The sequence below is a fragment of the Tiliqua scincoides genome, chromosome 4 (genome assembly GCF_035046505.1).
Source record: "Tiliqua scincoides isolate rTilSci1 chromosome 4, rTilSci1.hap2, whole genome shotgun sequence".
NCBI classification, from domain to species: domain Eukaryota; kingdom Metazoa; phylum Chordata; class Lepidosauria; order Squamata; family Scincidae; genus Tiliqua; species Tiliqua scincoides.
This window is the reverse complement of record NC_089824.1, coordinates 23,380,166-23,442,674: the sequence shown is the minus strand read 5'-3', so window position 1 is coordinate 23,442,674 and position 62,509 is coordinate 23,380,166. Positions and strand designations below refer to the sequence as shown.

The following is a 62,509-nucleotide window of genomic DNA, read 5'->3' as shown; positions in this document are numbered from 1 at the left end:
TATGTGTTTGTTTCTTTCCTTTGAAATTTGAGCTGCAATAGTTAAAAAAAACCCAGAATCTAAATAAATGTAGGGTAGTCCATTGTTTAACGTGAAGGTTCTGCAGCAAGGGTGCCCAAACCCTGGCTGGAGGGCCATTTGCAGCCCTTGGGGACTCCCAATCTGGCCCACAGGGAGCCTCTAGTCTCCAATGAGCCTCTGGCCCTCCAGAGACTTGCTGGAGCCCTCACTGGCCGGATGCAATTGCTCTCAGCGTGAGGGCAACTGTTCAACCTCTGGAGTGAGCCATGGGACTAGGGCTCCCTCCACTGCTTGCTGTTTCATGTCTGTGATGCAGCAGCAGCAGTGAAGGGAAGCCCAGCCTTGCTTTGTGCAAGGCCTTTTATAGGCCTTGAGCTATTGCAAGACCTTCATTCATTCATATAAGTTACAATATATTCATTTATGTAAATTCAGTCAAATTTGAAATGTAAATTAATTCTTTTTTTTCCTGGCCCCCAAAACAGTGTCAGAGAGATGATGTGGCCCTCCTGCCAAAAATTTGGACACCCCTGGTTTGGAGGATAAAGGACTGCAGCTCATGGCAAGTATTGGTCTCCACTTCCAGGGAGAATCCTTGCTCCGTTTAAAATATTGTTTGAAGTCTTCCAAGAAGGGGGTCGGGGTGCAGTTCCATCCTGTTCAGGATAACTCAGAAGCAAGCCCCAGTGAGAGCAACAGGATTTACTCACTAGGAAGGTGTGTGCCTAAACCAGTGGTTCTCAAACTTTTTACCACCAGGACCCACTTTTTAGAATGACAATCTGTGGGGAACCGCTGAATGAAGACCAACCTGAAATTGGTTTGCAACCCACCGTTTGAGAAACGGCCTAAACAAAATGAATGCTTAACTCTTCACCATCCATAAAACTTTTTTAAAGCTTCCTCTTACCACAAAGCAACAGGGTCCCCTGACAAGTTAAAAACAGTTAAGCCATTTCTGCCCAAATTGCTTATATGCAATAGGGAACAAACACGTACACCTGTGCACTGAGCAGAAATGGGTTAAACTGTGTAGTAAGAAAGATGCATGCCTAAACTGAAGAAATTGACATGGGATAATAAAGTACAAATACCAAGGATCTTGCACAACTGGGGATCTAGCAGATTTCAGGGAAACAAAGCCGCAGGGTGAAGCTGTATGGCAGATCAGTAGTTAAGGATATAATGACCGATAGGGAGTAACAGCTTATTAAGGGATATAAATTCCAGGTGTAAGAGTTGGTGAAGGAAGTGAGGTGTGACTCAGCAGAGCTACATACAGTGAGTGAACTGTCCAGGTAGCACTTGTTTTTAATTGGCCATGGCTTTTAAACTGGATAAACATTTATTTAAAGCCTGAGGGTGTAAATCAACAATCAACAGTATTTATATACCGCTTTTCAACTAAAAGTTCACAAAGCGGTTTACAGAGAAAAATCAAATAACTAAATGGCTCCCTGTCCCAAAAGGGCTCACAATCTAAAAAGATGCAAATGAATACCAGCAGACAGCCACTAGAACAGACAGTGCTGGGGTGAGGTGGGCCAGTTACTCTCCCCCTGCTAAAAAGAGGAGCACCCACTTGAAAAAGTGCCTCTTACCCAATTAGCAGGGGTTAAATCAGAGTGCTACATACTTTGTCCCATTCTCTCTCTTCCCCCCCCCCCTTGCTGGACCTGCACATGGCCAAGTCTGTTCCCTGAGTGAGTGGAACACTTTGTTCTGCTGGGGAGCCTCCTTACCATACTGCCAATCCCCCCCAAACTGCATGTGGGCCAGCCGCTTCTGCCCAGAAATCCAGGTGCAAACCCTGTTGGGGTGACTGACCCTGGCAGTGGCTGACCAGCACACAGTTTGGAGGAGATTGGTGGTATAGTAAAGAGGCTCCCCAGTGGAATGGAGCATTCTGTTTGTGCCAGGGAAGCTTTTTTCAGGATGCATCGGAAGAGGCAGGCCTGGGCTTTTCCCCGCCTGCCTGGGGCCACCCCTGCCTTTGCTGCCCCCCTGACCAGGAAGCAATTGCGATGATGTCACCACAACTACTTCTGCTTGGCAGCCTCCTCTGTTCCCCCTTTGAAAAAAAGGGGGAAGGAAGGAGGCAGCCCAGGCTCTGATGGAGTCTTTTGCACCACTTCTGTGTGAAAGGCTCCATTGGAGCATAGTAGGGCCGCTGGAAGCAGGGCCCAGGACAGAGATGAGTGCCCCTTCCAGGGGGTGGGCAGCACTTGCCTCCTGGGTGCTGCTTCTAGTGGCCCTAAAGCTCTCCGATGGAGCCTTTCATGCTGCTTAGAAGGTGTGAAAGGCTCTGTCAAAGTCAGAGAAACAGTGCACATCTCCTCTGAAATCAGAGGTTCTTGCAGCTTTCCACCATATCAGAGAGCCACTCCTCCCCTTTTTCTAAATGGGAGGAGAGGGGGTGGCTTCAGATACAGCTGGGAACCATGCCAAGAGTAGCTACAGGAGCATAGTTGCTGTCAGTGAAGTTTCCCCACTGATTGGAGGGCCACTCCTGCTCCTCCCCTTTATAGAAAGGGGAAGGGAGTGACCCTCAGAGCTGTGTGGAATCTCACCAACAGTAGCTATGTGTGGTTTTCAGCATACAGAGAGTTTCGCACCACCACCACCCAAGCAGAGCACCCAGGACATTTGCTCCCCTTGCACTGCTCTGGGTATGCCACTGTGCAGTGATCTCCAGTTTGGAGACTGCTGGTGTAGATCTTAAAAGTTTTTAGCTGGATATTTGGTGGTATTGTAAGAAAATAGAGAAGTACTGCAGGCTTCATATATACTTTATATACTTGACTGCATATAAAGAGATCAATAGTGTTGGAATTGCCATAATAATGATGGGCAAAGGACCGTGCATATATTATCTTGATTTAATCCTGACAACCACCTGTATAAGGTAAGATGGTATTATAATTTCCATTGTGCAGCTGTGTCACTTGTGCAAGGCTCAAGAAGTGATTAGATATGAACCAGAGAAGTCCTGATTCTCAGCTCAGGATCTATGCACCAGTGGTGGTCTTGGCCCCTGTGCTACCCCAGGGTGAGTCTGGAAATGCCCCACCCATCATGAAGCCCTTCTGAGGGCCAGGGAGCCTGTTCCCTCCCCCTCAACCCAAAGTAAGGCCTCAGAGTACCTCTGGATGGGGATGCTGCAGGCTTGGGCAACATGACTGGGAGAAGGCAGTACCCCCTAGCCGTGCCACCTAGGAGCACTTGTATCCGTTGACCCCCCCCCCCCCCGGTACACCAGTGCTATACACTGTATGCTGTCCCGGCTACATGAGATCCCTTAGTTCAGGGCTGTCTAGACCCAGCCCGTGGGCTGGATCTGGGGTTTGGAGGAAACCCTCTCCTCCGTGAGTGAAGCTTCCTGTTCTTCCATGGTGCAGCATGTTTTTCAAACAGAACAGGTCACAGGGACACTTTGGGCAGTTGCATCTGCCCGGACATCCAGTGAGACAGTGTTCTGGGAAGCTGGGCAACAGACACAACTGCTTAGAGCATCCCTATGACCTGTTTGGAAAAACATGCAGTGCCATGGCAGAATGATAACATCTGTTTGGGATGGGGAAGTTTTTTTTTTGAGCCTTAGCTTTTTACTGATAATAGCTGACGATGTGCCATATATTAAGTGGAAGATGTTGCAAATTAATGTTTATTGCAGCCAAAATATTTATAACTCAAACCATGGAAACAGCAATCCTCTCAAATAATAGAGTAGGAAAGGTTTACACGGAATAATGTATGTAAAAACTCATTACAAAAAGATCTGGATAGGGGAAAAAAACACTAGATAGAATGCAGAGGTTGCCAATGTTCCAACAAAATTCTAACTAAGTTTTGGCATCTGAAATGTGAGGATACTGGCTGGCCACCTTATAGGTTATTGTACTGAGACCTGTAAGTTTGCAGTTTATGTAAACCCTGCTCTGGTTCATTTTGGAGAGAACAGTGCTATCCTTGTGTCATGTATTATTATTATTTTATTAATTTATACCCCGCCTTTTTGCCCCATGGGCACACAAGGCGACCTACAACAATTAAAAATACAAATTTAACAATTAAAAACAATAATTAAAAGTTTTCAAATAATTAAACATCTAAAACAAACCCTGTGGATTCTAACATAAAAGGAGAAAGCCAGCCAGCCAGCCTGTCAACAGTTAAAAGCTTTTTGAAATAAAAAGGTCTTCAGTCCACACCGAAATATTAGCAATGAGGGAGCAGTTCTCAATTCTAAGGGGAGGGTATTCCAAAGTTCGGGGGCCACCACCGAGAAGGCCCTCTTCCTGGCCGCCGCCCCTCTCACCTCTCTTGGTGGCAGCACAGTCAAAAGGGCCCCCCCAGATGATCTAAGAGTATTGTAATGATTGTAAGGAAGGAGGCGGTACATTGACACTGCTGCTATATAAATAAAAATTTCATCCTGCTTCCCTCCCCATAGTGACAATGTTTAACTGAACCATAGTGACAATGTGCTACACCCGCAGAGGGTGCTTCATAGGGCACCCAGCTGGGGGTGGGTGAGAGAATATTGCTCCTCTTCCATGTAGGTTTACCACTGCCTCATCCATGTGCAAATTCGGTGGCTGTTTTTTTTGGGGGGGTGGGGGGTGGGGTGGAGAGGTTGTAACAGTAGTATGGTACATTTCCATTCATCCAGTGTATGTTACCTATCAATGTACATAAAAGACACATGAGACCTGCTGGAAAAAGTCTGGAATGCTGGCCTTGATGTACTCCACTGAAAAACATGGACGTGTAAATAGTGCACCTGCCCAGCGTCCTTAAAATAGCATTTGAAAATATTGCCTTCATTTTGTTCTGTTCCATAGCCTTCAAATTTAATGCAAAAGACTATTTAGAATTGTCTGATAAAATGGAGGGGGGGGGGAGATCTTCTCAGGCTTGTCATGGTGCTTTTTAAACTTATTGACTGTTAAAAATTGTCACTTACCATCTGTGAGAACAGTCAAGTGTATCAAAAATCAAATACATTAGTTTGTATCCAGTGCTTCCTCCAATATCAAGGTGGTGTATACAAAATTCTTTCCTTGTCACAACCCCAGAGGGTGGATTAGGCTGTATTATAGTATTGTATTGGTAACCTTCAGTCTCGAAAGACTATGGTATCGCGCTCTGAAAGGTGGTTCTGGCACAGCGTCTAGTGTGGCTGAAAAGGCCAATCCGGGAGTGACAATCCCTTCCACACCAGGAGCAAGTGCAGTCTGTCCCTGGTCTGTCTCCCTGGCTATGGGCCTTCCTTCTTTGCCTCTTAGCCTCAGACTGTTGGCAAAGTGTCTCTTCAAACTGGGAAAGGCCATGCTGCACAGCCTGCCTCCAAGCGGGCTGCTCAGAGGCCAGGGTTTCCCACTTGTTGAGGTCCATCCCTAAGGCCTTCAGATCCCTCTTGCAGATGTCCTGTGAGTGGGGCTTATCCAAGATCATCCAGTTTGAGGCAAGATCTTGACTACATGATCCAAGTGGAAGATGCTAAAGTCTTTAATAATCCCATTAATTGCAGGAAGCCGGAGCTGGGCATTTGTTCCTCTTGCTCTCTTCACTTTGCTGGGATGTTAGAAACACTTTCTCAAGATCCATCTGTTCAAAAGATAACTTGTAATAAGTTAATGGGAATAGCTCCATTATTCACATAAGGATGCCTCACTGGATCAATTATATTGTAGTGACTTTATTATTTCTGTGGTGGCTCAAAATAATTTGGAGCAAAATAATTTTGGATTCAAAGTTTACACAGCAATCTTATGCACATCCCTAGAAATAGGGGCTTACATCTCAGTGGAAATGCATAAGAACGCACTATTAAAGTCTATATAGCCTTTGACTCTAAAATATGATTAACTTTACTCAAATATGTTATCTCTAATGACGGAGAAAATCATTTAAAGTGACATTTAAAATACAATTACATGGTAAATACAAAAATAAAATCAATTCCTCCTCAGAGAGACTAGTATGCTAAAGCAGTGGTTCCCAAACTGTGAGCCATGGCTTTCTGAGGAGCCACGGAAACCAGCCAGGGAACCACAGAATCCTGGCAGAAAACCTGCCCTCTGTACAATGTATAAGATAGTAGTCTTAATGAGGAGCTGTGTCTAATGGCTCAATAGGTCCAGGGAACCACAAGTCAAAAAAGTTTGGGAACCACTGCACTAAAGTATGGGATGTAGCGATACAAGTCTTCCTCTGCAGATACAGAAATCATGGATGGGAACTGCACACAAACTGCACTCCCATTACCTTTGTTTTACTGTAGTAGCACTACAGTGCTTTTAGATTGTGAGCCCTTTTGGGACAGGGAGCCATTTAGTTACTTGATTTTTCTCTGTAAACCACTTTGTGAACTTTTAGTTGAAAAGCGGTATATAAATACTGTTGTTAATAGTAATAATAATTTCAGCAACGTGGAGAGGGGGGATTTGCTGCATGGGAAACAGTCTATCCACCATATCTACTTTACCCAGGCTTCGCGTACTGGAAAGGACACTCTGTTCCAGAACCACCATTCAGAGCACGATACCATAGTCTTCCAAGACTGAAGGATGCCAACAACATTATAACTGATTGACCAAGCAGTGGGATAATGGAACTACAGGTCCAGTCTATTTATACATAAATTTTTATACACGGATTTGACTCAACATGAATGGCCTCTGCAAATGAGAAGGAATGTGCTGATCCCTGGAGAAGGAAAAATGCATCCCTTTAAAATCAGTTTTAAAAACTGAATAGTCCTTTAATAATAGCCTCTTTAATGAGAGAGAGGGCAGCTGGCTGACAATCCATCAGTCCTTCTCTCGCCAGGAGATGCTTCCTTTCCCCCTGAGCACGTGAAAGAAAGATGATCACTTTGCATTGGTGAAGGGAGGGACTGAGTGAAGCTCCTTTCTAAGGTCTTGGAGGATGATTGATGGATTGTCTTCTTAATGACTCTTATCTTACATCACAAAGGTCAGCAAGGCTGTTTTTAAGTCACCTGAGCAAAGAAACTTTGTTTTTTAAATTGATTTGCTACAGTGCGTTTTTTGCCATCCACGTGAGTGCTTGGAACGGAACCCACGCGAATAATGAGGCTCACCCTCAAAAAGGCAAGACATGTATTTTTGTGGAGAAAAATTAGTTAGGCTGCAGTCCTAACCAACTTTCTCACATTAAGGTAAAGGGAATGCAGCTCCAAGGTAAGGGAACAAACATTTCCTTACCTTGAGGAGGCCTCTGTGGTTGAAACCCAACTGCAGGATGTAGCACACACCCCATTGGCACAGCTCTGTCAGTGCTAAAAAGTTGGTTAGGATTAGGAAAAGTTGGTTAAGAAAAGCCTTAGTTGCTTTTCCCCTTGAGAATCATGGAACTTAAGGGATTCTAGAACTCTAAATAGTAACTTAAACTGTTGAAAACAAACATAGTGATGCGTCTGGTTGAACTGTGGCATTTACTAAGAGCCTTGATAACCTGAAACCGGAAAGTTAATCAGAAAAATTGACTCACAACTTGTATCAAAAGTCACCCTCTGCAGCATATTTCAAAAACCATACTGCGATGTTCATGACTGCAATTACTGGATCTTTGAGTTACAAACAGCCCTGTTGACACTTTTGTGCAGGTGCAGTCTGTCCACTGTGGTGCTTTTGTGCACATGTAATAGTGCTGGGCTGGCAAGAGACAGATGTTTCAACCTATGTATGTACTGACTTCTAGAAAAACCTCTGGAAAAGAAACAGAATGTATCTTGGGGACTTTGTGCATTTCCCCCCTCTTTTTTCACTGGGGTTATGGAAAACCATCCAAGAGATTGCAACTACCTTGGTAAATGTGATCTTATCTTCACCTGCAGAGTACTTTTGTTCACAGTGATGGGTTTGCTAGTTAGTTGTGGACAAAATGGTTTATATTGTGCTCAATGTGGAAATCACTAGGTTGACTACAGAACCAGAAGAATTACACAGTTACTTGCTCCTGCGTGGTTTTCTTCTCTCCTTCCGATAACTGTAGATTTCCTGGTTTAGAGCAAACACTGTTCTATACGTGATTGCACAACCAACATCAGGAAAGTCTCCAATGACATGCTGCACACAGAGTTGGAGCAGTTGACCTCCATATATACACTGGCCCTGCCTCAATACACACAGACTCATTCTTGTCCTCTGCTGAATAGATGGAGGTTAGGAGCAGAGCCAATGGGTGTGAGCCCATCCTCCCTCCATAGACTGATTGAACTTCTAGGAAAAAGACCCATATGAAACTCTGTATTTATACCCAGGTCATATTTACATGCTGGGGCAGTTCCTGCAGCTGGGTATTTTAGAGTACCAGGCCACATACCATTCCAAACACCCACTCATTGTGTTATATTCCCATATTTTTTGTACTAACACAACTCTGTACCAAGTTCCATAAGCATACCTATAACTTTGCAGTAACCAAATCATATCCCATATTTTCAACTTGTCTATGAGCAATGTATCATATTCAGTTTTATTTTATATCATGTTTATATCATGTTTATATCATGTTTTCTACTTGTGTTTCTTTATAGAACACAAAAATAGAAAACAAGTGTCAGATTTCTTTTAAAAACTACCTCAATACATAATAATTTGTTTAATTTGATACATCTTAACATTGTCAGTTTTTCTGTTAGCATAAAAATGACAAGAAATTCACAAGACTTTGAACATGCTTTAAAATGACATTCAGCAAAATATGTAAAATTTAATAAATAGCATACAGTCACACACAAATACATTGTCAGACTAAATCATTAAACCTACTCAGACTGGCAAAGAATAAATAGAACAGCAATTGACAATTTTTACCTTTTCAAAAGATGGATTTTTTCCCCGATATCACCTAGAAGTAACAACCACCACCTGCTGGTCACAAAATTTTAAACATCCCCCCTCCCCACTGGTGTGTTTTGCACCAAAAATGTAACAAAAATAAAAAAATACTTGAAATATACTGAAAATGCATTTTTTTTAAATGCATGAAATTATGCCAGGTAAACCGGCTTTTAAATACAATGAATAAATAGGAAGTTAGTAAAGCAGATTCAGCTGCAGAAACAAACAGCAGAAGGAAGCAAGAACCCAAGAACAGAGCCATGGAAATATATATATATATATATCTGTATGAAAGAATAGTACTTAAAGTGATAGTGCCTGTGCACTAAGCTCTTTCGAGACCTTAATTTTAGTGCAAATCCCTTTAAACAAAATACATTTAAACCCTATCAGGGAAAAGAGCTATTATCAGTTGGAACTCAGAATTGTATGTACCGATTTCAGCTTTAAAAAACACATTATATACAAGAATTAAATGCATATTTTATCTACTGCAGATATCTATCTTCAAAGATAGATGAAAAATTACTTGGAATTTTTACACCTTATTTGGTTGTACCATACTAGACCAACTTATTAAAGTCAATGTTATAAAAGCTACAAAAGATTTTTTTTGCCATTAGTTTATCTAAGTTAACTGCTGTTTGAACTCGTAAAAGAAAAAATATATAAGTGTATTGGAGAAAGTCTCTCCTCCCTCTGAAAAAGTTCACCATGATGACATTCAGTAATTAGACAAAATATAAACCACAAAAGGAAAAAATACTTTTAGCAGTAATCAGCATTTAGTATATTCAGTTAAAATTATATTGGCAATAGTACACTGGATTTGATTTTAAAAAGAAATAAATATTCTGTACAAACTAGCCTGTCAACTTGGAGTGGCAGGCAGCCAAAAGTGGTTGAGCAGCCAAGTTTCTACAATGGAGGGCTACTTCCCAGGTTTGCCTCACCCTGCTTTAATCTCAAAGTGTGTGTAGGGAATTGACTGCAAATGTATAAGCCTCTGCAATGTTCAAAATGCAAATGAACAGACAATTTCAATAGTGCCAAGCTCCACATGGCTCATCTGTTGCTCATGCTTTTCACGCATTACAAAGACAACCTGCTGCAGCTGCTTCCTTGCACAGGCTTTAATTCTACCAGTAGGAAAAGTAGTTGTGGGAAAAGCCCTAAGATGACCTCTAAAGAATTATCAAGTTGCAACACAGGTGTACATGATACCTGCTGACGCTGAGAAACTTTAGTTGCCCATGTAACAAAAATTCATTCAGTCATGCACAATAAAATGTTTAAGTCACATGATTTGTCCTGGATTCTTTTTGAAATGAAGAACTAGGCGTCTCCCCCCCCATTTATGAAGTACAAAACAATCACCAATATTGCTCCAGCTTGCATACATTCCCACCCATTCAATCCGTACTTAACAAAGCAGCAAAGCCTCATCGTCACTCGTTTCATTTTTCAGTGTTGCTTCCAAGCAAGTGTCGGGTATCTGGGCGGTATGCACTATCCCACATCGCTCACAAGGGCCATCTCGATTACAGGACCGTCCTCCATTATGTGGGGCACTGTAAGGCTGTCTAGGTCCTTGCCCTTGGTCTGAGTTGAGATCAAGTAGAGGTCTTGAACAGTCATTGACATCAAAGTCCAATGCTACATCAGAAACTGGGATTAGCATTTCAACATCATCATCTTCATCTCCTCCTGCACCCACCGCATTATCAAGCTGTCTCAAAGGACTTTGGTTCTGATTTACTGGACTTGATCTCCCTAAAGTGAAGCGTACCCAACGTAACCCTTGAGTCATACGACTTAGCGCACTAGAGAACTGGTGGCGTCCTGGACTGGAACTTGGAGGTTCCACGCTTGCCGCTTCTCTTCCATTATCTATACTACTGCTGGTATTCTGAACTGAAGAAGTTCCACAGACTACAGTTGCTTCCACAGCTGTTGCAGGCGGCACCTTTTGAGGCAAAGTGGCAGCCACACCGCCAACTGCCCCTACTGTATCTCTCCGTTCAGTTTCTGTGTCTGTATCATCAGATTCCACTGAAAAGAGACTTCGGTGAGAGCTGTTTCTTTCACTTTCCCTGTTTGTATTCTGACTGGAAATATCATCCCCATCGGATGAAACCAATGCCAACGATCCAGAATGACGAGATCTTGCAAAATTAAAGATTCGGTTCCAAATATTACTCGACCGGCCAGCAATTGGAAGCCTAATGGAAGTAAATCCAAGCTGAGAACGGACTGCTAGTCTCAAATTTTCTAAAACTGAAGCCTGCAAAAAAACAAATACACAGAAATGTCAAATGCTATTGAAGGGGGAAAAAATCCTAATAATAAAAAAATCACTTCTGTTTTATTTCATTAGGATGGGCACCTGATGGCATTTGTTTATATACACACAAAGGTTACAACTCAATGACCCATTGGAATTAAATGGGACTTCTTTCAAAATAAGCTTCTCATTTGTTACCAGGTTGGGTTTTTTTGTTATTTTGTATCATTCCAGAATCATGCATTCATATTCATGTAACCTCAAATGCCTATAAACACATACCAGATAGCACAGCTCAAAGCAATTCTGTCTACCAAGAGCAGTTGTTAACAGCAAGACATTTCTAGACTATTTACTCTATATGCATCAACGAGAATCTTATCTCTTGCCATCTGTACCCATTTGATCTAGTTCTGCACTTTTGTCCCTTCTTCCATATGACAGCTCTTCAGGTATTTGAAAAGTGCTATCATAGCCCCTCTTAGCCTACTCCAGGCTAAACATACCGAGTTCCCTCAACCTTTGCACCATATGGTTTGTTCTGTGAAGGAGGTGTATGGGATTTTAAGGGGCATTTTTAGTTATAAGGGAATATCAAATATATCAAGGTGATGGGATAAGGTATGACAATATAACTAAGGGAGAAGTATTCAGATGCCTTTGGGTTGTAAAAGGACATGGGAAAGGAAGTAATGTCTTTGAAGTAAGACCAGATAGCTAGGCAGAATCCTAGCTCATCTTTGTAGACAGATCATCCTTGTAGCTCTTCTCTGAACCTGCTTCAGCTTGGCTGCATCACTCCTGATGTGTGGTGCCCAGAACTGGTCACAATACTCCAGAAGAGGTCTGACCAATGCAGAACCACTAGTTGAAGCTATGGTTCTACTAATGCAGGCTAAAATTGCATGGGCCTTCTTTGCATGCTGTTGACTCGTATTCATCTTGTGATCCACTGCAACCCAAGATCCCTCTCACATGTTGCGCTGCCAAGCCAGGTAACTCCCATTCTATACCTGCATCTTTGGTTATTTTTGCCTAAGAGCCAAAGTGCATTTGTCCCTGTTGAACTTCCTCTTATTCATTTCAGTCCAGTATTCCATTCTGTCAAGTTCTTCCTTGAATGCCTCTGTTATCTGACTAATTGGCTTCTCAGCAATTTCTCATACAATTTAATACAAGACAGAGCAGCACTTCCTATTTGTCATATAAAGAAGTGAGTTTCAAAACTGAATGCATTTTTGTTCCAATGGAAATACAACTACAGCACTACGTATGGAAGGTAGCCACATGACTGCATAAGACTATGATCACAAAGAGCTGGATTTTTCCTATATCATTGTCACGTTTATTTACAGAGAACTGCTGTACATTCATGGAGCTGACTGAAATAGGAAAAAAAAAATCAGTTTGTCTTTGCTTTATGAAATAGCCCTGAATTTCAAACAATGGTATGAATGGAGAATTTGTACATAGCAAAGTTGTTAAGCACCACCATGTGGTGGTGAAGTGTAACATAATACAGAACAGATTGACTGCTATGGCACTCACTGAGGGTATCACATAGAGAAAAGGTGCTACAGCTAGTTTTGGATGCCTGAGGGACCTTGGGGTTTCTTTCTCTTCAACAGCAGCTCTCCATCCTGTGTGGCAAACCAGACTGTGATACAACATGGAAGCTTCCCATTAAAAAGTAGTAAACTGGGGAGACCTGAAATAACCCTTGGAATCCCAGCCAATATATAAGCTGTATTGCAGTAGTCTCGTCATCTGTGTATCACTTGTCTTCTGGTGTGTAGCCAATGCTTAACTGCAAATCTCTCTGCTACCTACCTGTTGTCTCACTACCAGAGCCTGTTCTGGCCCTTAAAAATTCATAAGACGCTCCCTGTTTTGTGGTCCTCAATGATCTTTGAATAAGCCCTTTTTAAAAAGGCCAAGGGAAATGAACAGGCAGCTAACACAGCACTGGATTTTTCCAGTGGGAAACAGTCTAGCGCTGTGTGTGTTTCATGTGCATATATATTCTCTCTCTCTCTGCCCTGGCAAAGAGACACTTGTGGCTGGAATCTAGCACAGCACTGCACTGAAAACCCAAAATACAGGGCATCCTTATTGGAAGATGAGTGAAGTATGCCAACACCAAGAAGTTCAAAATAAGATATAAAAAGTTTTAACCCTCTATGGCTCAAATTCACTCTTGAGAAGCTTGGAACAATGTGTCTACTACTAAGAATAAAATTCTTAATTTACAGTAATTTTAGCAAGGCCTTCCCACTAGATCTTTGAGAATGTACACATATGTGTACAAGCATAGATAAGCTGGTCCAAACAGCCAATCCCTTTCCCCAAGGAAGTTCTATGAGCCATCATTTTGTGAGGGAAGAACGAGGGATATCCAACAGAATTTTCAGCACCCTCAAAGTACTAGTTCCAGAATTCATCAGGGAAAGGCAAGGGATGGCAATTAAACCAATATAAAACTTGTTTCAATTTGTAGGAAGACATACCCTTAGAATGTGGGGGAGGGACATGTAGTGAGACAGGAAATGATAATATCCCAGTTTAAATTTAAGTTGAGCAGTTTATCCATTACGTGGTTAAAAGGCAGATGATTAAGACTAAAAACTGTTTCAGAGGCAAACCATCCAAGCTAATTTTGAGGCAAATATTGTTTCCAAAATAAATATTTATTTACAATATTTGTATACTGCTGTTCAGTCACAGTGGTTCTCAGAGTGATAATAATTTAAGGCTTAAGAATCTCAATAATTTAAGGCTTTAAAGGTCAAACAGAGCTCCTTAATCAGACTAATAACCAACATGGGCCCAAATCCTAACCAACTTTCCAGCACTGACATAGCTGTTACAATGGGGCATGTGCTGTATCCTGCAGTTGGGTGGCAGTCACGGAGACCTCTTCAAGATAAGGGAATGTTCGTTCTCTTACCTCAGAGCTGTACTGCCCTTACCCTGGTGCTGGAAAGTTGGTCAGAACTGCACTCATAGTCATTTTAGAACAGGCTTGATATGTTCACAGAAACTTACTCCTCTCAACAAATGGGCAGTTGCATTCTACACCAGAAAGCAGTAGGCTGTGTCTCCAAGTGATTGAATGATATCATTCTATATGCAAGAGACCTATGCACATCTTGCAAGGAAATTAAATTCGAAGTCACATAGGCCACAATCCAGAGAGAAGTACATGGACTAGAGCAGATCCAAAAACCGCATGCGTACATAATACAACTGCTTTAAGCCATTTCTGCCCAACATTGCATATACTCAACAGGGATCAAATGGGTACACCTGTGGGTTGGGTAGAAATGGGTTTTAAAAATACCTAGAACAGAAAAATTCCTTGTAAAGCTAGAGCATATATTACTCTGGACTGTTGAGAGCAAGCTGATGTGTCTGCCAGATACAGTGTAAATTGAGAGTGCCCCTGTGGCAAGGAGTTAGATAAGATAACTGATAAGGTTCAACTTCATAATTCAGAGACGAAATGAAAGCTTTTACCTGATTAGGGGAACAAACAGGGAAGTCTTCAACTGGTGGAATTAAACCCTGAGCAATCAACTGCCCGTAAGAAGGAGGTGCTTCTCTTCTTAACAACTCAGCTTCAACCCTGGACAACTGAGTCTCAAATGATCTTTTTCAGAGTACAAAGAAAAGGAAATTAAACAATTTAAAATGTTAATATGTGAAGCAATACTGTTATATCCTTGGTATGATTTTACAGAAAGAACTGAATTTATAAAAACATTCTTATATTAGACAACCAGAGTTAACGGTCAAGATATATTCAAGATATTTAAAAAAGATGATCATATAAAAAAAGAGATCCTAGTTCGTTAAGCTACAATAGTGTTGGGCTGAAAAGTACATTTAAGGATAGGCCAACCATTTTCATTCACAGAAGTGCGGCAAATTTGCACAAGGAACTACCATAACCTGCTATGGATTTGGGCAGGTCTTTCCACTGTATTTGGCTATACTAGGCATAGGCAGAAACTCTGGCTGTTGGCTAGTGTAGTGAGATAATTGACTGATATTCAGAGACATTCATACAGCATTGTAACTTGTCTGCTGGATACGAAATTCTCCTCAGCTGAGAGTAAGCAGGGAGGGCCTGACACATATCAGAGCTGCAGCCTGTGTGGAAAATTTAAGTCTGGCCACTTCATGGGAATGGTTGAGTAACACAGTTTTTCTAACTAGGAAAGAAAATTTGTAGAATTCATCAGCAAAGAATAGCCATCATCCTATCTGGACTCCAGTGTTTGATAAGGAAAATGAGAAATAATGAATTAACAGCTTAGACAAGCATTTTTCAACGTTTATCCCCCACTGTACCACTTTACATGATCTACCTATTGGAAGTAGGAGTACCTATTGGGCAGGAGGTCTGATCTAGAAGGTTGAGCCTCCATTTGCCTGAAGATAACATCCGAAGGTCGCCAGTTCGAGGCCACCGGCACCGTGCGACCTTGAAGCAGCTGACAAGCTGAGCCAAGTAATTCCATCTGCTCTGAGCGTGGGAGGATGGAGGCCAGAATGTGCCACCAGATCAAGAAAGAAACATCTGATTGTTGTGGCTTCTTGAAAGATAGAACCTTTCAAATTGTAAAAATCCTTACGGGAATTTAAATTTGCCTATGTAAACCGCCTTGAATAAAGTCCGAGGAGAAATCTGAGGACCAAGAAAGGCGGTACAGAAATACCTGTATTATTTTTTTTTTTTTAAAAAAAGTACCACTAGAAGTGATGTTGTCACTGCCAGTTACTTCTGGTTTGAGAGGTCAGAAGTGATGTGACAAACACCAGTAAGAGGCTCAGGATGGACAGGGGAGCTTTATAGTCTGTGAAAGGCAAGCTTTGGAGCTCTGCCCACTGAGCCAACCCTCCTACCGATGTTTGTCAAGTCATGTTACTCCTCTTGCTGCTGGGCAGCAGATGTCTGGGGGGTTCCACAAGTACCACCAGACACCACCTCAAGTACCAGGTTCAGAAGCACTAGCTTAGACCCAAACACCACCATGTAGATTCTCACCTTCGTTCAAACATCCTCAAAGAATACAGCTTACAAGTGCATCCCAGTGCAATGACAAGGAGCAGTCCACAAATTAGACTCCCAATGACAGCAGCAGTTATTACTCTGGTGGGTACAATCACTGGGCAATTCTCTTCATCACTACCATCACCACAATCATCTTGAGAATCACAAACCCAGCTTTCGAAGACACATCGATTATTTTTGCAGTGGAAGTTTCCTGGTTGGCAAAAAAAGCAATTCTTTTCATCTGAGCCATTGGGACAGTGATTTTGGTAGTTGCAGCGGTCAGAGCGTGGATAGCAGGCACCATTTCGAGAGCAGGGAAATTCTTCCTTTTGACACATAGTGCAGTTGGTTTCATCCCGCCCATTTGGACACTGCCAATCACCATCGCAGCGCTGCTGCTCTGTGTAACAACCCCAGTTTCCACCACATGGAATTTCCCAAGGCAGACAGAAGCCATCTACTTGATAGGTAGCATTGAATCCTCTGGCAGCATTCACCTTGTCGGCACAGAAATGCACTCTGATTTGACCAGAAGAAGAAACAACTGTAAGAGGGGCATGAGAGTCAAAAGCAGTCAGGACTCGCAACAGTTTGCGTGGGTTCTCCTCTAATCCATCATATATTTTGACATAGTCCCCATAACCAGTACCATCAAGTTTGAAGTCAGTGAAACGCAAAATAACTTTGCGATGATCCCCAGTGTCTATCAACCAAGTGCAGTTGCTCCCTGGAGGATAGAAGTCTGGATAATTGGGAGAATTGAAAGTACCATAAAAATATTTTAGCAACTGTCCACATGTTGGCACACCACAGTCTATTTCATCTCCCAAGTCAAGACAGTCGAGGTTGCCATCACATTTTGAAGATTCTGGAATGCAAGTGTAAACATTGAAGCGAGACAAACACTGGAACTGGTTGTATGCACATGGCTGGAAGGAAGCAGCAGTTGGAGGGTTAAATTTGGCACAGATTTCTTCATCAGAGTTATCTCCACATTCATCCATGTTGTTACACTTCCAGGATTCCGGAATACATTTCCCATTAGCACAGTGGAACTGGTTACAGTCACAGCTTGGCTCAGCAGGTTTCCCTAAAAATGCACACATGGAACAAACATTTTTTTTAGCACTTTCTGATCATTGTATGGTGGCATGATAATGCCATATGCTTTTGCTCATCAATGTAATGAAAATCACAGTTAGCTAGGAATAGTACTTTAAGATAGTTTATTTGGATCAATACGATCATCAGGAAAAAGAGAATCAAGTCCTGGGAGAAGGATGAACAAGAAGAGTAATGTTTAGAGCAGGGGTGTTCAAACTTTTTGGCAGGAGGGCCACATTATCTCTCTGACACTGTGTTGGGGGCCGGGAAAAAAAGAATTAATTTATATTTCAAATTTGAATAAATTTACATAAATGAATATATTAGAGATGGAACTTATATGAATGAATGAAGGTCTTGCAATAGCTCAAGGTCTATAAAAGACCTTGCACAAAGCATGGCCAGCCTTTCTTTGCTGCTGTATCACACACGTGAAACAGCAAGCAGTGGAGGGAGCCCTCATCCCACAGCTCACGCAAGAGGTCTAACAGGCACCTCCATGCTGAGAGCAGTTATGTTGGACCAGCACAGGCTCCAGCAAATCTCTGGAGGACCAGAGGCTCACTGGAGACTGGGGGTTCCCCACGGGCCGGATTGGGAGTCCCTGAGGGCCGCAAGTGGCCCCCAGGCTGGGGTTTGGGCATCCGTGGTTTAGAGGTTAACATGTATGAATCCCTTCCTGCCACCACTTTCCCTTTACTGGGCCAGCAGCTGAGTGAGGAAGAAGGCTTGGTTGCTTGTATCCACTACCATCATCCCAGACTACAGAAATCAGGTGGAAGAAGCTTGTCTGGGGGAAAATCCCCTCTGAGGAAAGCATTGAACCCCAGGGGCTCTTATTAAAAACCAAACCCAGAGTAGCATAGGTTCTGTGAAGAGATGTAACAATCTACTGAATGATCTGTGAAAACAGATCAGGCAGACAAAGGGTTAAAATGTAACTAATTTATTAAAAATCTAAGCCAAAAGGGAACTAAACAACATGGGGAAGTAAGAAGGGTAGTAAAATTATGAGCAGGTTCATGGAAAATGTCTGAGCTTGGCTGGAAAGCATAGAGAAAAGGTGGATCAAATATATGCAGTAACCAGTAATTCCCAACAGATAGAGTTAGGATACTGCTAAAAAAAAACTCAGCTGTCAAATTCATCTGTCCCCCATTCCTCAGGGGTGCTAACCAGTGAATTCTGCAAGTGGCCTAGATGGAAAAGAGCAGACTAAGCCAAAATAAATTCCTTAATGCAATCTAGACGCTCCCCAGCTTAAGCTCCTTACAATTGGTTATGGACAACCCAGTCCTTACACTTGGGGGTAAGCAAGGGTATGGTACTCTGAGCTCCCAATGAATGGGTCATTGAGGTGAAAACAAGAAGCTGATGTGTGCTTGGACCTAAATAATTTTGATGGATGATGTCATCAAGTTACCCGACTGGAGGAATGGCACCCACCTGGCTTTTCCATCCAACTCCACAGATCGGTCTGCTACCCAATGGACAAGGTATCTCTGTTGCTAAGCTGAATAGGAAGGACCCAGATAGGAAGAGGTACCCTGAATCCACATGCAGCACATGGCTGTCTGAGAACAGCATTTTTCAAACACATGAAGGACAAAGGCTGCTCAAAATAGGGATGTCCTAACAGGTTTTAGCTGCTGAAACTGCACAGGAGCTTCTAGGGAAATAAAATTGGCGAAAGATAGGGGAAAACACAGGGCATTCATCACAATGACAGATTCAGTTGATGTAAAAATAATACAGTTTGAGCAGCTTCATGTACATTTACATGTGTGGTTCATGTATATTCATGTACATGGGATATTCTTGTTGGTACTACAATAAAACGTGTGCAGTGTTCCATATCAAGGATGGAGATTATATTGTAAAAAGTTTAGTATCTCTTTAATACACTTTGGAGGATTGGGATCTTTTTCTGAGCTTACCAATGCTCTGGACAAGAGTACAAATATGTTCAATATCCCTACTAGAAATGTCTCACTTAATGCTTTACAAACGCCTAAAATGACATCAAAAATAAAAGTTATGGTTGCTAGTGACGGCACTTCTATTTTTTTAATTTTAAAAAAACAGTAAGGTTTAAAACATTAAATGATTGATACACATTTCAAGCAAACAAGAGGGAAAGACTGTTCCAAAAATCTAGACAAAATTGAAACATTTATCTGAAGCTTACCGACAAAATAAGTTAATCTGAAGCCTTTCCGTGATACACTGTCATCTGAATGAAATCTGATCCAAACATGATCCTGTGAAGAGATGTACGGAGATGGAATAGAAGACCCACATGCTCTGTAGCCTTCTACATTTTTGTAGGCCCCTATTGTTAGCCAATCTGAACTACATCTTCGTGATCCTTGAATGTCGAAATCCTGAAAACTACAAAAAGCAGAGCATGTCATCTTGTATCTTTTGGAGGTAAAAATTAACCTCATTTAACAAGTTACTATATAAAATACAAACCCTCAGATGAGTTGACAAAGATCTAAGCATTATCTTTTATTACATTACCCAAGAATGAAAGAGCCCTGCTGGATCAGGCTCACGGCCCATCTAGTCCACCTTCCTGTATCTCACAGTGGCCCATCAGGTGCCTCAGGGAACATTTAAGACAACAAGAGACCTGCATCCTGGTGCCCTCTCCTACACCTGGCATTGTGAGGTAGCCTACTTCTAAAATCAGAAGTAGTAGATTTGCAGTACTTCAGATTCTAAAATCAGAAGTAGATCATGTTTTGCAGTCTGCAATAGATTTTTCATCCAGAAATCTGTCTAATAACCTTTTAAAAGTATCTAGGTCAGATACCATCACTACAAACTGTGGCAAGGCATTCCACAGACTATTCACATGCTGGGTAAAGAAACATGTCTGTTTCTTTTGTCTGTTCCAACACTCCCAATGCTCAATTTTAGTGGATGCCCCCTAGTTCTGGTGTTGATGAGATGAAAAAGTACATACCTAAGAGAACATCTGAGACATACAAAATTATGCAGGAGATGGATAAAGTGGATAGTGGGATGTTCTTTTCCCTCTCACACTACTCCAAAACCAGGGGACATCCACTAAAATTGAGTGTTGGGAGAGTTAGGACAGACAACAGAAATATGTCTTTACCCAGTGTGTAATTAGTCTGTGGAACTCCTCGTCACAGGATGTGGTGATGGCATCTGGCCTAGACACCTTTAAAAGGGGATTGGAAAATTTCTGGAGGAAAAGTTCATCATAAGTTACAAGCTGTGATGGGTATGTGCAACCTCCCGATTTTAGAAGTAGGTTACCTCAGGATGCCATGTGTAAGGGAGGGCACCAGGTTGCAGGTCTCTTGTGTGTTCCCTGAGGCATCTGATGTGAGATATAGGAAGCTGGACTAGATGGGCCGTAGGCCTGATCCAGTGGGACTATTCTTATCCCTCTACCCATCCGCTGCATGATTTTGTATGTCTGAATCATACCTACCCTCAGGGGCATTATTCATTCTGTCAACTGCCTCCCCCCACTATGTTCCCTAAAAGCAAAAGTTAACCGAGAATAGATTTTAACCTATAGAAGACATATGATATATAAGATTTATTTTTTATCTACCTGAAATGCTATTTTTAAGGATTCAACATAACCTGTAACATCAGCATTAATTGTTCTCTGGTTATACACATTTTCTAGCAAATAGCTCATCAGAATTATTTCCTTGAACTGTATAGAAGTTCAAATTGTGTCGGATACTTCTGTTCTATTTTTCTTCCTATTAGAACAAAATGTCCACGTAGGATTTTCTGCAAACAAGTTCTTTTCATCCAGAAACCTAACACTACCCAAAACTCAGTTAACTTAAGAGAACTTGTGTTCCAACATTCTTCTAAGTTTTCAGTTGTTAAAGTAATTTCCGTAGTTGAGTATTTCTTCTAAGATTATTTCTCTTGTTCACCATATCTTGAACTTAGATCAAGTAGAACTAAGAGTAGGAGTAATAAGGAAAGAAAATAATTTCCTCCACTTATTCCAAAATTCCAAAGACAGTTAAACAATGGATTGGAATTAACAAGTTTTGACATGGTGCAACATTGGACAACACACAATTTGCCTCAAACAAAAACAGTCAAAAAAAGTCTTACAATCTTTACTAACTTTGATGCGCTGAATGTGAAAATGACAATGAAATGACTGGCTCTAGTTTAGGAGAAACTAGGAGGAGGAGAAATACCCAGAATGTCAATGCAAGGGAGGGTACCAGGATGCAGGTCTCTTGTTATGTGGTGTGCTCCCTGGGGCATTTGGTGGGCCGCTGTGAGATACAGGAAGCTGGACCAGATGGGCCTATGGCCTGATCCAGTGGGGCTGTTCTTATGTTCTTATGTTCTTATGTTCAGTTACGTGTCTGTAGAACTGTCTTTGGTGGACCTCTCACAAACTGTAGCCAATTTTACATTTTCATTGTCATTCATGTTCAGCACCTCAAAATCTGTAAGAAGTGACTACCTCAGATACTCATGTATGTGAAATTTTTGCCAAGTAATCAAGCTCCAATTCTCACTTCGCCTTATCATCAGGTCAATCAGAAGGCAGAGCCTTTCAACTCCCGAACACTTTTGGTTCTTGCTAAAGCAGGCACATTTGTTTCTATAGCAGGGTTTTTTCCCATGTCCCAAGGCTTTGGAGAAGCAGCTGCTTTGCCTCTCAGGGGGCATGGGGAAAAAGGAGCAGCTGCTTTGCATCTCCTGCTGTGAGCAAGAGGAAGGCTGCAACCCAGTTCTCCTTTACCTGGAAGTAAGCCCTGTTGACTATTATGGCTGCAACCCTAACCTCCTTTACCTGGGAGTAAGCCCTGTTGACTATTATGGCTGCAACCCCATCCTCCTTTACCTAGGAGTAAGCCCTGTTGACTATTATGGGGCTTACTTCTGAGTAGACACACCTAGGATTGGGTATCAAGTCCCTTGTCTGACCTGCCTGCTGACTGGGCAACCAGAAAAGCCTGGAGGAGGTCTGGGCAGAGTGAGAACAAGGGAGCCAGGGGCAGGCAAGCAGGTAGCCAACAAGTCTGCTGAGGCTACCAGCCTAAGAATGGGCTGGCTGAAGTCCCTTTTCCTTGCCACAGTTGCATGCAGCTCCCCAAATTGACCCTCCCTGCCTTGCCTTTGCCTTTCAGAAGGGCCACAATCCTATCTACACTTTCCTGGGAGTAAGCCCCATTGACTATAATGGAACTTACTTCTGAGTAGACATGCCTGAGCTGGGTTGGGCTCTCAAGTTCCTCTCCTAGCCCCACTTTCCTGGGAGTAAGCCCCATTTACTATAATGGGACTTACTTCTGAGTAGACATGCCTAGGATTGGGCTTTTTTCTGAAATACAGGAGCAGGCAATGGGGGGAGAGAATGTGAGGCAAATGATTCTGGACCTTTGGAAGGTGTGGATCAGTGAGGGGAGGGACAGTAGGAGAGGTGCTAACTGCAATTATGAGATGGGGGGAATGTGCCTAAGGGAGGCGGAGGGGTGGGGGAAAGGAGGAGAGTGAAGTGCCAATTGCCTGCTCCTGTATTTGAGAAAAAAAAGAGTGCAACCAAAAGCCCAATCCTAGGCATGTCTACTCAGAAGTAAGTCCCACAGGCACATCCCCCCCTAGTCTTTGGCTGCAATCCTAACCACACTTTCCTGAGAGTAAGCCCCATTGAATAAAATAGGACATACTTCTGAGTAGACCTGGTTAGGAGTGTGCCCTTTGTCATGTAATGATTTAATTGTATTAGTTATATTAATTAAAAATTGTAATATAATAATTAAATGTAAGTAAAAACTGGGAGTGTGCCTTGACAATTTTAGTGCCTTGACAGTGTGCTGTGAGCTGAAAAAGGTTGAAAATGGCTGTTCTATAGTAACTTTCCTGGGAAATTCCAACCAAGGTTAACCTTTTATTCGCCTCCTTTCCCTTTTGCTGCTGCAACCTGGTTCCTTTTTGCAAATGCATTTGGCAGATGTCTTTTTTTCAACACCAGGATGGGATCCTCCTTTCCATCAGAAATCCAATTCAGGCTACAATTCAATTTACCTTTACTTAAGAATAACACCCATGGAAAGTAAAGGGTCTACTTCTGAGTAAAAAGGTTCAAAGCCTCCCCCGACTTATCTGTGGGGTCGACTTATAGGTAAGTGTCTGCGGTGATCCTGGGGGCGTGAACTTTGTGAAAATTTATTGCAGTTAGTAATTTCTCATATGTACCTAATGGTTATTTTGATGATATTATATGATTAATCATAACCAAGTAGAGCAGCATAATAATGCCTTTTACGTGTACAAGGACAAATTCTTATTTTATTGAGCATTGCATAATGTGTGTGTTAGTCTTTAGCGCCTTTCTCTTGAAGACATAGTTATATAGCCTCTCCACTTTTCAAGGTTAAAAGAACAAGGTCTGTTTTCTGAAATCTCTCCTTTTTTCCTTTGAACTCAAATGCATATGCACCTTGTAGGGATCAAACAGCTTTAAGTTTTTTCCTCAAGTGCTCCTTAAATTCTACATTGTAAGCCGAAGTTTATGAGCCTAATCATCTCTCTTTCCAGAAGGTTCTTATATTTCTGGGACTTCAACCTAAGAAATCCTGTTTTGTTTCCAGATTTGTTACTAAAATGTTTTGCACCTCAACATTTTATAACTGAATGCATGAGGCTACTGACTTCATGTCCTGCTTAAGAGCTTCCCAGAGGCATCTGGGTAGGAATCCATTTCCACTGTAGGAAACAGAATGCTTAACAAGATTTTGCTTTTGGTTCATTCCAGATGACACTTGTGCAAACATTCTTCCAATGCTGGTGGATTACTTACTAGTTTTCATGTTTCTACTTGTGCAATCTATCATTTGGATTTACTATACTATTTCTTACACAGACCTCTAGTGCCCAGTGCAAAACAGCCCTTCCATGATTAGAAGATACTTTCTGCAGAAGGGCACCTTTCGTTCCAACTCTATTAAGCTAGTTCTACAAGCTCATGTGTGCTTTAAACTTGTCATTTCCAAACTGCAGTATCTCATGCTGCAAAAGCAAGCTGCCTTTGAAGTGGAAAAAAGTTTCATAAGTAGTTTGTTATATCTCATGGTGATCCACTTACACAAGTTTACTGGGCTAGTGCAAGTGCCTTATATGAACCTCAGCAGCTCTTTGGAGTCTGCTTCAAGTATTTCCAAAAACTTACTGATAATTCGAAGTCATCACAGTAGAACCCGGTATGCAAAATAGGAGGCAATGTTCCCAGACATCCATAATCTAGTTTTAGATTTTAACTTTAAAATCTGACACTCTGGCATAACTTATGTAAATTAAGTTCAGTGCTGCTATATGTCTGAATCATTAATTCAAGGAAGATAAAATCCCCAAAAAGAAAAGGGAGCCGAGAAGAGGGAAAGGAATTGAAGATAAACACAATTAATTCAAACAGTTACAGCTTCCAAGTAGAGACACATAAAGAGCAAGTTATTTATGCATTATTTACATTTTTTCCAATATACAGACAACTGCAGAACCCAAATTAACCTATTACCTTATGGTAATAATTTCCCCTTGGTTTGCTCGGATATACCAGCTACAGTTAGTTCTACCAGGATACTCAAGAGGCCAGCCTGGGCTAGTGATGATCCCACTTGGACCTCTAATTTGTTCTGGGATATCTCCACAAGCTGAAAAATATAAAAATTAATGCCACGATTTATAAGTAATATTTCTGCAGATTAACAATCCTTGAAACATAATTCATTAGAAACAATTTCTAATGACAAGATTTTACCCAAACAAAGATGCACAGCATTGTAACCTACAAATGTCATGCTTAGCAAAAAATAAACACTATTCATTGAAGAAAATAGAGTATGTGGCATTGCAACAATGCCTCAAAATCAGATGCACAAGTGCCTGAGTAAAAACACTGGTGAGGTGCAGTATTCAAATTCATTAGTGCTTCTTTCTTATATTCTAAATTGAGTTAAAACTGATATTACACAGTTGCACATGAAGACCAAAAAGTAAAACAAGTCAAATTCAGACTTTATAAACATACTCAGTAGCTTCTAAACACATGTACACATAGTAAGACATGCAATTTTTCCACACAACTCTACATACAGTTGTCCTAAATTTTTATTTATTATTATTATTTATTGGACTTGTAATCCACCTCTCCCCCCGAAGGGCACCCAATGCGGCTAAATGGAAGTAAACCAATGTAGAAAAAAAAGTTCTATGTAAAAGGGTAGAAGTTGCAGATAAATAAAGCTTTAATATAAAAGGATCTATCTACTGTTTTCAGTTAGTAGCTGAAATATGTCATCTTTGCAGTAAAATAAAAGAGGTTTAGGATTTTTAAAATACACTGTAATTACAGAAATGGAAAACAAAAGAAATTTAAAAAGGAATTTTCATCAGTTCAGCAGAGGTGGTTTGCTTTAACAGAAGATTTATTATTTTTGTTTAACCACCCATTAGGTGGTGCTCTTATCCCATTACTCTTTGGGACTCTACATTCATTTTTCTAGATATACTCAAACAATCTCTTATTTGGATTCATGTTATGAGAAAGAGCACAGATGTTGCAGAGAGAATAAAGAGTTTCATCAAGAGTAGATGTAAATGCTGACTAACTGTACAGGATGTTCAAACATCGACCCTTAAAAATTCATTAAAGTGAAGTAAAAAAAATTAAAGCTATTTGCCTCAAGCATGGAATAGTAGAAATAGGCATTTATGACATAGACATCTGTACCATACCAACATGCCAAACTACCAGTACCATAGAAGTTCAGCACCATTCTCCCACCCCCGACCAAATCCAAAAGCTGTCAAGGAAACAACTGATAGCAGAATATCAAACTCTGAATGATTACTGCAAAAATCTTGCCAAGTAATTGTTTTATTTTGTTTAATTTATGAACAGCTTCTTGTAACAGTACTTTTTGTTCTTGCAAATTCTTGTTTAATTCAAGGTGGTAGTTTTCACCAAATGGCTAGGGTCCTGGATAGCTTGAAGCTCTGCTGACTTGCTAATTTATTAACAATATGAGCCTAATGGGAACATGTAGCAGAACCATCCTGGTACTTATCTGAAAGTATCTGGAATCACCTAAGAGAACTCACCTTAACCAAGTACAAGTGGGACATCAGTATCCACTGATTTGGTATCCACTGATTTGACTCACCACTGATACCAGGGTCCACCTTTAAATGCCTTGTAACAAGATATAAAACCACCAAAATCCATTTTCCCACCTTCGTGTTGTTAAATAATTATAATTTCATTCCACTAGATTCCATTATTCATCCCATCTAATGGCAGAATGCAGGAGGTCTGGTCTAGAGGGTAGAGCCTCCATTTGCCTGAAGATAACATCCACAAAGTCACCAGTTCGAGGCCACCGGCACCGTGCGACCTTGAAGCAGCTGACAAGCTGAAGCCGAGCGATTCCATCTGCTCTGAGCGTGGGAGGATGGAGGCCAGAATGTGAAACCAGATCAGAGTGAAACACCTGGACTGTTGTGGTTCTTGAAAGACAGAACCTTCTTTCAATTGTAAAAATCCCTATGGGGATTTAATCAGCCTGCCTATGTAAACCGCCTTGAATAAAGTCTTGAATAAAGACCAAGAAAGGCGGTATATAAATACCTGTATTATTATTATTATTATTATTATTATTATTATACCAATGCATTCTGGAATGACAATGGAGGAGCAAGAAATCTTCTAGAAGTGGATCTTTAAAGCTATTTTTCCACTGATTTGGTATCCACTGATTTTTTTTTATTCACTGGGGGTTCTGGAATGGAACTCCAGTGAATAATGAGGCATGTGTAGGTCCACGCAAACTTGTGCCAATGATTTCATATACTCCCACACTACAGAGGCTTAGTTGCAGGTAGGGGAATGATTTTTTCTTACCCAAAGGAGACCTCTGCAACTGCCCCCCCCTCCTAGGCAGGATGCAGCAGTAGTCATTTTGGCACTGCTCCATCAGTGAGGGGGAAATAATAGAATCAGGCTATAAGTTTGTTATTGCCCAATTACAGACTTGTAACTTACTGAAAAAGACAAACTGAACATGCAGGCATTTCACACTGAAGGAAGAAAACTGACTGGAAAGATCTGCATGGCCTACAAATTTAGACAAAAAAACCCATCAAGTTTGAGAAAGGGGGCAAACAATGTTTGAACACCATTCATGAAAGAATGTATTTTGCAAATTTTTAAGAATTACTGGTGCCATTTAATTTGAAGTGACTGCCTTTCCCCTGGTCTCACAATCTATGATATTTTATGCCATAGTATGTGGAGGCTGGTTGAAATGGCCTGTATTGGAAGAGGAGGCTTCTTCCATGCTAAGGATTTACTTGTATAATGCTGCTGATCATGCAAAGAACTTTTTCACTACCCTGCAGCGGTACTATGAGCTTCTCAGAGTAATGCGGAGATTTTCTACCTGATGGGGGTGGGTATGGGTCTATATAATACACCATATGCATTAACAGTCACTGTGCAGAGGAGCAGCCTCACAGATGCTGCTTTCAGCAGCTTATGAATGAAGACTGTAACACATCCTCTTCTGCTATATCATCCATGAACTCTTTAAGTTGATAGCAGAAGAAAGACATGTCATCTGCTGGTCCAGAGGAAGCATAAGAAGAGCCCTGCCGGATCAGGCCAATGGCCCAGCTAGTCCAGCTTCCTATACTGCACTCAGTGGCCTACAGATGCCTCAGGAAGCACACAAGAGTCCTGCATCCTGGTGCCACTCCCTTGCACCTGGCATTCTGAGGTAGCCTATTTCTAAAATCAGGAGATTACACATACCCATCATGGCTTGTAACTTTTCTTCCAGAAATCTGGCCAATCCCCTTTTAAAGGCATCTAGGCCAGATGCCATCATCGCATCCTGTGGCAAGGAGCGTCGTTCGCTGCTTTTTCTTGCAATCCTTTGCAATCTGTCAGGTCTCTTTACTGCTTTTTTGGGAGGGGGCAGGGGAGATCAAAACGTCTCAACACACAGAGAAGCAACCTCACTGACCAGCATTGGACCCTGACCAGCATTAGCAGTTTCTCTTCAGCCTTTTTTGTGCCTGTTATTTTCATAGCAATTAATTTCTCTCTTCCTTAAAGAGATCTTCAACACATGTTTAAAAGCTTAGGCTGAAAATGTCAGTTTGTTTTCCTGTTAACAAAAACTGTTGGATGCTTTAAGTACCAGGACTAAAAGTAAACTTAATCACACTTTCTTAAAAGTAACTACCATTTTTGCATAGTGTTCTCCTTTTTTATAGTGAAAGGATAGTTTTTTGAAACCCTAATCCTCTTCTCTGCACTACCCTGTAGAGACATTCTGAACACTGTGATTCATATACGGCATATATATTTATCTGAAGTCAGATTCCATCCTCAGCAAACAGAACTACAGACATGCAGGTCTCTGCTATTTGCATCATTATCCTTTTAATTGGTTTATCTGATGTGTTTGGTACAGCAGTGCAATGAATAACACCAAGCAGCAACTCTGTCAAAACATTTGTCCTTTTTTCTACAATGAAATAAACACAGATCTCTCAGTGCACTTGTTATCATCTGCAGGAAGGAGAACAGCCTGAGGTTTCCGTTCAGTCTTGCTCCAGGTTGGATACCAGGTTGGATACCAGGAGCTAAATACAAGGCCTATAGAATTGATTGACTAGTCTTCTTGCTCTCTTTAAAATTTGGAGCTAGAATTACAAAGCTCTTCTTATTGTAACACTCAGGATTTTTAGTGCCTGTTAGGAGCACACATGCAGCACAAATGATTGCCACCACCCACTCTCCCCCCAAAAAGTGAACAGTAAAGTGCTGGAGGTGGGGAGCAATTCTTAATGACAGCCAGCACTCCATTAGTGCTGCACCAAATTACTCCTTGTTGTAGAGAAACTGTGCTGTTGGATGGATGATGGTTTCAGATATTGCCTGACATGTTACATGGGTCCCTTTATTATTCTTTAACTGTAACGTTGCTGAAAAATTACCCATCAATAGATTTCATTCCACAAAAAGTTTACTGTCAAAATTATCAACTCAGGCCAACATCTCTTAGTTCAATGTTTGTATGGAAAAATAATTAAGCAGTTAGAAAGGAATAATCTGTTCACAAGCATGCAGGTATCAAATTTATCATATGAAAATTTTTCCATGTTCCAGTTGCTTCATTCCTTATTACATGCTGCAAAAGGCAGTAATAATTTTTATAGCCAAATATCTCTTCATAAGATACCAGGTGGCTTTCAATATTTACTATTTAAGTCATGCATGAAATTTAAACATTACCAAAAAATGACTTACCCATTGACACTCCTGATATATGCACATTTTCAGAACGTTCTGCAAGAGCACTGTTTCCTAAAATTAAACATAATGAATAAATTAATTTCCAAGATAAAATTTGTAAAAATTCTTCAGATACACAACTACAGAAAGGAAAGAGAATAAAACGGAATTACTTTAAAATTCAAATATTTAAGATCCAAGTCCTCTTCTACTATAGTTTTCAAGAAAGAATAAGTGGGAAAAAAATAAAATGATTATACAATCAAGACACAAAAAGCTCCTTTGTCATACAGTGAGGAAACTCAATGGAGAACCAAGCAGTCATCAGAGCTTGGTTAGCACTCCCTGCCCTTCCAACAGGAAAAATGATTTTAAAACATCAGGCGCTTTAGTTAAAGTTAAATGTCTCTTCCAGGACTCCTTCACTCTTATATCTTTTTCTTCCCTTCCTGATAAGGAAGATAGGCAGAGTAAGGTAAAAGGAGGGGGAAAAAACAACCACAAAGCCAAAGCATTTCCTTTCCGTTAAATATGACTCCAACACAAACCCAGTCTAAGTTTCTTTGGCTGTTGGGAAGGAGTTCTTGGGATACTCAACAGTGAAAGACTACTTGCTTTTCCTGTAACAAATGCAGTGTAAAATTTCAGAAGAAATTGCCCAGGGTTTCATTAGTAACCTTTAGAGCAAGAATAACAAAATATATGTAGTGCAGAAGAAGGCAATGCCTTTACATGTAACAACTAATACAAACAAACAAATATTTTCAGGTTCTCTAGAATGCTTCTTAAGGCTAGATGTCAAGCAAAATAGGGGTGGGGAAGAAACAGACAATTCAAGTAAGTGTTAATATATTTTTTAATTGGAAAAACAATTAAAAGCCCTCTGCAGAAACTGAAATCTGTTTTGCATGTACCTAGCAAAAGATAATCTAACCTCAAGCCAGCACTGGTCTTGCACACGCTGCCTAGGAGACAGTTACTGCAAGAAGTGCCATAAGTCACTTTGCGGGAGTCAGAAGAAGGGAGCCTCTGGTGCAGAGGCCAGCACAGACAGGTGTTGGGCCTGCATGTCAGTCAGAGAAGTCCTGGGAGCTGTCAGTGGTGAGCATGCCACCAAATGGTGCCGAGGCATTCTGGGGTGGGGGGAGTAGGGGGGAAACCGGACAGGGAGAAGAGCAATTTAGGCCTGGGAGAGGGAGATCTTTGCTGAATCCTAACCTCCCACCTTGGCCTGAAAGACCTACATGGTGCTACTTGATTCTGTTCCAGCAACTGAGCCAGTCTCCAGTGCACTGCCCTGGCAAGGGCTATCACAAACATGCTAGTTTGTGCTTGGCCTCCATGCCGGTGGGATGACTGCCAGGAGCCACCAGCAGCGAATATCCTGCCAAGTGGCAGGGAGGTGTTCAAGGGCAGAGAGTGGTGAAACTGGGGGGAAGTGGCCTGGGGGGGCAGTTCAGGCCCAGGAGGAGTGTAGGGACAGCAGCAGAGGCTGCCACCAAATTCTATCCCCCCCCCTCTGCCTGGGCCTTGGAGTCCTACATGGGTCTCCTAGGTTCTCCGATCAGACCCACAGGGGTTGCTGGGACCCAATACGGAGTAAGGGAACCTATGTTTCCTTACCCCAAGCAGAGCTTCAGCTGCTTCCTTGGTCCCACAGGATATGGGGCACCCATTTGGGCGCTGCTGTACCAAGGCTAGCATAGGATTGGGCTGTCTGTCACATCGACTGCATTTATTTTGTCCATATACTAATGAGTTTTCTAAGGCATTTCATAGGAAATCACTTCTATTCCTACAATTTATTCTCTTTAAAACAAATGGGAAAATTATGAACCAAAAATAAAATTATAGATTCTATATTTGCATCTATTCTGACCCTCCAAAACAAGATTTAATTCTGACCAGACTATTTTTCCAAATCATAAGTATTCCTTCCTTACTTTTATTAATTCCTTCCTTACTTATTATTAATCCTGAGCCATTTTTCATATGTAAGAATACAACTACTTCGGAGTTTCTGGACCAAAATAGAATTTAGAGATGTCTTATTTTGCTGTTGACATACACTATTGGGAGAGCAATGCCTACTTCAAACTCACTGAACTTGCAATTAATACTTATTATACAATTTCACAAGAAAATTGCATATGACAAGGAAAGAACATACGACAAAGAAAACTAACCTTTTGCTTGCCTGAATCATCATTAAAATGGAAAGAATGAAATCACAAGTTTGGAAGAAACCACCATGAACCCCACCTTCCTGTCTAAAGTTATTTCAGCAGTATAAAGCAGCAACTAAAGACAGTATATTCACCAAGACTGGTGAAAAGCAGGATACCAGCCAGAAGAAATTAAGGGCCCAATCCTACCCAACTTTCCAGCACTGATAAAATTGTGCCAATGGGGAATGTGCTACAGTGGGAAGGCAATCATGGAGACCTCATCGAAGTAAGGGAATGTTTGCTCCTTTCCTTCGGGGCTACATTGGTGTTGAAAAGTTGTATAGGATTGGGCCCCAAGACTCAATGGAAGGTCATCTTTGTTTTTGTGGGAGGGACAGTTTCTTAAAAAGAATATGAATGTCTATGTTCATTCCCAAGGAATAAACTTAGTGATGATTCACCAACTAGAATCAAATCACTCAGAGCCCAATCCTGGGCTTGGTGCCGTGGCTTCGTTTGGCACCTTACGGCACATTTGCGAACCTCACCGCTGGGCTACTGCCCGTGCTAGCCCAGCGCCAGCCGGTGCTGGGCTAGTGCCAGGTTAGTGTGGGGCAGGCGCCCAGCCTCTGCCGCTCGGCAGTCTTATGTGCCACCGAGCCACGGTGCGATAAGCGGGGGTGGGGAGGGGGGAGCGGCGAGGAGGTATTCCAGGGATGGGGAGGCCAGTGGGGGTGGAGAGAGGGCGGGGAGAGGTGTGACAGGGAGGCAGGGGGCAGGGGTGGGAGAGAGGGATGCCGGGGGTAGGGAGGGAAGTGGGTTCGTGGAGCTCTGCTCCACCGGATCCATGGCATTCATGTGGGGCTCGGCGCTCTACACGAACGCCTTTACTTTACCACTGACCTTTTGGTAGGTGGTAAAGTGCATAGCCCTATTGCAGGGCTGCTTCCCTTACCCAGGAGAAAGGGACGAAAGTCCCCTTCTCTCGAGGTGCCGCCTGTGGTAGCCTGAGGCGCGCAGGATCCGGCGGCAGCTGTTCTCCGTGCTGCTGAGCCTGGCGCCCGGGCAGCTCAAGATTGGGCTGCCCGTTTGTTCTCAAAGAGAGATATTAGCTTGCTATAAGCCATGAAGACTAGATTATGTTGCTTTCTCTAAGCAACGCTGAACCTAAAACATCTACTTCAGAAAGCTATTCAAGAATCAAAGCACGACTACTTGAGTATGCATGCCTCATAAGATGAGCTACTTATTCTACTCTGGATCTACAAGTGGAGAGTTGAACTGAACCTGAATTAAAAAATCAACTGAGAGAATTTTCAGTGAACTGGACCGAAACCTTAGATCTCTGGGTTAATCTGAACCAGAACTGAACTTGTGAACACAAAAGTGGAAACCAGTTTAGAATAATTAGTTCAATAATTAGGCACTTCAGTTGTATGATTCATGTTTTTATTTCATGCATTTTTAATCTTATTGTATGCACTTTGTTAAAACTTTTCTAAAAACAATACCCCAATCCATAGCATGCAGCCAAAACATGATGTGTTGCATGAGATGCTGCGGCAGGGGAAATTGGCAGACTTAGGAGAGGTGAGGGAAAATATTTTCTCTTACCCCTTTTAAAGTCCCTCATATGGAAATATGTCTATACCTGAGGTCTATTTGCATGCAGGAGTGATTTCAGATTTGAAAGGATTCACTTTCTCTCTGCCCAGTCAGTTTTCTTGGGGTTATCCCATGCTGTAATAACTTTGATGCTAAGAAGATATACACACACGATCAGCGCCAGATGGAGATCATCAAGAATCCCACATAATCTACTCTGAACTGTCCAAAGGAAGAAAGGGCTAAAAGGATAAGAACCATCAAGCAATGTTTTGATATAAGCAATGGCTCACTTTGAAAAATCAATCTTGTTTGTTCAGCATGAAGGAATATTTTACAAAGTACCTGTATTCCACTTTCCATACCAGATGAATGTATGCGTTGATTTTTCTATGGACAGAAGATGCAAGCTTAATATTAGGCACAATCAGAACACTCATATTACACTTGAAAGGGGATTCAAAGTACTTTGACCATGCAGTCAAGCCTTTAGCTCTCACTGGTCCCCAAAGATCCATATGGCAGAGAGAAGCCATTATAGTCTCCAAATAGATTGTACGGTATATTTAGCTATATAGGGTATAGTAGACTTTGGGCATCAATGCAGCATTGTACCAGAAAGGAGATATCCCAGTCCTTTTTCATGATATTCCTGTGTTCTCAATAAGAGCACTAGAATATGCCTTGCAGGCTCCAGTATGCTTCAGGGTAGAAACAACCTGTGGACTGGAAGATGATTTAAATACTATGAAAATGTTCATTTTTTGGCTGGTATTCCATTTTCTTGTACTATCCCTGCCTGAGTTTCTGAAAGCTCTCCACAATTGTATTTACTTCCACCTAAGTGTCAACTGCTTGAAATCAACATCTCCTTATGTGAAAAGTTGGTAGCAAAGATTCCAAAAAGTTGGTAGCAAAGATCACCCCTTCCTGCTCCACCAAGTGATGAGCTTCTCCATTTCCAGGTTCCATTAAAACTCACTGAGCTGAGACACATCCTCTTTGTCCCTTCCCAGCACTAGTCAGTGCCAAGCCACCTCCTCCTTCCCTTTCAGCACCAGCTGGAGCTCAACACCAAGTTGCTGCTGGTACCTTCATACTCTTTCTAATCAAGACAGCCAGAGAAGGGGGATGGCTACATGGCAGACAATATAATTTGCATGCCAGGCACTGGCTAGTGCTGGGAAGGAGGATAAACGAGGAGGAGAAGGCAACTGAAAACATTCAACCCCTGCAGATATTCTGAAGGGAAGCAAGAAGGAGGTGGTGGCAGCAGAAGCAGTGACAATATGTAGAGATGAAGAAGCAGCAGGACCCCTCCACACAACAGGAGGAAGGCTAGGAGCTTCCATTTGGTGCCACACATTATCCTCCATTCTTCTCCAAAGCTTGGAAGGAGGATAGGGGAAAGACCATAATATCATGCTTCAGAGATGCTTGCCTCTGAATTTTAGAGACGAGACCCCACTGATTTTGGGCATGATCCTGACAAGCACAAATTTGCCTGGCAACCAGATAATGTAGACTTATGGGTCAAACACCTAAGCAGGCATATTCTGTGCCAACTATTTATTCATTTAATACATTTATAACCTTCCTTCTCTCCACACAGCAGGCGCCCAAGGCAGTTATCAGAAGACTGAGCAACAGCATTAAATATATATGCTGATGTTACCCTATGAAATATGTCAGTATAAATTTAACTTTTGACATAAGATGAATACCTTTCCTTTACTATATATAGCAAATTTTTAATATGGGAGACAAACCAAAGATCACAGTTCTAATGACAAGTAAAGCAAGCCTCTGAAATCAGTTGCAGAAAGTTCCTTCAAGAAGCCTTGAAGCAAAATGAGAATAGGAAATCAAGTTTATACCATTTCCACGAAGAACGACTGTTTTTTTTAAACCATGAGAAATGGAAGGGAAAGTTTAGAACTTTAAATCTCAGTGACTATGTTTCAGATATAGCACAACAACAACAAAAAAGCCATAAAAGAATTCCTGCTCAACCCTTTGTCTTCATGTTGTGAATGGTTATTGCAGTTCATCAATAATAAACTCAAAAACAGCTTTTGCAGCCATTAAGATTTTTTAAAAGTTCTTTATCCTACCACTCACTCAATAAGCCATGAAATAAATGCAGATAGCATAAGTAAGTCAGAGTCTGAAAATCCATCAAACTCAATTTCAGTTTAGGTTTATACTTGTTAAAACTACCTTTGAATTTATAGCCACCTGCCACAATACTGAAAAAAATGTTTACAAGCAGAAAACTTGCTATATGCAACTATAAGCATTTAAAATATGTCTGCTCAATATGCTGAATCAAATCTAAGCATCTGTCACTTCCATTGTATTGTGTAACACATTAACAGCCCAATCCGAACCACCCTTCCAGCACCGATGGAGCCACAATACAGCACTGAGATAAGGGAACACATGTTCCCTAACCTAGAGGAGGCCTTAGTGATTACTGCTTCACCACAGGATGTAGCGTGTGTTCCATTGGCATGGCTGCCTCAGCAATGGAAAGTTGGTTAGGATTGGGCTGTAACTGTATGCAATGGGAATGGGCACCGTAAGAAAGCTTCCTAGTATCTGATGTAATCAAAAGCATATAGAATGATTTGTCTTTCCAGAAGTTGGATAGAAAGTTACATACTTTAGATGGGCATAGCTGCTCCCCCTGGGCAGCTCTGGCTATTCTCTGGTCTTTGCAAAGCAACACAACTGAGAAAAACCAACAACAAAACGGACAAAACAAAAGCCAACAATTCCTGGGATTAGACTGACTCACGTGCTACATGCTTATTGAGGCACCGCTTTCGCACCTACAATGTTTGGCTTCCAGTTCTGGCAGCCAGCTCAGAAGGATTCTGTATCTGTAAATCTCTTTTACAGATTGCCGTTCCTGTTTCTTGTTTCCAGCAAGCTAGGAGCCACTTGTCCTTGAAGGAATCCCAAGTTTTCCTTACCAGGGAGAATAAGGAAATCACTATATGGGATATTTTCATTTCTTTCTCTTACAGCAACTGATTTTGCCTACTACAGGTAACAAAATGAAACAAGTATCAAATATCAAAAAAAAAAAAAAATTAGTAACATAGCCTAAGTTCATAATTACCTAGTTTGAAATCCTATATACATTTACCTAGCTTGGTATGCTCAGAGATATTGCAAATCAAACGTCATTTCTGTGAGAAATTATTTTTCAGCTCAGAATGTAAAAATGAGATTCAGCAACTAACTGTACATGGACAGTCAGCAGCGATTTTCTTGTTCTCTCTAGCAAGAAAAAGTTGAGGTTTCATCAAGAGTGAGTGGCCCTCAGCCTGTCAGAAGCCCTCTATGCAAGTTAATCTGATATCAACCTATCCTCTTTATTCTCTTCTTCTGCCATGGGCATTCCTCTTGACACTGAGCATGCCCTTAGAATCCCTTCTTAAAGCACATTTCAGCAAAGCCTTTCCTCAACCATCCCAGCCTCATATTTTCTACACTATTCCATTTGAAGCCCTCACCTCGCTCTTTGTCTTATGTCTATAAGACTTCTTGTTTTCCAGGTAGTTTTGGCTTGTTTCATATGAAATTTCTGTCACTGCCAATAAAAGCGTTTTCTATATTTTATTCCTGGTAAGCATGGATGGCATGTTTACACAAGTTATTTACAGTGTATATTCTTAGGGCCAAACTACAAGTTGGATTACAACAAATTGGTGTTGTGTGTTGCTTTCAATTAAAATACAGCTGTGGCAAGGGGGAGAATTGAGAATGCAGAACATGGGGAGCAAGAATTTAAGATGTCCCCCTTATGCCACAGTCCCAATGAAAACAGTATCCCTGAAGCTACTACGAGCTCCAGGAGAAAGCATCCACAGGTACTAATGGAAGCTTCACTTCTAAGACTGTTAGAAGCTCTAGGTTTTATTTAATAATCAGTAAACCAACTCTTTGGGTCTGCTTTTGAAATAAGCCTTGAGGCATCAGCTCAGTTCCTTCTCAACTGCCTACCAAAAAGCTCAAAGCAACAGCCCAATGTCTAGTCAGAAGTCCCATTATTGTCAATGAGGCTTACTCCCAGTTATGTGTGCACAGGATTGCAGCCAACATTTGATAGATCAAGGGAGAAAATTTCTCCATAACCAATTCATTAGAATCCATTTAGCACCCTTCATTTGTGAAGCCTTGTTTGGTACATTTTAGATCTGTAACATAGAAAACATATTTACGGGGACATATTAAAAGACATATACTATATAGCCTTGTATCTCTTATCCAGAGAGAATTCCTATTGAAGACAATGGGAACCTTGGGCATCTTAAAAATATTTAACATTTCCGTTAGAGCCAAGTTATTCTCCAAGTTGACATTTTGCAAACTAGTAAAATATGACCTATGCTTCTTTTTGACTCCAGGAAAATACCCATGAGCTACTGCCTGAAATATCACAAAGCCTTACTACGCTCTTGAAAAGAAACTGTAGGAGTGTTTTCCCCCCCAATATTTGCATTTATGGGGACCTTGCTAGCATTCATGTATAAGGATCTATTCAACGAAAAAGGAGAATGCTTTCATTTGCACAGAAACTTTAGCTGTTTGAACACCCTCATGCAAAATATTTAAGGACAAGTTATTCTATTCATTGAATGAAGGAGGGTTTTGAAAATCATCTCAGACTTTGCAAAAAGTCTCCTATATTTGCAAAAGGGCACAGTTTATTTACAGCAAAGAAGGAAGTAGTAATTCACAGAGAGGCATATGAGAGCTGAAGCAAGAGTGTATGCATAAATACAGTCATAATGGGCTAAATCCCGTTCTTCCTTCTCCTTCACCAGCACCATAGGACTGTGGGGTGGGCAGACAAAAACACCTTACTATTCATGAATAGCAAGATGTTCTTAATAATGTGACCCACAAGTCACGACAGATAAGCACAAAAGCCTAAACATCAATTTGTCTGCTCTAGACAGCTTTAATTACAAATATATTGCAGCTTTAAGCATCAGCCCCAAGAACATTTACTTGAAATAAATTCCACTGAAGTTTATGAGCCTCATTTTCAAGTAAAGATGCTTAGAATTTGTAATTTGTCTTCACAAATCATAACAGTGGCCAAAAGCCACCAATACCTCTTCACAGACATAAAACTCACTATCTGTAATAATTACAGTGAACATAAAGTACTGTAAAGGAGGAAATACCTAGGGGTAGAGGCAGCATAACTTTCGTTAGCCTTCCCTAAAAACATATGTAGCTTTTGCCAAAACTGTACAATGATGTCATTCCATTAATCATGATGTTATTCCATTACAGGACAGTTCAACCTTTAAAGTTGTAGTTTAGTTTTGATGCACACTGCATCATGTGATAGAAGCTGCCACGGTACAGCTGCTAGTGAGCCTCCTTCTCTAGTCTCCCACTTTACAAGTGGTGGATGCCTCTTGCAACATTGGGGGGAGCACAGTTTCATTAGAACAGCAAATTTCTTCTGTTAAAGTATTCCTTGTGTTGGGGGGGGGGAAGAGAAGCTATTAGTAGAAATACAGAACATATTAGTATGCCAAGAAATGGCATGATTCTTAAGATACGTAGCTGGGTACAGAGAAACATGAGAGGAATTACACTCCTACAAAATTATACTTCACACCTTCTCTTCCCCAATGCAGCCACCTGTATCTGTATCATGGAATCCTCCAAAACAATATGGCATGAAGCAAGGGGACTGAGGCATGATAAGGGAATTGATGGAGACTGAGAGCTGCCTTGCATAAATAACTTTTGAACTCTTGTAAGGAACCTTTGGATCAACTTGGAAGTAGGTTCCATTGAAATTAACAGGATTTCCTTTCACACAATGCATTCAGAATTGCAATAATGAAGACAGACCACACTGTGGAAAGTAATTGCAGAGTCCTCAATGTTTTCTTTTCAAGAGGCTAAAAAAGACTTCCAACAACTAGAAGGGAATAGAATTAGCAACTACTGTTGCTAAAAGCTATATGACAGATGAACATCAAGGAAGGTCAAAAGCATTGGAATTCCTGGGAGGGTTCAAGGGGGAGCAAATGCACTGGGGTGCCATGCCTGTGAGGGGTTACACCACTGCCCATCCACCCCTGCCACCTATCCACCCTCTGGAGCCCATCTGAGGGCCAGAGAGGTCTCATGTGGCCTCCTCTAGGCCTCAGAAAGCTGGAGGGCTTTAATCGCTTCTGCTTTTCCAACAAAAACGAAGCAATGTTTAAAGGCCCTCCGGAGGCCTCAGAAGACTCTGAGGACTCAAAGGAGGGCCAGAGGATGCAGCGCAAGGTTCCAGAGCAACCGGTTAGTGTGGGATAGCAGTTTTTTTTTGGGCGGGGGGGCATTCTGCAGTGCTGGCCCTGGGTGACACATGGACCAGGATTGCAAATGGTCAAAAGACCAGCAACCTATTAAGAATCAGGCTATCCTAAATTCTAACATGTGCAGGTGTCAGAAGTATTCGCCACGAAGACAACCAAGGTTTATATATATTAACTATGAAAACTTCAGTCTCACAGGCAAGAAAAATATCTAGACACTAACTAGTAAACTTTGCAAAAGCTAAATTGAAGTATAGCCTAAAACTGTCAAACAAAGACTTAAAACATCTCTCAAACATGGATAGATTTTCAGATCCTACCAAGAGTCACTCACTATTATAATGTGATTGAATCAAGAACACCAAAATAGCAGGTGGGTTTAGACCAGGATTGGGCAAACTTTTAACTTTCGGACTCTGATCCCAAACCTCCACTGCCTTGTGGCTATAACAATTGTATAGAAGAGGAAATTTCAGCAAGTGCAGCTTGTCATCTCACACCTATATCACCTACCTAGTAAACTTTTAAAGTGTTTAAAATTAATAAAAAATGAGAACTTGGAATAAAAAACACATAACACAGCTTTCTGCCTTTTAAATCTTGAAATCTGCAAAAATAAAACAAACAAAAAACAAAATACCCACCATTTTCAGACATGCCTATACATGAAGCTATGGGTGTATGCCTATACATGAAGCTATACATGCCTATACATGCCTATACATGAAGCTATGGGTGGCACAAAAATGAAAGTGGAAGCTTTTGGTTTTTTCCACTGAAATGGAAGTACATAAGCCAGAGCGCCCCCCCCCCCCCCGGTTTGAAAACATGGTTTAGATCAGGGGTACCAAACGTAAGGGCCGCAGGCCAGATACCGCCACGGAAACTTTTTATTCAGACCACAAAATTGGGCTCTCCCAGAGGAAGAGATGAAAAGAAGTCTCAGAAGACAAGGAACTGTGCAGGGGAAGAGACAGACCAAGAGGAGTGAGAAAGGGAGAAGCTGCGGAGGCACTAGGAGAGCCCAATTATTCTGCAGGCTGCCCTTTCAGCCGTGCCACCTGCTGAGATGTCACTTTGCTGAGCACCTCTCTGCTGCTTGAATTGCAAAGACTACTCGGCAGAAGTGGTGCTGCTGAAAGGGCGGCCCGCATGATAATTGGGCCATATCCCGAAATTATGATCAAGATGCACATATTTTCTCTTCTGTCATTTGCAGCTAATGAGTTCCTAACTGAGAAAAGAATGCTTTTTTTTAGGTCAGCACCTGCTTAATGACATCCATTCCAGCTTAAGCCATTTCTGTCCAACGTTGCATAAATGCAACAAGGACCAATTGTGTATGCCTGTGGGCTGGGCAAAAATGGGTAAAATAGTGTTATTTCCAGCCCTCAGCATGCACCATGAATGCTATTTGGCCCACAGTATGAAATGTCTTACATCTCTGGTTTAGAATATCACCATCTGAACCCAATCAGCGACTGAAGGACTGGACTGTACCCATCAAGTGAATAATTGATATAAACACACAAAAGATTGCAAACAATGTAAAGGAGGGCAGCTAGGATAATATTTTCTTTAAAAATTTTATACATTGGAAAGGAAAAAAACAAATTAAAACAGGGAAAAAATAGTTAGGTGGCAATACAATTACATGGTTGCTCAGAAGGATTTCAGGCTTATTGAAAACCTAACATGAATCAGCACTGGCACAAGAGACAAATTACATACTAGATGTATTAACAATAACACCTTATCCAAGGCTTGATTAATACAGCTCTTTCAGAATTTGTAACATGGAGTACAATGCTCTATTCCAAGTACTGCTATTTAACGTCGGTATCGACAAGTTACAGAATATTAAGAAAACAGCAAGAAAGATAGCAAAAGTTTTTGTCAGGTTAGAAGCCTGCTTAAAAACATAACTGGTAACAGCACTGAAGCTCTGGAATGCTCCTGCTAAGGAAGTTTACCTGGTACCATCATCTTTTCACCTTTTTATTTTTCACGTCTTTTGGAGTCTTTGCTTTATTTTAACTTGTATGCTGTGCATCATAACTATACAATGGATGTTCCTTAGCCATAGGCATGGCATTCAGAGATTTAACCAACTGCAGATTTGCTGTTAAATCTGCTGGAGGGCTGTGGCAAGGGAGTGGCAGCACCAACTGTGCAACGAAGGAGTGCAACTATCCTCCGAAGGAGTGGAGCTGCTACAAAGAGCAACTCAGCTGGCTGCTCACTGCTTTCTCTTTATGGAAGGCAGTGGCTGCAGGGGTGGAGGCAGAAAAGCAGTAGGAAAGCAAAGAGTGGTCAGCTGGGCTACTCTTTGCAGCAGCTCCATTCCTGCAGTGGGCAGAGGCTGCAGAGGTAGAGGTGGCAATGCCACCTCCTCACTTGCTGGTGGGCAGCTGGATGCCTTCTCCTTTTCAGGATGGTGCAGACTGCTCTGACTCAGCTGGAAGCCATTGAGTCTAGCTGTGGTCCACCAAGTTGAGGCACTGGGACTTGAGCATTCACAAATTCTGGTATTCCTGGGGAGTCCTGCAACCAAACCGCCCACAAGAGAGACCACTGTACTTTAACTTTTTTTTTGCACTTGCACTGTACTTTTGTTTGTTTTTTTTAACTCATACTGTAAACTAATTGGGGAAACCCTCCCTGGGCATTTGGTGGGCCACTGTGAGATACAGGTTGGACTAGATGGGCCTTTGGCCTGATCCAGCAGGGCTCTTCTTATGTTCTTATGTTAAACCTATGTTGTTGCGGGGGAAAAAGCAAATCACATGAACAGTGGGCCCTCATTACTGCAGGGATTTTGTTCCAGAAACCCCCACAGATAACACATTCCCCAGATGCTGGAGTCCCAGTGGGGGCAGGGTTGCAGCACTGCGATATCTTTCCTGGAGGTTGTGCTAGGCCCTCCAGAGTTCTCATCAGGCCTACCTCCACAGAAGGTCTCTAGGACGTGACTAGAAGTGACTTTTAGTTCATGTCCTGGAGGTGTTCTGAGGCACAAGGAAGCCTATGGAGTGGGCTGTGGGCCTCCCTAAGCTTCAGAACACCTTCTGGACACAACTGGAAGTCATGAATGCAAACTGGAAGTCACTCCTGGTTGTGTCCTGGAGGCCCTCTGAGGAGTGTGGGAGGCAACTGTGGATGGTGGAAGCCATGGGTGCTGCTTGCAGAGGAGAGCCCACTGTATACAGAATATCTTGCTGTCACCTGGACTAAACTCATGAGGTCTCTTCCAGTTCTATGAGCCTATTTCATTTATAGTTAATTTGAAAAACAAGTTTCTTAAAAAACCAAAATTCTGTTGATGTTTATATAAGAGCAGCTACTCAAATCTAGCATGAACAGTCATTTAATTCCAGGCCATGTAGTTTGAAATGTCTTTATGCCAGTCTTTTTGTGTTCTTTCTAAATTATATTTAACAAAAGTCTTACTTCCCATGGATCTGGACATTCCTCAGGGCACTTGGAAACCAGAGGTTATAACATATTTGATCTTATGGGTACTATATTTTCTGCACCAAATATTGGTGAATTTGGTGAATATACACCAAATATTGATAAATTTGCCTATATTTCCATTTTTCTTACATGAGTGTTTTAACTTCAAGACATAAATTCACATGATATATTGATACTGCCTCCCTCAGAGAACTATAATTCCCAGTGCTCCTGGAAAGAAGGAATGAGTATCAAAACAAATGTAAATCTGTCAGTGGATAAGCTCTATTTAATACTACCTCCACTCCAATACACAATATGAAATTCCACATTGTTGGTTCCTTGAACAACAATTCCTTGGACTGCTGATGATCTGAGCAGCAATGGAGAACGCTGCTAACACACTTGCCTGTATGGTAAACAAGCATCTGTAGAACTGTTCTCAGGATGGACAAAAATCCACACCTTTTAAATCAGAATTTACATTGGATAATTTAGACTTGCACTTAAACACTGAAACTGAAGTCATGATCCTATATCAAAAACACGAAATTTTAGCCTATTATAAGAGGAAAAGAAAAATATTTGATTTTTGAGGCCAAATGATACAACACAAGAGTCCGTCAATTTATTATTATAGCAAATTATGAATATTACTAGCAATTAAACAGCATGAAGATTTACTTTCTGCTAACTGGTTAAGAGACACTTTTTCAAGTGGGTGCTCCTCTTTTATTTAGCAAGGGGAGAGTAACTGGCCCACCTCACCCCAGCACTGTCTTTTCTAGTGGCTGTCTGCTGGTGTTGCATCTTTTTAGATTGTGAGCCCTTTTGGGACAGGGAGTTCTTTGATTTTTTTTTGTGTGTGTGAACTTTTTGTTGAAAAGCGGTATATAAATACTGTTAATAATAATAATAATAATAATAATAATAATAATACTTTCCAACTCATGGAGAAACACTGCTTCCACCCAGTAGTTATCATGCCTGAAAAGTTCTGGGCACAGCCTCAATTCAGCAGACCTAAGTCTGGCTGATTCATGGCCTTCACTTCAAGCAAGCCTTCTTGGTTAGTGTTCCTGCACTTATACAGAGAACAAAACAAAAATCCATTAACTTCACAAGTGCCACCTTGTCCGAATGGATATTGAGCATAAAGTACACAAACTGTAGGTATACAGTTATTGATCACATTAAGTAGATGATAGGTCAGTTAACATACAATGAAACATCACTGACATAAAATTTATTTTAAAATAATTTTTAAAAATCAGGACCTACTAAGGGGATCAACAAGAGATCTTCTAAACACACCCAGAGAATAAATATTGAGGTGCTTTGTGAAAGTGAGGAAGAAATAAGAATGGATAAAGTAAAAATAATGAGAATATTATTAGTACAAGGTCAGATCACTCAACTGTGGTTATTATGCAAGTGTGGAGAGCAGTGATGATGGGGTTCCAGACCTAAATAGAGTTAGGATCTATATTATTCAATCACACACAATTCCTTACTTTATAGTTTTGTATGAAAATATGCTGAGGAGAAGGTTCATGATTTGTAATAAACTTGAATCAACATTTTGACATCCCTTTGTATCTAAATTATGTAAACAAGTGTTTCTCAACATTTGTCCTCTGCTGTAAGGCTTCACAAGCAGCAGGTGTCCAGGAGTCTCATGAGTACCACCAGACACCACTTCAAGTACCACTGGTGGTACCCATACCACTGGCTGAGAAACACTGATGTAAACCTTAAGTGAATTTGAACCCAACCCAGGCCTCTTGCTGACTAGTGGGTTAAGCAAAGGCTTGAGACAACTCCCACAAACTGTTATACATTGTAGTACCACAATCTGTCTCCTGCACAGGCTGAGAAGTATAAAGCCCACTTTTTGCATATAAAATAAGTTAATTATTGCACCTTACACTGTAGATTCTCCTTGTGAATCAATAATTATTCTCTGCTGTTACCAGAAAGCCCCATTGTTTCAGAGCTCCTTAAAACAGACATATTTATACAACTTGCATGAACAAATACATAACCATGATCTGTTTCAAAATTAATTATGCAGCACAACTTGTGATTTAGGGCCAAAGTTTTTTTTGTTATCTAGGGCAGCCTATGGGCTAAAGATATACAGTAGGAAAATAGATGCCTTGAGTGCCCTTTGGGGAAAAAGGCACAATAAAAAAATTCCATAAATAATAATAATACAGACAAGGTTTTTTGCACTTGGGAGGGAACCAAATAAAATCAATGAACATTCAACGTTTGAAGTAATTTGCCCCACGATCTCAAGTGGTTGTTCTAAGAAAATAATTTCTTCTAGATGCAATACATCAAATGCAACAACATCAAACACAAGTGACAAGTTTGCAAAGGATGATGATTAAAATAGAGGCCAAAGAGCACAGGCCTTTGTGGATTCATCAGGCCCTTTTCAGACATGTTACTAGATTGAGGCCTCATTCAATTCACACAGCATTTTCATAGTTGCATCTTACCTTTAAAAGCGAGTGAGAGTGTTTGTGTATGCTGGGTAGGAAGAAAAGAATTATTCCAGGATGGGGGTGGGTGAGAAAAGGAATTCTCAAATGCAGCCAGACACCATCTGTCTTAACCAAGCCAAAATTTGGCAAAAATTATTTTCAGCATGAAATTCAGCAACTTCTCTCTGACCCTTCTTCCTCCCCATCCCAAGTCATTACACCCCAACTCTGGAATTAGCCAACACATATGTGTGTGTGGGGGGAGGGGGAGGAAAAGAGACACAGTCACAACAAAGAGACAGCCAGCTGGGCCCAAACCCCGTTCCAACCCCCCAGTTCAGACAAAAACCTCCGTGAGGAAGTTTCACAGCACAATCCTAGACTCAGAAGAAAGGTCCATTCAATTCATTGGGACTCACTCCCAGGAAAGTATGCAGAGGATGGCAGCTTCGCATCACTATCCTAGGCATGTCTACTCAGAATTAAGTCCCATTGTGTTCCACGGGGCTTACTCCCAGGAAAGTGTGCCTATTAGGATGGCAACCTTAGTCTTGCAGAATAGGCTGCCATCCTATGCACACTCCCCTGGGGGCGAGCCTCACTGACTATAATGCGGCTTACTTCTGAGTAGACAAGCATAGGATCGGGCTGTGAAGCCGGCCAGACCAGGATGGGCTGCTTCTCTTGAGGGCGGAAGGGAAGGCAAGAGTAGCAGGCTGGAGAAACAAACTAGCCTTCTCCTAGAGGCAAGCCGGGGAAGAGAAGGCGAAGGCGGCTTTGTCTCTCCCCGCCCCCTTCCTGGGCCCGGAGACAGCCTGGGGACAAAGGAGCGGAGGGGAAGAGGGCTGGCCGGGCGCGGAGACAGCGGTACCTACCACGGCAGGCGGCGGCGACGAGGAGCAGGAGCTGCGCTGATCTCCAGGCGAGGGACGCTTTTGTGCTCCAGCAAGGGGCCATAACACCGCCACGGGGGAGGATGGAGAGGGGAGAGCTGCTGCTGCTGCTGCTGCTGGCGGCCACCCCACAGCTCCAGGCAGGGGACCCTCTCCAGGGGACCCTCAGCAGCCAGCCCAGCCGTGCGCTCTCCTCCCTCAGCCTCCTGCTCGGGGAGCCATGGGCTGCTGCTGCCGCTGTCGCTGCTCCGGCCTCGGCCTCCTCGCCTTGCCTTTCCCGTCTCGGGCAGGAGGGGCTCCGGCGGTGCATCTGCGCATTGCAAAGCGGCTGCCCGGGAGGGGAGGAGGCGAGGCAGCCCGGCCTCCTCCAGAGGAGGAGACTCCAGCCTGGCGCCCGGGAAAGGCTGGGGCTGCTGGCTGGCTGCTTCCCTCCCGGCGCTTCTCCCTTTGGGGAGCCGCGCGCGTAGCAAGGAGACCCGGCCCTACTGCGGGCTCCGGGGCTGCAAGGCCTGGATCGGCCCCAGGAGAAGAAGCGCGCAGATGGCCACGTGCTTTGGAGGAAGATTTATAGACCGCTTTGCAGCGGAAAGTGGTGTGCAAAGCGGAATAGATGAGAGCCCCAGTCTAGGCATGTCTACTCAGAAGTAAGCCCCATTAGGGTCAATGAAGCTTACTCCCTGGTAACAGTGGATAGGATTGCAGCCTCCGTGTCTGGTTCCCTGACCCCAGAGTGACAGGAGTCCTCTTTTTCCAGGACATATCCTCTTTTTTAGCCTTGGGCCCTGGAAAAGAGCTTCAGTGTCCTCCTTTTCCCTGTGAGCAGGCAGCGCAGAGCCTTCTTGGAATCAGTAAATTGTATGTAATATCGTTTTAAATGTAATAGTAATAGTGTTAAAATTAACCACATGAAATTAATATGATTGTTTTTAGCTTTTATTTTGTCACATCCTACATTTTTCTTGGGTGTCCTACATTTTGGGATGGCTTGTCCTCTTGTGGTTATGACATCTGGTCACCCCATCTGTCCCCAAAAGGCTGACGGTCTAAGAGCCCGATCCTAGGCGCATCTGCTCAAAAGTAAGTCCCATTATAGTCAATGGGTCTTACCCCTAGGAAACTGTGGATAGAATTGTAGCCTAAAAGACATGCAAAAGGGATGTCAACAACATCCCTTTTACTGGGGCACCTTGTGGGGGGAGAAGGGTGGGCTCCATGAGATAGGGGTCAAGGAGTCATTTGTACCCTGTCCCAGGGTCAAAAAGTGGGGGCAGTCCAGGAACCAAAGGAGGGGCCCAGACATTTTCTGGGATCTTACATTTTCTGATCTCACCCAGACTCACTGCCCATGTGGGATGCTGGGGGCACGGCAGTGGCTGCTGCCACAAGCCATAAGCGCCAAGCCAAGGTGACACTCATCAACAGTGTCAAATCTGGAAGGAAACTAGCCTCCTACAGCAGCTCTTTGGCTTGTGGATCTGTTTCCCATGAAGCATAGGCGCTCAGGGACACAGCTGCAAAACTAGGTTTTGATACACAAAGGACACTTTCCATTGTAGTGTGAACCTAAAAATCATTGCTAATTGTCTGCAATGATTTTCTGTATTTTAAAGATTTTAGAGAGACTTATGAGTGTGTCTGGTTTTCCGTATTACTGTATCTAGCTGCAGGCAGGTAGTCCTGCTGCACTTGCTGAAATTCTCCTTCACAATTGTTAAAGATCCAGGATCCCTAAAGTTGAAAGTTTGCCTTTATAGAAGAGGGAATTTCTCACAGATGGCAAGCTGCACCTGTTGAAATTCTCTCTCCTTCACAATTGTTCAGGATCCCTAAAGTTGAAGGTTTGCCCAGCCCTGTTGTAAATCAACATTACTGGTATTTATTTGCATCTCTTTAGATTGTGAGCCCTTTTGGGACAGAGAGCCATTTAGTTTTTTGATTTTTCTCTGTGCTAAGCAGGGTTAGGCCTGGTTAGTACTTGGATGGGAGACCACCTGGGAATACCGGATGCTGTAGGCTTATACCATAGTCTTTCGAGACTGAAGGTTGCCAACCATTTTAGTTGAAAAGCGGTATTTAAATACTGTTAATAATAATAATAATAATGATAATAATACTTGGGTGCTTTTTGTACTTGGAAATCACTCAGGCAGCCTGGTCCTATAGTACTCCCAGGTAAGTGTGTATAGCAGTGGTTCCCAAATTGTGAGCTGTGGATCCCCAGGGAGCCATGGAAACCAGCTATGGGAGCCACAGAATCCTCACAAAAAACCTGATACCCTATAAAATGTATAGGATTGTAGCCATAGAGCAGTGATTTTCAACCAGTGTGCCATGGCACATTGGTGTGCCTTGAGTTGTCAGCAGGTGTGCCACCAGAGTTTGGGGGAAGGTCATTCATTAATAGGGTCATTGGGGGATGTGAACACCCCACCAGCAGTGCAGTGTGCCTTTGAAATGGTAAAAAAACTGATGGTATGCCTTGACAATGTGCCATAAAATGAAAAAGACTGAAAATTGCTGCCTTAGTGGGATTCACAGACAATGGTCCAGTAGCCACCTGTCTAAAACGTTTGGGAACCATTGGTGTGTAGGTCTGCAAGCTTAGGCTGCAATGCTACCAAGCCTGTCCTTAGAATCAACCCACACTGGACACAAGGAAACTTCTGAGTACACGTGCAGAGAACTGCACTGTTATTTCCAAACAAAAGCGTATAGGTTGGCAGCTTTAGTTGGTAGCATGCATCCCAGGCGACTCACTCTCTTTTGTATCGAGAGAGGTTTTAACTCGCACACGTGCATATGTATTCACATGCCGCTCGATCCTCCTATGTGTGTTTTCCGCGGATGTGAGTTCCACTGAGAGGTCTCAAGGGGACCCGCTCCCTGTGTGCTTAGGATTGCAGCCAAGCAGGCACATCCAACACAGAGTTAGGCAAGTCTAAACCAGTGACATGCAGTGAAGTCCAGGCCCTGGGAGGCACAGCTACATGAATACACGCTGACTCTTCCTCCCCTTCCCTCAAGCTCGGTCACTCTCAGTACCTTCCTTGAAACTCTCTCTCCTCCCCCAAAAATAAATTTAAAAAACTTGCCTTTTCTTCCTCCACTTGGAGCTAGGGACAGCTCTGCTACACGACCCCTGAGGCAACTGGAAAATTGCCTCACCTTTAAAGAGAGCTGGTCCTTTGCACAGGCTCCCTGCTTTTTCATGGCTTATGTTGAACAGAAAACTCTTCCTGCTGCCTCCCTGTAGCTTGTTGATGCAGATGTCCAGCTTTTTTTAATTGGAAACCAGTTGCCCTGCATTATCCATTTATAATGTAATGACAAAAGTCATTACTATAAGACTATAAGGTAAATGAAGGAGAGGGGAGCAAACAGTGTCTCAAAGCAGAAGGGATGTGTTTAACTTGACCAGTCCATAAATTGGTTCAGTAGCAGGCTCTTTGCAACCCTACTCTTTCTTTCATGAAGACCTTAAACCATATTCAGGCATCCCTCATTTTATACAAGCTTGATTTATACATTTTTGAAATAACGTTCTTGTTCAGTTAATACTATACTGTAACCTTGTGAAAACCAGCTCTTCTGTGTCATTCTGCACTCAAAGGCTGTGTGTGTGTAACCCTGTTTTTCTCCCCAATGGGCGCCCAAAGTGGCTATCTTTTATCAGTTCATATCTTTTCAAAGATACGGGTTACTGACCATATTTTCTGTGACTACCTTGAGTCAAAGCTGAAGGATGAGTCGATATTGTGAAGGTGAGAATCTTTTCTTTAAAATCTTATTGCTGGTGGATAATATCCCAGACATCCAAGTTCAATTCAAGATCTTTGTGAAAATATTCAAGTTGTCTGTCTTCCCCTGAACACTACATCCCTCATCCAGTCAATATTTAAGGCTCATTACACAGGTCTGCAAAAAAATTTTTTGAACAGCTGTTTTGGTTTTGTTGACTGATTCTTACGTTTTTTGGTGCGCTGAATCCAAAAACGATAGCAGTTTTGTCCTAGGACGTCAGGTTTTCGAACAAACGGGTGGTCATCGTTTTAAAAAATCTCTTAACGCAAATATTTTATTTACATGAAAAATATTAACTCATTTGCACAGGTGACAACAAAATTAACACCACACTCGTAGATTGCTTGTGAAATCGTCTTTTTTTAAACTCTAAACTTCTTTTTGAGCTTTTCCTCTTGTAGGTGGCTTCCGGAAGATCCCTATACAACATCCAGCAGTAGTCAGCCATCATCGTTACACTCCATTTCCCTTGATACCTTCTTTCCGTTTTTTTTATATCTTGATGGAAACGTTCTCCCTGCTCTTCACTCACTGCTCCCAAATTTTCAGGAAAATACATAGTCAAGGTGTGAGTTGAGAAAATGGACTTTTAAGCTCATGGAGCAACCAAGCTTGTGGAACGCTTTCAACATTGTTTCCACCATTTCCTTATAATTTGGGTCCTTTTGGTTTCCCAAAAAGTTATTTATGACCACAGTAAAGGCAACCCACGCTTCTTTTTGAGTTGGAGTCATTGAACTGATGAAGTCTTTGTCGGATATGAGTTTTCTAATATCCGGGCCAACAAAAAACCCCTCTTTCAGTTTTGCCTCCGTTAAACCTGGAAACTTGGATCCCAAGTACTTGAAACATTCGCTATCTTTGGGAAGTGCCTTAACAAATTGCTTCATTAATCCTAATTTTATATGGAGTGGTGGTAATAAAACCTTCTCAGGGGGTACCAGTGTATCTCTGAGAACATTCTTTTCACCAACAACTAGACTTCTTGGTGGCCAATTTTTTGCTTCCAGTGATTTTGTCGGTCTCTACTGTCCCATAAACATAGAAAACAAGGGTATTTGTTGTACCCAGCCTGTTGTCCCAGCAGCATACACAATACTTTTAAATCCCCACATACCAACCAGTTTTGGTTTTGATAACCCACTTTCTTGAGTACCAACTCCAAGTTCTCATAAGTCTCCTTCAAGTACACCGAATGAGCAACAGGAATGGACGCATAACGGGCACCATTGTGAAGTAAAACTGATTTTAAGCTTCTTTTGGAAGAGTCAATGAAAAGCCTCCATTCAGAAGAATCATACTGAATATGGAACTGAGCCATCAACCCCTCTAAATCAGTGCAAAACACCAAATTGCCCTCATGAAAAAAGTAAGACAGAAAGTCTTTTTCTCCGATGTCTGTACCATGCAAAAGATGTACCTTCCATCAACAAATTTTTGCTTTTAAGTCTAGAACATGTATTTTCATGTTTTTGGGAGCACTGGCAGTGAAAATAAATTTGTTTTTCCATGTTCAGTTTTTTCCCCCCAAGTATGATGAATTTGAAATTTAGCGATTTCCAGCTACCTGTTTGACCAAGGCACATTTCGATTGTGAAAAAACCTGACGTCCCAGGAAAAAACGGTGGTCATTTTTGAATTCAGCACACCAAAAAACATAAGAATCAGATAAAATTATGAAAACAGCTTTTTGGTTGCAGACCTGTGTTATCTCAAGAAAACATTTGATGCTGTAATGAAGTCTACTGATGATAGAAAAATGACTGTTAAAAATTTCTGGAAATCTTTTAACATGAAAGACTCTACCATGCTTGTCAGTGAGGCATGGGATGCAGTTGTTGTATGAATGGTGTTTAGAAAAAACTGTGTCCATATGTAGCACATGATTCCAGAGCAGTGTTTCTCAACCTCTGCCTCCAATGTACCACTTTTTATGTTCTATCTTAAGTAGAAGAAGGGACAAATTTGTTCTCAACTGCCTCTGAAAGTAGAACTAGATCCAATGGGTACAAACTGAAAGAGAAGAGATTCTGGTTGGACATCAGGAAGAAATTCCTGATGGTATGGGTGGTTCAGCAGTGGAACAGATTGATGAGGGAGGTGGGATTCTCCCTCACTGAATATCTTTGAGCAGAGGCTTGACAAGCTTCTGCTGGAGATGCTTTTGGAAGATTTCCTGCTACAGGCAGGGGGTTGGACTAAATGACCTTGCAGATCCTTCCCGTTTCTATGATAAGTACCACCAATCCTGTGATGTTAACCTGTGGCCCCACCCCTTCTGGTTCCACCACATGGAAGCTCCTGAGGAAGGAGGGAAACTTCTGCACTCTTATGGCCAGCAGTTCACCAGCTGATTGTCTGCAGTGCTGTTGACAATCAGCTGGTGAGCGGGAGCCTACTTGAGACAGAGGTTGATCTTCTAGCCAAAATCTGCTTGGGCAGTGGAGATGGAGATTTGCAAGGAGGATCATCTTTGCATACCACTGGGCTGGTGGTACTCTAGAACAACTGTTTTCAACCATTGTGCTGTGGCACATTGGTATTCTATGAGTGGTCCACAGGTGTGCTACAGGAATTTGGGGAAAGGTCATTTATTAGTAGGGCCAGTGGGGGATGTGAGCCCCCACACTGGCAGCATGGTGTGCCTTGTCAATTGTCAAAAACCTGACAATTTTAGTACCTTGTCAATGTGCCGTGAGATGAAAAAAGGTTGAAAATTGCTGCTCAAAAGGCTTCAGAGTTGAAAGTCATCTATCTAAAACCAGAGAAAAAAATTGTGAGTTTGGCTAGGAGAGTTGGAGTTAGAGGAGTTAGAAGATGTGCAGGAGTTATTAGACTCTCCTAAAAGAGAACTTTTGCCCCAAGATTTGGTTAACCTTGAGAAAGAAAAGGAATGTGACAAAGCAGGGAAAAAAGAGGAGATTGATGTCATTTGAACTCTAACAGCTAAGTGGTCGACAGAGGCATTCAGTTTAATTGAGAGTACATTGGCTATTTTCATCAAAGATGATCGAACACAGCTCAAAAGCAAGTAAAAATGTGCTGCTGGCAATGGCATTTCAAGAAAAGAAATGAATGCTGCCAGAAAGACATTGTAAAATCTATAATCTGGCAGCAATGAATTATCTCAACCATCGACATCTGTAGCCCCACTTTCCTATCCCCAATAGTCATCCTCCTTAAGTCACCAATCAATGTGTTATTTGACTTTTCCCCCCAATCTGTACCATTTATATAAGTTCCTATGGTAAAAAAAATTTTTAATTTATGCATTTTTGAGATATGCGCTGATTTTTGAGAACATCACCCCTGTGTAAAATGAGAGGTACCTGTAATGCCTTTCTGTGATCCTGGTCAACCTGCAATGATAGTTAGACTAGGGCTATTACGAGATTATACTTAGAAAAAGTCTAAACTGGGTTTTTCTTTCTGGATTTACTCATAAAATATGTTTTAAGAAGCTCTGATCTAACTAGTGCCTGGAGAGACTAATAAGATGCAGTGTTTTTAAAAACAGCCCTTGAAACAGAATTTTAGCGCAAGTGAATTTTTAGCTCATGAATCCCTGCTATCATGACTAAACTCCATCAGCAAGGCTTTTGCTGCTTTTTTTTTTTTTTACTATTCAACATATGTAATACTCTTGCCTTTCCTATGACTATTTTATAAGTTGTTTACAGCCCACTTCTATGGGCCTTTTGTGACAGCAGAATGAGTATTCTGCTCATTCGGGGGGGGGAGGGAAGGGAAGGGAGGGCAGGGTTTGGGGGCAGATCAAGGGAGGCATGAGCCAGTATATTATCCCCTATTCCTCACCCAGTCCCTCCCTTTTTTTCTTTTTGGACTTACACCAGTTGTATACTGGTATAGGTCCATGGAGACCCATAGGTCATCAGGAGGCCTACAGAGAGGTAAAGAAAAAATAAAGAAATATTTTTTCTTTATCTCTTCCAGGTCTCCTGACCACCTCCTTGGTGTGGCTGCATGCGATAGCATAGCAGGGAATAGACTGGGCTGACAGATTCAGAAGTAATGATGTTGCACTTATCTCTTAACCTGAAGTAACCAATAAATAATTTTAAAAAGTAGATTAGAATAAAATGTACTATATTTAAAAGTGACAAAAAAGTTATTCCATCACTGTGTCATTTTGTATGAATACTGTCAACAGCATCCATGTCAGAGCCCCAGTGGTTTTCCAGCAAAAGCTTCTCTTGATATTTTCTAGGTCTCCAATCAATTGAAAGATATGGGGTAAGATCCAAAGAACTGCATAGGCTCAAGCAAAAATCCTGCACTTGCCAAGTACAATTTTTGATTCCCCCCCCCCCTCTTTGAACAACAGCCCATTTTGCAGCTCTGGTTCATTTCAAAAGCACTTTGACAAGTAGCATAGAGGGCTGTTGTTTGAGGAAAAGCAAGTCTAAACTTAACCTTACTGCATACTCCTTTGGATTCAGGCCATGAATTTCGCATAAGGAAGTCCTCATAGAAGCAATGGACTTTTTTAAAAATAGCAGAATTGGGTTTCCCCTTTTGGGTTTTGCATCATACATGAAAACTCCCAGATCTGTAAAATAATGCAAATACTGGAAATATTGCAAAAACAAAATTAGCTTTCAGGCATTCTCGTTGCCATCAGATAAATGAGTTGACAAATGATAAATGAGTTGATTTTAACTTACCTTTGTGATATTGGACATATTCTCTTGATGGCATGTGAGAGACAGCCTGTCTTGCTAGTTATCTTAACATTGATTTGCCTATAAAGCATGCATCTTTGGCAAAGCCAGATTTTTCAAGCTTCTATTATATTCCTGCATTCTTCTAAATAAGGAATCAACATGATAGTCATGTAGCAACTGTTACCCTGCACATGCCCGATCTCATCTGATCTTGGAAGCTAAGCAGGGTCAGGTCTGGTTAGTACTTGGATGGGAGACCGCCTGGGAATACTGGGTGCTGTAGGCTTATACCATAGTCTTTCGAGACTGAAGGTTGCCAACCTGATAGTCAACACCAAATAAACAGATAATGCATGGTGCAATCCTCATTGAGTTTGACCCCGAATGAACACACACACAGTTCTTTGGATTTTTGGAGAGGCAATCAATAGGCGACAGGAGAATTCAAAGGACTTCTTAACGTTTACTCGTTTGCAAACGGGACCTCCACACCCAAGGAGGACCCCGAAGGATTACAGTGATGTGGGTTTTATAGGGTCTTTCCGATAGGGGAGGGGGACAAGAGGACACAAAGAGAGAAAAAATATCCAGGGGAAAATAACATACAGGCAGACACCCAAAACAACATTTGGCAATGTTATCAGTACAGGATGTTGATCTGAGGATGGCAATTCAATACACATTGGCAGTTTGTTTACAGAGATATCCATTAGAGGGGGTTTGGTACTCTGACTCATCCCTTTTACCCTAACCTTTTTATCCTCATTTGTTGATTGCCCTTATCTATGACCTTTCTGTTCACCCTTGGAGGCCCATATTAACTGATTCTCTGAGAGGGATAGCTTTTTGGTCAGAGAAGAGCCTTATGGGTGAACTGGGCATCTTGGGATATTTCCATATTGTGAGCTGGGCATATTGATATCAGTTTTTCCCCCTGATGGGCACCAAGGGGGGACAGAAAGGAGGTGGAATTTTAGCAAATTCGCTCGGTAAACTTGGGCAGGAGAGACAGGAGGGGCTGTAGGGCGCTGAGTCCTAACATATTGAAAACACAAGGGGATTGAGTAGATACAGCAACAGGACAGAAATATAAGAACTACAATAACTCCAATTAATACTAAAAGAGATCTAAGCCAACCAAAATCCACAAGCCAGTTTAACTAGTTGGGAGAAACCTTATGGGTGACATGGTTTCAGAGCAAGGTCTTTGAGATCATATGTAAGGTTAGTTTGGTTCAGAGACTATTTTCTATTGGGCTGAACAAAACAAAAAAATACTTTCACTTTCTACAGAGCATTCTGAATACACAAGGGTTAAAGTGCAAACATAGCTACTTGTCTGGGCGTCTGGTCTGTGAGCATCGTGTACACCCTGAAGAGTGACTCTATGTTTGGGTACTCAGGAGAGTAACTATTTGCTAGCCAAACTCTCTTAGTTTTTAAGGATATTGAAAAGTTGCTTACATGTAGGCAGAAGGTTTGGAGATAAATGTGAAAGTCAGGGTATGAATGGAGGGAATTCCCTTAATCTCCCAGGATGCAGGTAAACTGGGCCAGCAGTGTCAGCTAAAATGCATATTAGCTCCTTGGTGCCAGAGCCTGTCTAGCAACTTTCAAGTGAGGTTTACCTAAGTTAATGCTAAATACAGGTATAATCCAAAGTTTTGGTACAAAATACAGAAGTTACTGGAATTACATTCAGGAAAGCAAACACAAACTGAAGATACAATGGAAAATAATAGAATGAATAGAAAATAAAAATGCTACACTAAAGCAACTTCATCCAAAGAAATCATACATGCTTATAACAGCTCATTATTCATCGGCCGTGAGTCCCCTCAGCAGGTCCAACTCCAACATATTCTTCAGCATCAGGTGAGCAAGGTGTTCTTCATCTTCCAGCAGCTGTCTTCTAGGCGACATTGTGTATAGTCAGTGACCTGACAAGCTTGTACCTCCCGTGTTGAATTTCCATATGTTCATCTGGGGGCATGTGGCGAGGGACCGGTGTATCCTCTATCTTGCCATCTCTTTCTTCAGTGAGTGTACACAGATTGAGGAAAAGAGGTCTGGTCTCCTTCGCAGCCAAGTTGCCTCCACCATTTGTCTCAGTTTAGAGGAGCACAGGCAGGCCACTGAAATTTCTGCTGGCCACTGAAATTCTGAGCTGGCCAGTAATGCGCCCATTCAGAAGGGTGGGGTTTCCCCTTCCCAGAGGCTCAAAGTTATCCAATATGCATTTCAAAGGGTTTCTTCCTTCAGGCTCAGGCTCTGAGTGCCTCATCTTAATTGTCACACAGGCTGGCCTCCTGCCTGGGAGCCTCCTGCCTGGGGTCTCAACTGGACTGGCTGGCTGCCCAAAACAGTGACTCACTCATGGACAATCCTTCAAAACCTTGGGGTTTGCTGCCTTGACACACACACACACACACACTCATATTCTCATTCGTATCTCAGTCACACAACACTCAGTCAGGCAGAGAACCACGTGGCCTTGCTCTGAAGCCACGGAGATGGGCGCACACACACAACACAGCAAAATGTGTAATAATATACAAACAATATGTACAGTAATTCAAACACAATCAGCAATATGTATGTACAGTAATACAAACACAATCACCCTCCCCACTGAAGCTCCACACTAGAACTTCCCTTCAAACTTCAGGGTCCCCACCCTGGGTTCCCACAGAGAATTCTCACCTAAGCGCGCTGTACCTTCCCGCGGGCGAAGTTCCGTTCTCCTGGGCTCTTTCTTGCACAGAAGGAGACGGTCAGATTCAGAGACAACCCAGCGCCAGGACACACACAAAGGGTGTGGGAGCTGACTCACTTTACCTTCTGGCGGTGCGCTGTCTCCTGCAGTGACTTCGTCTCGATCCTCGCAGAGCCTTGCCTTCCAATCTGAGTCACAAGGCACCAAAAACCGACCCCGAATGAACACACACACGGTTCTTTGGATTTTTGGAGAGGCAATCAACAGGCGACAGGAGAATTCAAAGGACTTCTTAACGTTTACTCGTTTGCAAATGGGACCTCCACACCCAAGGAGGACCCCGAAGGATTACAATGATGTGGGTTTTATAGGGTCTTTCCGATAGGGGAGGGGGACAAGAGGACACAAAGAGAGAAAAAATATCCAGGGGAAAATAACATACAGGCAGACACCCAAAACAACATTTGGCATGTTATCAGTACAGGATGTTGATCTGAGGATGGCAATTCAATACACATTGGCAGTTTGTTTACAGAGATATCTGTTAGAGGGGGTTTGGTACTCTGACTCATCCCTTTTACCCTAACCTTTTTATCCTCATTTGTTGATTGCCCTTATCTATGACCTTTCTGTTCACCCTTGGAGGCCCATATCACAGTTAACTGATTCTCTGAGAGGGATAGCTTTTTGGTCAGAGAAGAGCCTTATGGGTGAACTGGGCATCTTGGGATATTTCCATATTGTGAGCTGGGCATATTGATATCAAGTTCAACAAGACATTCCCAATAAAAGTGCTTAGAATTTTGGCTTTGGATCTGTACCAGCTTTGGGTCAGTACTATCCCAAACCAAAGTGGTGCCTAACTTTTCAATCGCTTCAATTTTTTCCACTTCTTTGCCTGCCTAGTCATTTAAAATGGGGGTGGGGGAGGAGAGAGGAAGGGAACAGTGGGGAGGGATTTGGAGTACTGCACCCTTCTCACCTTAGGCCCCATCATCTTCTGGTTCCTTCTTAGCTTTTTCTAGTTGTGTCTTTCAACACACAGTCTGGGTTGAACATGCTGGGAGTGAAAGAGGACACTGATCCCAGCATGCTCCGGAAACTGAAGAAATAGAAGGGTGGGAATTAACTAGCAGTGGAGGAAAGGGTAACAAATAGTTGAAAGAAGCAGCAAAAGTCTTGGTGATGGAGTTTACAATTAGATTCAGTAAGAACATAAGAACAGCCCCACTGGATCAGGCCATAGGCCCATCTAGTCCAGCTTCCTGTATCTCACAGCAGCCCACCAAATGCCCCAGCTTTCTACTTGCACTGCAGTGCTTTTCAAGTGCTCTGTTTTTAAAAAAGACTAATGGTAAGAGGGGTCAGTATCTCCACCCCCTTCTTGCATGCCTAGCAGGAAGGTGGAGCAATTCTGTTTTTGATCGCTTTCCTGGTAGGGAATTATCATAATGATGTCTCTTTCTTTCCTTAGCATGGCTGTTGTGGTTTATGCGGCTGCCTCTACAATCCTCCTTTCACTTGCTGTTAGTGAGCAAAAAGATGATTAGAGAGTGGGATGAAGCAGTTGGGTGGCTCAAGGTGGGGGGTTGACAGGCAGATGCAGTGTGCAGGACATTCCCTTCCAGTTTGTAGCTTGTCGCTCAAAGTGACCACTTTAGTCCAACCCTTGTTTGGGATGGTCCTACCTTGGACTATTTTGTTTGCTAGCTGAACATACATGTACCAAATCTGTTACTTTTGGGTGGGTTTGTTTTAGCTACAGTTATGAGCATACCGAAACATGTTTGATCAGTTTAATGCAGGTGCCACTATTGTTTGATATTATTTTATGTGATATTTCTCTATCAATTTTTTTTTTTAAATCTACAGTGCTTAGAAGTAGTAGCAGCTACCATGGATATTTTTTTCTTCATATTTTGCAAAGCAGTTCTTTATACACTTGAAATCTGGGAGGAATCATGGCACATTCAGGACCACTGAACAGAAATTATATTTGGAGCAGATGTTGTGCACCATTCCTGGTTTCTCCCTGGCTCCTAGTTATTCTCCCTTCCTCTGCAGCTCCTTTTTGCTCCATGTCATGCCACTGATGAGCATCAGTGGGTCAGTAGTAAATTATGAAGTGCAGGAGCTTGTCATGGCATTTATCATGTCTTCTCATATCTAGTAGGAGGAGAGTAACTCTCCCCATACACCATAGCACACTGTCTTCTCTAGTGGTTGTTGCTAGTGTTTCTTCTGCAACTTTTTAAATTGGGAGTCCTTTTGGGGCCAAGAGCCATTTAGTTTGATTTTTTCTTTAAGGGCACAATCATAACCCAATTTCCAGCATTGACATAAGGGCAATGAAGCTCCAAGGTAAGGGAACAAATACACCCTTACTTTGAGGAGGCCTCCTTGAGTACCACCCAACTGCAGGATGCCGCATACGTCCCATTGGCACAGCTATGCCAGTGCTGGAAAATGGGTTAGGATATGGGCCTAAATTGTTTTGTGAACTTTTTTGTTGAAAAGTGGTATATAAATATTAATAATTCCCCTATAACCACACCCCACTAAGACTATACAACAAAAAAGTCAACATCAATTTCTTCAGTGGAGTATTTTTTTCTTCTGCAGCTTATTCCTAATTAGAAATGTAGTCTGTTTCATTTAGGACCCAGCATTCCAGTGCTGATGCAGCTGTGCCAGTAAGATATGTGCTGCATCCTGTAGTGGAGGAACAGTCATGGAGGCCTCTTTAAGGTAAAGAAACATTTGTTCCCTTAGGGCTGCATTGCAGCTACATGGGCACTGCAAAGTTGAATAGGATTGTGCCTTAAAGACCTATCTCCTTTCATCCCAAATGAGAAAAAATTTCAGAGGCAACACCTAAGCACTCCTAGTGATGACATCACCACTCTTTATAGGACAAATCCAGGAGTTCCGGATTTACTATATGCCTGCCATGTTTTCCTGACCCTCTGGGGCAGGTTTAGGGATAACTTAGGAGCTTTAGTAGGGAGAACGGGGCTGGTAAGGAGACATGCATTTACATGGCTTGCACAACAAAATTATTCTAGACGCTGCCCATTGTAGACAGTTTGTTTCCTGAACGATGTACACTGTAGTTTCTAGGCAGAATGAGCAGGCTGGGAGGCTGAGCTATGAAACTTGCTAGGATGTTGGTTATGTGAACAATGAGTGACCACGGGGCAGCCATATTTATGTAACTAATGATCAATGGGAGGATAACCTTCTCCCTCCCCTTCCTATGATGCTCCTGGTACATAATAGATGTTTTTATAATAATAGATGTTGATTGTCACATGCAGCTACCTATTTACTCTTTGTGGTGCTACAGTTGTAAAAGGACACTGCTGTTTTCAGGCAGAAATATTGCTTGTTTTGTACACTGATGTTGCACAAAGAAAGTTGGCCTCACTGAAATGGAAGGATATAGCAGGTGACATAGAAGTTGACCATATAAAGAGAAAATGGCACTACAAATGTGTTGCCTGCATTTGCTGTTCTGAATGCATTCTTAAGGGTTGAACCTAAAAGCAATTATCCATGTATTAGATTTATTTTGTTTAGAGCCACAGGTGGGAAAGCACAAAGGGGATGCATTTTCTCACTTCACAAATTGTTCAGTAGAGGAATGATGTGAATGGGGGCTTCATCAAGAAAAAAGTCAAACTGCTTTTAAAATTTAATGCAGCAGTTTAGTTGTTACTAACTTGTGCCATTGATTTCAATGGAATTTAAGCCTAATTAACTTTCTCTGAATTAGAGCACAAGTTCACATTGGGGGGAGGCAATATTTTGTGGTAGAACATATGCTTTGTATGTAAAATATCCAACATTAACTGCAGGTAGTTTGATTCCCCTCATCTCAAGTGGAAAGAATCTTAGGTAGAGGTTGAGAAAGACTGTTGCTTGACACCACTGAGAGCCACTGCCAGTTTGAAGTAGACAGTATTGAGCTAAGTGGGCAAACGGTTTAATGATATAGGAATGTTTTATATTATTATTCCAAAATTCTACTCTGGTTTTCTTCATTTGAGGACTCAAGGTTGCTTATAATATCATGTAAAAACACAATCAGTGCAAATATGCAATAATATCATAGCAGTAATTAAAACAAAATCATAAGGAGGAGCAATAAATCAAGAAAACTCAGGGAAAGCTTATGTAAAGGGCCAGGTCTTCAGTCTTCAGCAGAATACTGGTAGAGAGGGATGCAAGGCAGAGAATTCCATATTTTGAGGGGCTACCACAGAGGAGGTCGTCTTGTGTGTAGCTACCAATCAAACCTCAAAAGGTGGCAGGATATGCAAGAAAGTCACTCTCCTTGATTTTTATAGATGGGGAGATTCATACAGAGGAAGGTGGTCCTTAATGTATCTTGCCCTGTGGCAGAGCCATGTAGAACTTTAAAGGTAATAACTAGCACATTGAATTGTGCCCAGAAACAAATTGGTAACTGAATGTAGCTGAAATAACAATGGCAAGGCATGATTGAATTGTCTGACACCAGTCGGCACCTGGGCAGCTGCATTTTGTACCTGCTGAAGTTTCAGGAGGGTCTTCAATGGCAGCCCCGCATAGACCCCACTGCAGCAATGTAATTGTAATCAGTAATCCATACGTCAAATATTTGCATTTTAATCCCAGAAATGGGGTGAATAACTAAGG

The 62,509-nt window shown here is 42.0% G+C and overlaps 1 protein-coding gene and 1 pseudogene across 1 annotated transcript; one reads left to right on the top strand and one right to left on the bottom strand.

The window, feature by feature from the left end:
* Positions 1–8,670: 8,670 nt before the first annotated feature.
* On the bottom strand, positions 8,671–46,734 carry LRP12 (LDL receptor related protein 12). Its single transcript, XM_066624138.1, has 7 exons — positions 46,610–46,734; positions 29,685–29,741; positions 24,885–25,020; positions 19,530–19,732; positions 16,229–17,327; positions 14,695–14,827; positions 8,671–11,178 (listed from the first exon to the last, which is right to left on the bottom strand). Exons 1-7 carry the CDS (start codon positions 46,689–46,691, stop codon positions 10,318–10,320), a joined length of 2,571 nt encoding a protein of 856 aa, XP_066480235.1. The 5' UTR covers positions 46,692–46,734; the 3' UTR covers positions 8,671–10,317.
* An 8,545-nt stretch (positions 46,735–55,279) lies between these two features.
* LOC136649852 (5S ribosomal RNA) lies at positions 55,280–55,399 on the top strand (annotated as a pseudogene).
* The last annotated feature ends 7,110 nt before the right edge of the window (positions 55,400–62,509 follow it).

Coding starts and splice junctions, on each gene's coding strand:
- LRP12 (XM_066624138.1), bottom strand. CDS start 46,691: ATGGCCCCTTGCTGGAGCACAAAAGCGTCCCTCGCCTGGAGATCAGCG. Junction 19,733..24,884: donor GGGGAAATTATTACCATAAG/GTAATAGGTTAA, acceptor TGCTTTTTGTAG/TTTTCAGGATTTCGACATTC. Junction 14,828..16,228: donor TTGAGGATGTTTGAACGAAG/GTGAGAATCTAC, acceptor ACTCTGAAAAAG/ATCATTTGAGACTCAGTTGT.